This window comes from Taudactylus pleione, unplaced genomic scaffold (genome assembly GCF_031769625.1).
Source record: "Taudactylus pleione unplaced genomic scaffold, aTauple2 ptg000256l, whole genome shotgun sequence".
NCBI lineage: Eukaryota > Metazoa > Chordata > Amphibia > Anura > Myobatrachidae > Taudactylus > Taudactylus pleione.
The window spans coordinates 9,776,282-9,848,370 of record NW_028284658.1 but is presented as its reverse complement, the minus strand read 5'-3'; the positions used below and the strand labels follow the sequence as shown (position 1 = coordinate 9,848,370).

General features: G+C 45.5%; 1 protein-coding gene across 1 annotated transcript; it reads right to left on the bottom strand.

Annotated features, from left to right (window-relative positions):
- Positions 1 to 29,959: 29,959 nt before the first annotated feature.
- On the bottom strand, positions 29,960 to 55,388 carry AHCY (adenosylhomocysteinase). The gene is made up of 10 exons (XM_088480643.1): positions 55,269 to 55,388; positions 44,245 to 44,435; positions 43,584 to 43,659; positions 42,706 to 42,858; positions 37,499 to 37,611; positions 37,145 to 37,352; positions 36,168 to 36,255; positions 34,460 to 34,577; positions 32,657 to 32,851; positions 29,960 to 30,380 (listed from the first exon to the last, which is right to left on the bottom strand). The coding sequence occupies exons 1-10, from the start codon at positions 55,294 to 55,296 to the stop codon at positions 30,249 to 30,251; spliced, it is 1,302 nt and encodes a 433-aa protein (XP_088336769.1). The 5' UTR covers positions 55,297 to 55,388; the 3' UTR covers positions 29,960 to 30,248.
- Between the last annotated feature and the right edge of the window lie 16,701 nt (positions 55,389 to 72,089).

Sequence of the window (72,089 nt, the reverse complement as noted above, 5' to 3'; positions counted from 1 at the left end):
GTTCCATTCTTACAAGTTTTGGTTCAGCCAACAAAAGGACTGACATTGAGTGAGTATTATGACAGCTAGCGTAGTGCAAACTTCTCTGCATATGTGAAATCTCTTTATGTCAACCCGGGAAATTGAGTGAAGTGCATGCATATATGTCAATGCAGATTTGTGTTATTCTGCCACTTACGCCAGCCCATGACAGGAGAAGCAAGACTGAGGAAGGGACATTCTATTGTATTCCATGTTTAGTTTCAGGTGGTCAGGTGCAAATAGCAGATGATGATGATGATCACCGCCAGAACTGATAAACCCCATGTGATTGGTTGCTAGGGTATACAATGACAGGAAAAAGAAAATGCAGGTGCACACTTGTAGCACTCACGAACTATAGTGTGACACTTACCATGATGTTCGGTGGATTGGGTAGGTTCGGAGAATCAAAAACACTTAAACAGGTGTGCTTTCTCTTTTATTATTATTATCATTTATTTATATGGCACCACAAGTGTTCCTCAGTGCCTTACATAGTACATAAACAAATAGATGGCCAAAGACTTACAGTACAATACAATAGAATACAGGACAAGGACATGGATAATATACATTGCTACATTAGCGACTACAACACCCACATAAGCAGCAGAGCATAACCAACCAAGTGTTAGGTGCCCTAGTGGGGAGTAAGAAGTAGACGAAAGTAAAGTAAAGAGAAGCACAAGAGGGTAGAGGGCCCTGCTCATAAGAGCTTACATTCTAAAGGGGAAGGGCAGATAAACAGATGGGGTAGACGCATATAATAATAATTTTATTTATATAGCGCTTTTCTCCCTTAGGACACAAGGTTGCTTTAAATACATCAGAAAACATAGTACATTGTACAAGGATTTGGTGTTGTAAAAAATAGAAAACTACACAGTGATAATTAAAATCAACCAAAACTTAGAGAGCACAATAAGCATATTGCAGAGTTGGTGCAGACATTCTGGGAAATAACTTCCATGGGTTATATATTCCACCCACAAAACGAACCAAATGAGGCAGCCGTCTTGGGCGCACTACGTAGGATTACCCTGGGTGGAATAGGTTATGCCTAGAAGAAATGACACAAAATGGGTGTGGTTGCAGTGTCCTGATGCTAGTAGTAGGGTCCCATCATAATAGTCAGGTCCATGTATTTTTCATCAAATCCACAAGTGTACCAGGTGAGGCAGCCATGGTGGGCGCACTACGAAGGTTGCACTGTGGGGGATGAACCATGCAAGGACCCAAGGTATATATGGGAAAAGTGACACATGTGTGGCAGTATGATATACCCTGTGTGAATAGATCCACATAAAGTACATCCTGCCCATGGAGGATGCACTTCAGGGGAGGTATAGCATAGAGAGGTGAAGGTAACCTGACTCCAGACACATATTAAAAACATAGGGCCTGATTCAGAGCCAGACGCAATTAGCGCTCGCTCGTTCAGAAAAAGGGGGTGGCTATTCAAATGAACCGTTCGCTCTTTGCGGTCTGTTGCCGCCTCCATGTCTGAACGAGCGAACAAAACATGCGGTTGTTTATTTGAAAAAAACGCCCCCTGGCCGCTCGCATCATACGTCATGTCCGCTATTTATTAGATTAATCGAGTACATCGAACAGCGTATGAACTGCTCGCTATTCTTGTGGTTGGTTTTTCCTACCACTATATTGCGAGCAGTTCTGACTATAAAACAACCAAGTGACGTGGTTAATGACGCTGCTGTATTAATTATGCACACCCATAAAACGCCAGTTTTGACCTTTAGGCACCCCTGCGTTCGGATCTCCACTCCCCGTTTTCAAGCACCTTCCCCTGTTACCACCCACATACGCCTCATTCTGTCACTCAAAATAGCAGGCATTCGCTATATAGCGAACAAACGATTTTCGGTCGCACTGACTGGTTCGCGCATGCGTATTAAAAACCGTACGCATGCGCAGATGGGCGAACATCGCTCGGAACGAGCGTACTGCCGCTTACGAGCGGCTCTGAATCAGGCTCATAGTTTTAAATAAACTTCTTTTATTCAAGGAAATTATTCTTCAGGTAGCTTTAGGTAATGGAAGTCGCCTAAACAGCTTTTCCACAATACACAAATTAAATCAATCCATGTTTACAGATACAGGACCTGATTGGGATTTGTATGCAAACTCGATGGTTTACATACAAATCCAATGTTTCAGTATCTGCGGAGGACCCATTCTGCTGGCACCAGTACCATTCTACAAAATTGGGGCATGTCACCCTCATTTTGTAGGCGTGCTGAGCCCAGGGTCTGCGTCGTTGGGCTCAGACTTCCTGACCCGGCTAATCAGTTCTGACGGCCAGTTTGCGATGGTGATCCAATGCTGTGTCTTTGGACGCAGAACTCGGATCGCAGATGCATTCAGGAGGCCTACAACAGGTGCCTTCTTCTACATTTGCATGTGAGTTGTGCAATACCATCCACATCAGAATCAGGCCCACAACTCACAATTTATTTTACAGGAACTTTTGCTGTAGGAATGAAATTAATTAGTCTTCATAGCTCTCAACTTAAGTTCAAATACTTAAGTCATTCAGAGTAACTACTTTTGCAACAAATTGTAATGCTAAACAAAGTTTCCAATATATGTAATTATTTACTAGAGAGGGTTTAACTTCCATTATATCTTATAACCTAAACCAGTGGTCTCCAACCTGTAGCTCGCAAGCTACTGGTAGCTCGCGGTCTTTATCTTGGTAGCTCACCTAGCTGCAGTACTGCAGAGTCAACTAGGAGGAAGTGACCTCTGACGTGTGCTCCCCCGTGGCATTGACGCCATGGGTGGAGCCACAGGGAAGCAGGTCAGGTGATTGCCACAGCCTCTACAGCAATCACCTTACATGCCTCTCCATGGTTCCACCCACGGCGTCTATGCTACGGCAAGTGACTCCCACCCAGCCCTGCCGAAAAAAATCACTCAGCAGCCCTGCCTAGATCTTTCGCTCCTCTACTGCACGTACCTCCTTTGAACTGGTAAGTAACAGTGTAATGTGCCTGTGCTTAAACTTAATTTACAAACTACAACAATATCACTGTAATAATTAAATGCATTTTTATTTTCTATGAAACCTTTTTTTTTTTTTCATTTTCATTAAATTACCTTCAATTGTTCAGTTATTAGCCAGATTTTTTTTTCTACAATTTAAGTAGCTCTACAGGAGGTTTCATTTGTCTAAAGTACCTCACACCTCAATTAACGTTGGAGACCACTTACCTAAACTGAGGTGTGATGTTGGAATATTGGTGATGCACATAGGATGTTTAGATACACTTGCAATTTGAGAAGATAGAATATATACAGTAGTTGCTGCGTGGTAAAATCTTTCAATATCACTTTGGGTGAAAATTAATTAGGTATAATTAGGATTATCTCACACCCGCGAGTAAGTGCGGCTATATGTTGAACTTATGGTACCTCTGGACTCGCAAAAATGTATAAGTCCAAGCCGTAAGGAGGGAGCAGAGTTCCAATGCTATTGCCCATGTTTACACATCATGGCAAAGGCAACTTGGCCCCTTGCGTGTGTGTGCAACATAATTTAATTTCCCTCTGTATACCTAAGGGATAGACTTGAGCTGTGCCAAGCCAAATCTTTGTAAGTGTTATAAAGGGGATCAGTATGTAATACCGCCGGCCAAATCCTGACAGTGGAAGCTCGGCATGGGTGAAGATCCTGACCGCTAATTAAGGTAAGTACCGCTAACCTAACCCGCTACCCTAACCCTCCTTTAGGGGTGCCTAACCCTAACCTCCCCCTAGTGCCTAACCCTAACCCCCCCCTTCCCCTAGCCTAAACCTAACCCTCCCGGGAGGGTGCCTAACCCTAAGTCCCCCCGGGAGACCTAAAACTTAAACCCCCCCTGTGGCTGTCCGCGCCCGGCTTACCTTTGTTTGGTATGACAGGCATCAGGATTTCGCCGCCTGTCATTAGCACCTTGCCGGGATTAGACGGTTGGGAAGCCGGCGGTCGGCATTTCAACCTTCAGCTTCCTGTCTGCATCCCGTTATAAAGACATAACATTCTCAAGTTTACTGCTTTAGTTACTTTGGGGAGCTTCTAGTGATCACAGCTATCTTCCTATGAGACTAGAGTCTATTATTTGCTGTTCCTTAATTTAATGTGATGATAAATATCAAGCTCTACCGATGGTAAGTAGTATATGGGAGGACGGAGGTCCTTCTATGATCTGGTGCTTACTTCAATACTGTTATCAGTTATCCTTCATCGGCATACAGTTTGGATATAAATATTTATATCTAGATATAAATGTAAGTGTAAAGTTCCCTTTGCTTAATCAGTCCCAGTGGAGAATTTGTAAAAGCTATTAATTCTCATAGCTGCCTAAAATATCCTACTGGGTATTGAGGCTTTAGTTCAAGATAATTTCCACCACTTTACAGAGGATGCCTGTCCTGATGCACCACAGCAGTCCTCACCTCTCTGTATTTCAAACACCGCGGGACTGTTTTACCAAGTCCAGTCATTGTTTGTATCAGCTGGGGTTCAGTGCCGCGTCAGCTGAATGACAGCCTAACCTTCCACTGGCCACACCTCCAGGGGGTCTAACTATGCCGGCTACTGACCACCTTCAGAGGATCTGCCTTCCACTCTGTGATGCCTGTGTTACTTCTTCATAGGGATGGACATTGGAAGCCTAGCATTAAATGGTTGCCGGGCTTCCGACATCAAATACACCAATGTGATTGGCAACTAGCCATCGCATCGCAACCATTCATGGTATACGATGGTTATAGTTTGCGCGTGTGCAGGGGGCGGAGCCTTGCAGCACCCTCGTTCACATCACCATGGGTGTATGCCCAACACTCTCTGAGCTGCTGGGCTGCTCTCAGGCTTCCCCTACACTTTGAATAGATGTTGTGCGCATGCGCATGGCATCTATTCTTCCACTGCTTACCCACTGTGCGACAGTTGGGAGGTATGCTTTAGTCAGCCAGTCATCGGATGAGCATGGGAAAGCTCCATCCGATGGCTGGAAACCATCGAATTCCCGCTATTCGATGGAAAAAGTACTTCCATTGAATTGGAAAACATTGATGGTTGCTAACTATCAGCTTCCTATGTTCATCCCTACTTCTTCAATGAAGCTAAGTTCACCAGTACTGTTGCAAGCATCTCTCAGAGTCCTGTCAGCTGGCACTGTGATAAGTCCCCTCCACTGCCTCCAGTTAGCCAATGCTGCTGCCGCTCCGTCTCCACTAGTCACTGGATCCTGTGAGGTAATCTCTTCTCCCTCACAGTGGTGCAGGCTCCTCCGGTAAAATGTAGCTGTGTCTAACAGTTAGTCAGCAGCACTCCACTAAAGCGGTCCCCCATCTCAGAATGCTGCTTGAGGACTGCTTCACACAGCATTGGCTCTCCCACACAGCCTGCTACCTCAGGCTGCTGCGCTGCACCCCCCAACATATCAGAGTCTCTCATTTTTTATCTATTAGGGCTGATGGTGTTCCGGCTAGGCTATTTCAGCAGGGCTCAATGCACTGCCCGGTTTTAAAATGACAAAATGTGTCCTGCCCTTATGGTGTCACCCAGCTGAAACAGCCTGCCCGCAGCCACCCCTACCCATGGGTCGCAGTGTCCTGCGGGTGGGTAAAGTTGCAGTTTCCATTCGTGCCGGGAGAATAGATGCTGTGCGCATCTATTCACAGTGAGGGGAGAGCTTGGGGGCAGCCCAGCATCTCCGTAAGAGCTGGGTGCAGATATGCCCCTTCTCCCGACAGTGCCCTGCCCGCTGTTCACTCTAGAGTGAATATTAGGCTGTATTCACACCTGCAGCAAGTGGGGAGAAGGAGGAGGGGTTAGAAAGGTGCTTGCCCTCCTGCTTCTCACAGACCGGGCCCGATCAACTGTCCACAACATCACCTCACACAAATGGTTTGCTATTAATACAAATAAAGGAGGGATGCCCCATTTTGGGGGGGGGGGGGGTATTACACACTCGACGCACTAAGAATATGCATAGTCAAAATAATTTTGATAACCTCTACAATTAACATAGAGTACAAGTGAGATTGTGAGATTCTTAGCATGTTTGGCCAAAAATGAATGCCAATGCATTCCAATTTACTACATCAAGGTGAAACCCATCAGATGGGTCCCTAACATCAGAGCCGCAACTAGACTTTTTGGTACCCTGTGCCAGAGAGAGCATTGGTGCTGCTGGAGTGCTGGGCTCGCCATGATGAAAAACAGGGCCATGACACGAGGTCCCGCCTCCAAAAGGTCAACCACCATGGGGTGTAATCTCGCAGACACAAGGTAACTCCCCCTTTCGAGCTGCGTTAGTGCTTGGTTATTTATGCTTTTTGGGTAACAATTTTTTTTACCCAATACACTAGACAGGAGATGGTTTCTGCTCTATCAGAGATTAATTTAAAGTTTTATTGATGCCTATACATTTATTTATACAAATGTATAGAAATAAAGGGCTTAAATGTTTGTGACGTATGCATGGAGCACAACAGGCCGATGTGCTGATGGTGCCGACGTGCACACAACCTGCGATAGTTGGAACTCTGTATATGCACATACCTGCAGCTTCTGCTATGAGTGCAAACTACACCATTTTTTTACTGCAGAATTGCAACCAATTTGTAGCAGATAATTTTGTAGATCCGGCTCGGGACCCTTGGGTCTGACTGACATAGATAGAAAACGAGGTGGCTTGTTACAGGAATACTAGTGTCAGTGTAGGAACCACAGACTTGTGATATGCAAGGATAGTAAACACTGAGGCCTATTGGGCAACCCCTCTTCTAGTGACCTGTGAAGGCCAGCAAGACCAGGAATATACTCCAGTGACAAGGGTGACCCAGGAACTCAGAATAGCATAGTACTGGTTCATAAGAACTGAGAACTCAAGCCAGGAGCCGGAGTTTTATGTATTCAGAACAGGGCTGGCTCCAGGCCTGATGTGCCGGATGGATGATAACGCGCCACAAGCAACCGGAAATGGGGGCGTGACCTATGTTAATTAGGTGACGTTATTTGCCTGCACAGACCGCCTCCCGTGTAACGTCAGGCTGGGGGAGAGCCCAGCACTTTGTCACTAGCTGTGGGCCCGATTCATTATGGATCGCTACTGCGATCGCAGTTGTGATTACGCACACAGGTCCACTGCGACAATATGCTAATGTCTGCAATCACAATGCCGTCGCAGCCTAACATAAGGATGCCGACTTCCCCTTACTCACATCCGTAATACTTAGCCAAATAGCTGAACCACTGAGTACCATCGCAGCCTCACGCACAGTTGCACAAGGACTGACCTTACTTAGAAATTGCTAATCTCGTTGCATGCAGTTGTAGCTCAAGCTGCATATACCATCACAGTGGCCAATGTATGCACGCCCCTGTAGCGGTGTTCGAACACATTGACACGCCTGCGTTTCGCCGACCAACATCCGTCACCACCCCCAAACACTCACTTCTTGTTAATCACTCTGCGATGGGTTTGAGTAGTGTTTGCGATCGCAGTGAGCCCTTCGCATGCGCTGAATGCAACAATGGGCCGTCTGCGTGCGTAATCGCTGTTGCAATCGGTAAATAATCAGGCCCTGTATACTACACACTGAACCCTAGCCCTGGAACCAGCGTCCTTCTCTGAAACAACAGCACACAGTGCAGGGAAGCCAATACAAATAAGCACAATAGTATGACCTGGATAACCACTAATAATAGAGTATAACAGCAATAGTAACTTGCATACAATGTTCCAGACATATGATGGAATGAGACCACAACTGAGCACTCCAGCTCAGTACTGATAGATGATGATACGCCGGCAAATGGAAGTGATAATACTTGCAAGCTGAGATGAGATGGTAGTGCAGACTTGTATGCTGTATAGGCACTACAGCACTGACAGGTAAGAGAACACAGCGGCAGATGAAACTCAGGTCGGTAAGCAGTGTGGATGCTGCGATGCAGACAGCATGGCCACTGCGACGATGACCGGTAATGGAAACACATCAACAGATGGATAGCATGTCTGTATGCAGTAGGAAGATATGATACTCAGTGTAGATGGTGAATAGCCAGAACCCACAAAGTAGCAACCAGAGGACACCAACACAGGATACAAAGTAAGCCTGGAGCCTTGAACTATATGGGCTAGGAACATATTGTTCAGGCAATAGGTTGCACACTGGAACTGGTTTAAATAGGAGGTAGTCACCAGGGCCGTAACTAGGGTACTGCGACCAGTGCCATGGCACAGGGCACCGCAGGGAAGGGGGCACTGTTTGAGTCTGTAAATGTTCCTGTTTATTATCATTCTCACTTGTAACTTCCTCTTCTTTTATCCCCAGCACCTCCTGGCCTCCCCTATCTCTTCCCTGGCCCTTCCCCATGAGGCCTTGGCCCTTTTTCAGGTGCACCATCTTATGCACATTTTCAAAAAATGGGGGGGGGGGGGGTGCCAATGCTCTCTCTGGTACTGGGCACCAAAAGGTCTAGTTACGGGTCTGGTGGTCACTAGCCATTGGACTAGCTGACCAGGTGAACACACAGGTGCATCAGTTAATCACAGGGAGACGTCCCTGTGATGCTTTGGTAACTGCAATGAATGAATGTCTGAGTCTAAAAGGGATGTTAAGATACTCTTCCCTTTTTGTACTGAGGCATTGAATTTAAGATTTCCTGCACACCTTGGTTGAGTGCAGCTAATGTGGGTGGAGGGGGGAGGCGGGGGGGGGGTAAACAGAGTTCTCCCACAAAAGCTGCTAACAGCACCAGGGTATACAAGGCTGCACTGCTTACACTATAACAGGGATATCCACAGTGTGGTGTTACTATTTCAGAGTGGAAATCAGCCCCAACTTTGGGCCTGATTCATCACAACTGCAACATTGTACGCAGATCGGCCAATGGTTGTTTTAGCAAAACAGCCTAGCGGGAACACTAATAGCCAATCAATGTGTGCATAGCATTATAGGGGTGATTTTTAGGGAGAAGGGGAAGAGTGCCTAGTGTAGCTCCTGCCCCATCATCATGCACACTGTCCCAATTAGAAATTTCTAGAAGTTGGTAAAATGATGCAGAATTTCACACCTGAGAGTTTGGCTTACGTCCAGCCCTAAATCGGGCATTATGTGCAGGTTTTGTGAGATATTTTCACACTTTAGAAGGTAAAATGTCTAATGTCTCCATTTCATAAAAACAATTTACTTGGGGGAGGATACTTAAAAAAAAGATAGGGTACCTTATCCAGGGCTGAAGCTACTATTAGGTTAATATAGGCTGTAGTTGAGTGCATGCACCAATGGTTAGTTGACACCCAAATGAGTGACAGACTATAATGTCACGAGAAGCAGTCTGCAGATTGTGATATGTGAAATTGCTGAGTGTTGCAGTGTTCCTCCGTGTTAATGGAATATGGTAATAAAACAAAAATAACCACCACCTGCACTCCACAAAAGCAGCCTCAGAATACACAAACCTAAGATTCACATGACACCCAGATACTAATACAATAAAAAATAATGGTACGTAGTACACAGACGCTAAACATATAACTATATTTTGTTCCATAAAAGTCTCAATTTGTGGTCATGTAAAAACAGAAAAAAAAGGATGGTGATAATATAATATAAATGTAAAGATTTTAACACTGCTGACTCCTTTCACATTCCCAAAAGGATGTAAAGTGTGGGGGCGTATCTATAATGGGTTGAGGGTGTGCAGGGCACACAGGTCCCTGGGCCCAGGGGTGAGCACACCACAAACCCTGCATCCATATTTTAACATTTTTAATACTTATTTCTCCGGGGTCCAACATCAGTGCTGTAAAAAATAACCTGGAAAATGGCCGCCGCGGCCATTTTCCCAGAGTTTTGCACATGCGCAGTAGGGAAATCACTAGTCTGTGCCCAGAGTCTACTGTGCATGTGCAGGTCACCAGGAAAATGGCACAGAAGATATTTTCCCAGTGACCTGCACATGCGCAGTAGACTCTGGGCACAGACTAGTGTCCAGAGTCTACTGTTGCAGTGCTGCTGGCCACCGGAGAGAGAGGAGGGGGCCCCCGGACGGAGACTGCACAAGGGCCCTTCTCTTAATATGCACCCTGGACAAAAGTCCAGGAATGATGATGTTCGTCCATGTAAGATGACGTTTAGCCTCTTTCTGAGTTCCGTTTTTTTGGAGGGAAAAATCCGAACTCAACGTGCAAACTCGAACCTATCCGAGCCTGCACATCCCTAGCAAAAACAGTAATCAGGACTTACACATAATTAACAAATGTCTCCGTGTAATGATCTACATAAAAAAGAAAGAACATCTATGTAGTGAAGTTGCACTTATGCTATTACCGTGCAGTTCTCCAATAAATAACACTCACAAACAATGCTGAATAGTATCGGTTTGATGTGATCTATAGCTAAGCAGCAATTCATAAATACTTACCTATCTGGCAAAGCAATGCGAAATACAGGGCACCGGCGGTCCAGTTTTCAGCTGTGGGCCTTAGCTTTGGTACAGTGTTGACTTCAAGATCTCTTCTGCGCATGCGCCGGCAGCACAGTGGCAGAACAGGGACGGGGCGGGAGGCACAAGCAAGCTAGGGGCAGCAGGGAGACAGCTGGGCAAAAGAATTATACCAGCCGATCCGAGGAGGGGGGCCGACAGAGTCCAGGGCGCATAGTCTGAAGTGACCCGGCAAGAGACCTTGCGGCGGATTTGGGGGCAGAGTGGCCGGCCATGGGGGCGGCAGTGTGAAGGGACCCAGGTCTCTTCAGCTACAGTTTATACAAGACAGAGCGGCGGATAGAGGAAGCACCGGCCAGTCAGCAGAGTCAGGTGACCCGGCATATGCATATGCCAGGTCACTTCACTATACTCTACGGAACGTCCCTGTAACACACAGAGAGGAGGGGAGTTTTTCTCCCTCCCACTTTTTCCCTGAGCACCGCTGATTAGCCGGTGTCAGCTGTCTTCCCTGCTCTTCTCCTCTCAGGAAGCTGCCTACGCCGTCCTGAGATGGAGAAAAAAAAAATTAGAAGCGAAACGGACAACTGAACTTTCTGTGCTTCAATGAATTGCTCTCCCCATAATAGTGTATGGTGAAGCGATCCTGACACAGAGCTGGGGCACCGCAGGAGAAATCTTAGATTTCTCCACAGTAACCCCTTCTGTGAATAGGACGATGTAGTAAAAAGTCTTGTAATTACTGATAAAGTGTAATCCCCTGCTATGCAAGGTATTATGCCTAACACTGTGCAGACAATTCCCAGCAGTCTCTGCAGCTGCTCAGGAGGTGGGGAGCAGGTCACATGACCAATGTCAGGCAGGTTTCAGTTGGCAGGGAGCAGCATTTGCTAGTTGGAGTCCTGAGGTAACAGAGAGGAGGACCACACCTGTGCTCCTACCTGGTAGCAGAAAGTAGTGGGTGGCAGCCAGGGCCGGCCGGCCCATTACGCCAGATACGCAGGCGCGTACGGTGCCGAGCTGTAAGGGCGCCGTGTCCGGAGTCCCGCCGCTGTTTACCACAGCAGCGCCACTGCACTGCCCACCAGCGCCGCCATTGCTGCAGCCTAAACTGTCGCTGCACAGCACCAGTCGGCCCCACTGGGGGGCCCTGCATCTGCCTGCCACCAGAGCCGGATTAGGGGAGGCACAAGGGGTAGAAGAGGAAGTGGAAGCAGGAGGAGGCGGGACTAGTTGGGAGAGCAGGAGGTCCCAGCACTGCTGCTGCTGAGGGGAGCCAGTAAGAGCAAGGACAGAGGCTGCCTGCAGATGGTGACAGTTCCCACCAACGCGCTGCCAGGCTGAGGAGCAGACAGGTGAGCACACATACAAAGTAGACACCACACTGGGGGGGAGGGGGCGTGGTTAGTTAATGTTGCCAGCACCCACCTGCTATAGTCCACAGACTGTGGGGGGGGGTTGTGTGTCTTCTCATGCTGTGTGACTATATAATAAATGAATGTCTCTGTCAGTAAGTGTGACCGTGTGTGTCAGTAAGTGGTATCTGTGGGCCTGATTCAGCAATGATCGCAATTACAAAGCTACACGCAGGCAACTTTACAATTGCGATCCTTGCAGTAGTGCAAATGCAGTAGGAGGTGTATGACACCAAACTGCTGCATTTGCAATCCCAGCACTGAGACAGAGGTCACAGGCTGGTATCACCATCGCAACCATCAGTGGTCGATGGTCACGATGGTGGGCGGCGCCGGGCAGCCTCCGCTTACCCAGGCTGGCTGGCTTGCGATCCCAGCAGACTGCGTATGCCCACGCAGTCCCTGGGCTGGCCACTCCCAGAAAACAGGACGGACACGCCCCATTTCCGGGAATGCTGGCAGCCCCTGCCCCCGCACCGCCCCTTAAATGTCTCTGCCTGTCAATCAGGCAGAGGCATTCAAGGGCTTGCGTGCGACTTAGCAGAACCCAGTCTGCACACTCGCAGAATGGGTCCTGCGCACACACAGATTCCCGATAACTGTGAATCTGCGTTCAGCAGTGCACTTATGTGCACTCCTGAATCAGGTCCTGTGTTAGTAAGTGTGTTTGTGTTAGTCAGCTGTGGCTGTTAGAAAATGGTGTGTCAGTAAGTGTGTCTGTATCAGTGTCAGTAAGGGGTCTTTGTCAGAAATTGGTATCTGTCAGTAAGGGATGTCCGTGTCAGTAAGGCAATGTGTGTGTGTGTGTGTGTGCGCGTGTGCAGCTAGTGTGTGGGGGCAGTGTGTGTGCGGCTATGGGGATGTTTTTGTGTGCAGCTATGGGGCAGTGTGTGTGTGTGAGGCTAAGAGGGCCATGTGTGTAAAATTGCATGCAGTTTAGGAAGTGGGGCCCCAAACTGATATCTTGCTTAGGGCCCTATAACGTCTCAATCTGCCACTGCCTCCTTCTAGTTCCCACTGTCTCTAAGACCATCCCACTTTCTCCCAGAATGCCTGTGCGGCGCACCGTGTGACGTCATCGCGGCCGCGCCTGGCATTCTGGGACACAGGGAAGAGAACTAAAGACAAGGGCAGCCTGCAGTACCGGGACACGGAGGAACTGCCTTTGCCTGGAGGGACAAACTGCAAATGAGTCACGGTGGGAATTAGGAGGCTGTGAGTTGCTGGGTGGGGAGGATTAGGAGGCAGTGAAATACTGAGGAGAGGGGGGGAGGTATTACATGTGTGTGGCATAATGTAATAGGGCATTACATGTGTGGCCTGATTTGTATATTAGTCATCCACTGGCTGTCACCCTCTCCCTGACACTGACTGCTGTCACCTTCTCCCTATCACCCATTTCCCAGCCGTCACCCTTGCCCTGTTCTCAACCATTGCTGTCACCCTCACCCACTGCTGTCACCCTTTCCCTGTCACCCAGTGCTATCACCCTTTCCCTGTCACCCTCTCCCTGTCACCCACTGCTGTCACCCTCTACCTGTTGTCAACCATTGTTGTCACCATCACCCAGTGCTGTCACCCAGTGCTATCACCCTCTTACTGTCATCCCCCTCTCCCTGAATATGTATCTTTGGGTATAATTGTAGCTTAACACTCAGGGTGGTCCTGCTGTATAAGGACTGTATACATATTCATGTGGGGGCATATCTGTGTTTTTAATTATTTTCATGTGCGGTCTATGTGTTTTTTTTTTTGCAAAGCATAAAAGCATAATTATCTTCATGTGGGGGCTAATGTGTTTTTTTTTTTTTTATGCGTAGCCTATGAGGGTATTCAATTAGCTGCAGGGTTTCCCCCATGACTAATCACCGTCAATAATCCACGCTGCACGGGGAAAGGCTGTACAATTAAATAGCTTTTTTTTCATGCCAGAAAATTTGGATTATTTTACTAGGGGGTGCCAAAATCTATATCCGCTTACCAAAAAAATTAGGCTTGGGCCGGCCCTGGTGGCAGCCAGAGATGCGATAATCTGCAGACGGTGCATTGGGGCTGACTAGGAAGGGAGAGGCAGTTACCTCACAGAGTCTGCCAAGATCCTGTGCAGAGGTCGGAGTATATCCTGGTGTGCCGGCTGATCGGTAAGCAGAGACACCGGACCCTTTGTGAAAACCTCAGTCAATCAGTCAGCAGGTAGACTATGAAGGTTAGCATCAGGAGTGCGAGCGCAATGTGGGGGTGCCCTAGGGATGGTGGTAATCCTGACCTTATGTGGCATGGAACTTATTACTACAACTTTTAATGAGTACCATTGCATAACTATTTTGTCAATTAATTTGTCATTTTAATTATTCTTTTGCGGTAAACTGTTTTGCACACAACGCTGATACTATCCAAGTCTTTATTTAATGACAACCATAAAAAACTATAATAATTAAGATACATAAAATGACAAGTAGTGCCAAATAATTACACTAATCCTGAAAGTATTTTTGTTTTAAAAGAAATACATTTTGTAAATCGGAATTATAATGTAAGCCAGCGCATCTATCTTTTCTTATTGTTTCTTCAAAGTGCAATAATTCTGTATTTTGAAAGAAAATATGAGATATGGTAAGAACTTACCCTTGTTATCTCTATTTCTACGAAGTCCATAGGGTTCCACAGGATACCTTGGGGTATAGGTGTGACGTCAGTCGCAGGGCACCAAAGAGTTAAGCTTTCAGCCTCCCAGGATGCACTAGGTCCCCCTCCTATACCCCGCCCCCAGGCCAAGGCACCTCAGTTAGTTACCAAGCCATAGGCCGGAGGAGGAGAAGGAAGAGAGAGAACAAAGATCTGGACACATACAAGAATCACATTCTCACCAGAGGGAGACGGAAAACCGGTGACCAGAGCAAAGCCCATCTGCAGCACAGGTGCGACAGGGCGGGAGTCCTGTGGAACCCTATGGACTTCGTAGAAATAGAGATAACAAGGGTAAGTTCTTACCATATCTCATATTTTCTACTTCAGGGTCCATAGGGTATCCACAGGATACCTTGGGGATGTCCCAAAGCAGTATCCTTTAAGGGTGGGGACGCTCCTGTGCAGAAAGGAGAATCCGCCGCCCGAAGGAAGCATCCTGAGAGGCGAAGGTGTCAAACCTGTAATACCTCACGAAGGTATGGACAGAAGACCACGTAGCAGCCTTGCAGATCTGAACTGCCGAGGCACCACGTCAAGCTGCCCACGAAGGACCCACAGACCTAGTGGAATGAGCCTTCAGAGAAGGAGGGACCGGTAGGCCTTCATGAAGATAAGCTTCAGAAATAGCCATACGGATCCAGGCTGCCAAAGTTTGCTTTGAAGCAGGCCAACCCTTTTTACAGAAGCCATAGAGGACAACAAAGCGTCCGACTTCCTAAACAAAGAAGTGCGGTCCACATAAGTCCTTAAGGCCCGCACAACATCCAAAGAGGCCTCACCCACGGAAAGACCCGGTGAGTTAAAGGCCGGAACAACTATTTCCTCGTTAACCTGAAACTGGGAAACAACTTTGGGGAGAAACTCGGGCCGAGTGCGGAGCACTGCCCTGTTCCCATGAAAAAAACCAAGAAAGGGGGTCTACAAGAAAGAGCCCCTAACTCAGAAACACGTCTGGCTGAAGCAACGGCCAGAAGGAAAACAGTCTTAGCTGTTAGCCATTTAATATCCACTGAGCCCAGTGGTTCAAACGGCGGTCCTTGGAGAGTCCTCAGGACCACAGCCAAATCCCAAGGCGCCACAGGTGGAACAAAGGGCGGCTGAATACGGAGAACACCTTGCATAAAGGTGCGCACATCCGGGATTGTAGCAATCCTACGGTGAAACCAGACAGATAGGGCCGAAACCTGTACCTTCAAAGAAGCAAGGCGAAGCCCATGATCTAGTCCCGCTTGCAGGAAGGCGAGAATCCGAGACAGACGAAACTCCCGCGGTGCATAACCTCTCGGTCGACACCACTGGAAGAACGTATGCCACACGCGATGGTATATCCTCGCGGAAGACGGTTTCCGAGCTCGTAACATGGTACACAGCATAGAGCTGGCAAACCCCCAGGACCTCAGCATGGCCGTCTCAACAGCCACGCCGCCAAAGACAGCCGAGTCAGGTCCGGGTGAAGACAAGGACCCTGAGACAGAAGGTCCGGTCGTAGCGGCAATCGCAGAGGACTGTCCACGGACAGACCCTGAAGGTCTGAGAACCAGTGCCGTCTGGGCCACGCGGGAGCTATCAACAGGAGCGTCCCTCCTTCCTGTTTGAATTTCCGGATTACCCGTGGAAGAAGGGAGACCGGAGGGAACAGGTATGCGAACCTGAACGTCCACCGGACGGACAGAGCATCCACCAGAGACGCCCCTTCGTCTCTTGTGCGAGACCCGTACACCGGCAACTTGTTGTTGTGCCGGGACGCCATGAGGTCGATTTCTGGAAGACCCCACCTGTCCACCAGTAGTTGAAAAACGTCCGGGTGCAGGGACCATTCCCCTGGATGAACGTCCTGGCGACTTAGAAAGTCCGCCTCCCAATTTAGCACTCCCGGGATGAAGACCGCTGATATGGCCGGAAGATTGCGCTCCGCCCAAACCAGGATCCGAGAGACCTCTACGAGAGCCGCCCGACTGCGAGTTCCTCCTTGCCTGTTTATGTAGGCCACGGTGGTAGCATTGTCCGACTGGACCTGCACCGGGTGACCCTGGAGAAACCGCTGTGCCTGCAGGAGAGCATTGAAGACCGCACGGAGTTCCAAGATATTTATTGGAAGCTCCGCTTCTGTCGGTGTCCACCTGCCCTGGAACAAGTGTGGACCCGAAACTGCTCCCCAGCCTCGAAGACTGGCGTCCGTTGTAAACAGGACCCAATTTGGAACCCAGAACGGACGTCCCTTGTTGAGGTGGGTCATCTTTAACCACCACGCAAGGGACAGGCGAACCTCCGGGGTGAGCACAATCGTCTGGAACTTCAGAGACTGAGGCAGCCCGTTCCACTTGGACAGGATCAGGTGCTGCAGAGGTCTAGAGTGAAACTGGGCGTATTCCACCATGTCGAACACCGACACCATGGAGCCCAGTAACCTCATCGCCGAGTGTAAGGACACCCGGCGGCTGTGCAGACAACTGCGCACCCTTGACTGTAAAGCAGAGATCTTGTCCTCCGTCACGAAGATCCTTTGCTGTCCCGAGTCCAATAAGGCTCCAAGATGCAGAATCCTCCGAGACGGGATTAGAGTGGACTTCTGCCAGTTAATTAGCCAGCCGTGCCGTTGCAGCAGTGCAATGGTCAGGTCCAAGTGGTGTAACAGGAGCTCTGGAGATCCTGCCACCAATAACAGGTCGTCCAAGTACGGCAACATGCGGACTCCTTGCAGCCGCAGAGAAGCCGCCATGACCGCCATAGCGTCCTGTATGTCCAATGACACCATGTAGTCCCCAGGTTCCAGCGCCAGAATGATGGACCGTAGGGTCTCCATCCGAAACTTCGGGACCCGCAAAGACTTGTTGAGTGCTTTGAGGTTGAGAATCGGACGATATGACCCATTGGGTTTCTGTACCAAAAATAGATTTGAATAGAAACCCTGGCCCCTCTGGGAGAATGGAACAGGCACTATAACTCCAGCCTGGAGCATAGTGTGCAATACCTTCCGCAGCTCCGTAGCCTTGTTCCGGTCTGATGGTAGACCCGTGGTGAAGAATCGAGCCGGGGGTCTGTGCCGGAAGGAGAGGGCGTACCCGTGAGAGACCACCTCCAGAACCCAAGTGTCTGTCGTAGTGAACGACCAACACCGGGAGAACTGCAGCAGGCGGCCTCCCACCCTGGGATCCCCCAAGGGGAGACCCGGACCGTCAGGCCGCAGGCTTGTCATCTGGCTTGGGGGCCGGACGTCTGGTACTCCATGCCTGTTTCCGGGGCTTGCCCGATTTCTTAGGGCCAGCCTGTCGAGGAAACGACTGTGGTTTGGGCCTGCCCTGGGCCCTAGATGACCGAAAGGACGATGGTCCAGAACCAGAAGGAGCAGCGGCCGACGGGAGACAAGCAGATTTGGCTGCCGCCAGCGTGGCCACAATCTTATCCAGATCCGGACCGAAGAGAACTTCTCCGGTAAACGGCAACGCTTCCAGACCTTTCTTGGATCTGCGTCCGCCTTCCAGGATCGCAGCCACAAGGTGCGACGAGCAGCTACCGCTGCTGAAGAAATTCTAGACACCAGAGTACTAATGTCTAGAGCCGCCTCGTTGATGTAGGTGGCCGAATCACGGAGATTGCCAATCAACTCCGCTTGTTCGGCCGGACAGTCGGATTCAAAAGAAGCCTCTAATGAATCCGCCCAGCGCTCCATCGCTCTGGCAACCCAGCAAATGGCCATAGCCGGCCGTGCTGCCCCCCCTGCAAGGGAATAAGCGGACTTCAGGCAGATTTCTACCTTGCGGTCCGTAGCATCCTTAAGGGAGGACATGGATGGCATCGGCAATGTGGCACTACGGACAAGACGGGTCACGTGAGAATCCACCTGTGGAGGGGATTCACACTTAGCAAAATAATTATCCGCGAACGGATAAGCCACCGCCAGGCGTCTCTGCGGCTGGTATCTTTTGCCAGGTTGTTTCCACGCCTCCTCTAAATGGTCCACCAACTGACCCGAAAGAGGAAAGACTGTGGCATCGCCCTTCACATCTTTGAAAAAGGCATACTTAGATTTAGCCGCTGGGGGAACTTCGTCCTCAATCACCAAGGCTGTGCGGACCGCCCGAATAAGTCCAGGAATATATACTTTGGACTTAGCATCAGCGTCCTTAGTATGGAAAGGTTCCTGATCGTAAGGATCCAGAATCTCCCCATCATCAGACGTCCCTTCGTCATCCTCATAAGGAGCGGACAGAGACGCCACCGGCCTTTTATGAGGCCGCATCACAGACTCCCCTTGCAATACATCCGACAAGTGCTGTAAAGAACTCGTCAGGGAGTTAACCCACGCTGGCTCCTGAGAACCCGGGAGCGGGGAAATAGGGAGACTGTGGGGTACCACCAATTGTCGTGGGAACCCCTGCATGGGTGACGACACCACAGACTGCTGGGACAAACCCATCGGAGTAAACGCGGGCTGCGGAGCTAACTGGCCCACTAAAGCTGTTAACGCCTGAGCGAAACAAGCCCAGGGCGGCTCCTGTACCGGTGCTGTAACCGTAATAGGCCGCGCCATGGACAACACTGCCGGCAAAGGCCCTCCGCGCTACCCTCCCCCTCCGCTAACGGTACTTTGCACGTGGTACACTGTAGCCGGAGGGGAAAATCACTTTCAGACATGATGGCACCACGTATGTGACCTCTCTCACCAATTAAGTATTAAATAGGCGAGAGACCACCCTGCAGCACCGCACCGCAAGGGCTTTAGCAGAAAGAACAGGGACAGTAATAAAGCTGACAGTTTAGTGAAGAATAGTTACAGGCAGCGCTAGCACAGTCACATACAATGCAGAGAAATAACAATTCCTGCACTAACAGCGCTGATCACTCAACTACACAGACACAGGGCCTGGTAGGACACAGCGCTGCATACACAGACCTGAGCCACAGCGGAGGAGAGGTATGCGGGGGGACCCAGACCACGATGCTTCCTTCCAGACTTCCAGCAGCGTTCACCATGCGTTGCAGAGAAGATGGCCGCCGAGGAGCAGAGAGAAGCTGGCCTGGGGGAGGAGCGCTGACACAGGACCAGTCAGCACAGTGCAGAGAGGGCTGTGTGCAGCGGGGGAGGCGCCGGCTGTGAGACAGGGAAGGCGCGCTCCCCTGGCATGCATTTAACCCCTGGGACGCCGCAGCGCTACCGCTCTGCTGCGGTCCGCTGTCCCAGGGGGTAGTGGAAGCGCAGGTTGGTCGCCTGGCTCCACGCTGCAGCCAGTCCCCAGGGAGCCCCCTGCCTGGGGACTTAGGACCATGTGATCAGCGGGGACCCACCGCGGGACCCCGCTGCTTACCTCTGTCCCCCTTGAATCCGGCCATGGTCCGGAGCATCTGGGGTCACCGCTAGCTGTGACCCCAGACGCCCACCAGCATCCCCGGATCAGTACCGGCGTTCTGGTACCGGCGGGGTGTAGGGAAGACAGCATGGACGTCAGGACTGACTGTCCATGCTGTTCATCCAGTTGTGCAGCCACAGCTGCATGAAGAATAAGCTTCAGGGGCTCTTCTAGCCCCCACTCCAACAGGTGCACCCGACTCCGGCCGGGCACCAAACTAAACTGAGGTGCCTTGGCCTGGGGGCGGGGTATAGGAGGGGGACCTAGTGCATCCTGGGAGGCTGAAAGCTTAACTCTTTGGTGCCCTGCGACTGACGTCACACCTATACCCCAAGGTATCCTGTGGATACCCTATGGACCCTGAAGTAGAAATGTGAGTTCTTATTGCAGTTATTTTATGTGCATGACGGAGAAAATACTAAATGAGTGCTGAAATAGACCAGTATTACACATATGCATTAAGGTATATTTTATTGTCTAACTTTTTTTTAATAGTATTTGTTTGTATTGGGAAAAAAAAAAAACATCTCTGTTGACCAACACTGCCTTATGCCGGGTACACACTAGACGATATGTCCGGTGGATCGGACGACATATCGTCCATATCAGGCAGTGTGTAACCGCTATGCGCGATCCCGCATGTCGTCAGCAACATCGCCCGTCGGAACTGCATGCAGGTCTGACAGGCGATATTGTCAGCGGGGGCCATATTGCTGAATGCAGCATGGCCCCCACTGTCGCACCGTTGCTCCTGGCATCTGCAAGTGTGTACGCACTTGCAGATGCCGGCACCCCGCCAGATCCTTTCGTTAATGAGGTCAGTACACACTAGACTCCTAGTGTATACCGGCCTTTAATCTCCATTACAGAGCCTCCCATTTAATATTTCCTATGTTGTATAGAAATAATATCAAGGTTTAGGCATCATTCAACTGTGTGTGCACATATAACAATACTTTTTCCCCAAATCATTTTATGGCATTATAAAACATTTATTGTTTTTATTACATGAGCCTATATATACACTGTATATGTGTGTATGTATATATATATATATATATATCACTTTAATTGTTATACACTTCAAGACATGTCTAAACTCTTCTGACATAGTTAGTGTACTGGTCCATGAAATAACAGAACTCAGATTCATAGAAGTTCAATCAAAGCAGAAGAAATTATGTTTTTCATTTTTATATAAATTGAGAATGACTCCTCTTGCAGAAAGCAGCATCTGATACATATTGTGTATAAACAATGAGACCTTGTGATGCTCTTATTCACAGTAAACCGACATTGCCAACACAGAATTTACAACTGAGATCAAACCCCAGTCACTAACCTTTACCCATAATTCATTTTGGACATCAGTTAGCTGTCACAAACAACACAGCCATTCCAGGCAGTAGTCTTCGTGCAGGCCTATTTCTCCCACAGGACTACATGTGTTTTTTTTTAATATCCACAACACGCATGTATGGTTAAAAAAAAATAATAGTATCAAGATTAAGGGGGGGAGGGGGGGGCGCCATCTCACAGCGTTCCTTAGACAACGAAAACATAGCTGTGCATTTCCTGTATTTTTAATTGGGAAATTCTGGATAGCTGTTGAGAGTAAAGGTGCACATCCACTAGGTGATTTTAATGAGTGATTGAACGATTACGACATATAAAATGATAGCTAGAAGCTGTTGGATTGCTATAGGTAACTTCCCCACCTGTCCTCTTTAGAAGGTTTGATACATAACTAAAATATATCTGAAGAGCACAGAAACTAACAATTAAACATGACATACTTTATAATATAATAAAATATTTATTTTCCTTGATATTAAACAATTTTCCTTAGAGAACTGTAAGGTCAGAGCAGAGGGGATGTAGTTTTGAGACCAGCGACCGCGATGCCGCTGGTCTCAACTCCAACAGGGGAAGCCCGACAAGGGACTTAAGATAGGCGTCGAAACAGCGATGCCTATCTTAATCCTGGTGCCGGTACACAGAAGGACGAGGATAGTCCGGGACGCCCTTAGTGTTAGCCGCGGGGGAGGTGCGGGGGGGGGTTGGAGGGGGAGGGTTAGGTTGAGGTAGCGCAGTGGGTTAGCATTAGGTTTTGGGCGGGTTAGAGTTAGGCACCCCTAGGAGGGAGGTTTAGGGTTAGGCACCACTTGGGGGGGTTAGAGTTAGGCACTAAGGGAGAAAGGTTAGGTTTAGGCACTAGCGGGGAGGGTTAGTGTGCGGAGGGTTAGGGTTAAGCTACAAGAAGGGAGGGTTAGGGGGAGCAGGGGGGAGGGTAAGTATTCAAATAATCGGGATGCCACTGTCGGTATTCTGACAGGAGGCATCCCGACAGCCGGCATTACATACCCATTCCGAGTAGAGGACTGGGATGTATGAAGGTCACCCCTTGGAGGAAAGTCAATAATAAGATCCTTCACTTTAGCTTGACTCCACCCACCCGGTATATACCCTCATGCTACAGGATGTATGCTTTAGTTTTAATTATCAAAGCCAGGAAAAGGAGTCGATGGCCCATATTCAATTCTTCGCTATGATCAGCTGCACACCTCACAATTGAATACAGTACCCCAACATCAACAATTTTCCTGCACACCTCAAGGGCGCGGCGTCACTCCAATGGTACTTGTGACTATAAGCCACAACTGAATCCCTCTCCCAAGAGACTGGAACGAAAATTAAATCACAAATAATTATGCTCTAGAGAAAACATGGGGGGAGCAGTATGGAGAAAGAGCCACGTGGCTGCCTAACATGACACATCAAATGAGCAGAGGCCATAAAGAAGAATACCTTTTCCAAGAACATACTTTACTGCACATTTGTAAGTTAGGTTACTAGTTCTAGTTACTGTGCATTAGTATTACAACAAAGACTTCAAACTCTATCCAGAGGATTATGCCGCAGTTATTACATAGATGAAGGAAAATAAGCAAATTATAGTTATGAAAGGATACAAATAGCTTTGCAAAAATGAAGGCATTTTGTGCAGATCTTCATCTGCATAAGAGCTTCCTTGCAATCATTTCAGAAACCCAACAAGTCTGAAGCTAGGCACAAACGTGCTGATGCCGACCCGACGAGGGGGGAGGGAAATTTCATTCTGCAGCATGACATCGTCAACGACATCCCGTGACGGCCCTGCAGTAGGGCCGACGGGCGATGTCGCTAAGGACCCGCAGGAGCATGCATATGATTCATGGGTACACCCTAGACGATGTACCAGATATGTCTCTCTGATCTGCGGGATCGGATGACATATCGTCTAGTGTGTACCCACCTTGAGATATAGCAAGTAGCAATGTTATTTTGTAAGACAAATGTTTGATGTCAGGATTGTAGAAATTCACAAATGTGTGGAATAGAAGTTTCAGTTGGATTCACACCATGAAATGAAAGTCTGTAATACACTACTGAATATTTATATTCTTGTTACTTGCATGAGTTTTTATTGGTAATTCTATTCATTAGTAAACTGTGCATGCATCTAAGTCGCACACTGCACGTCAAGGTACATTACCGATGTCACTCACAGGGAGGTTTTATTCTCAAAATAATTGACAGTCCGGGTATATTAGGGGGAGGTAAAAGTGCAGGCGTGTCGTGACCATTATAGGGGCGTTACAGGCTGCATCTGCAATCCCTTACACAATAACATGGTCCCGGCATCTCAATGCATGCGCCTACTCTGCACGGCCATTTGGTTTCCGAGGAGGCCGGTTATTGAAGTGCCTGTGTTCGATGCTGCATCTTTTTACGCAGCCACTTGGATCTGCAGCATTTGCATATTTTCACACAGTAGCTGCAAACAAATTCACAGCTGCGGGGGCATCAGCGTACATCTCTGAGTCAAGTCCTCTGATACCACATTATGTTTGTGCAATTCCCATTCAATGTCTATGCCATTAAATGAAGCTGCTCTATATTTGAGCGGGGACCCTGAAGCAATGAATCTTTGCAAAGAGGCCATGGTTCTTCCTGAAGAATCTCCCATGCTGCTGGAAACCATGGATGCCTTGGTGTCTGATCCTTATGGACCAAGGATCTTGAGCAATTGTTAGTACATAGCAGGGATAATTGTTGAGAAATTATTATTCCTGCAATATAGACTGAAAAAAATGATAGCACTTTCCCACAGCGTTAGGAGTTGTAAGTAGAGACTGCGCATGTGTCCTCTTTCCCAGGGATCTACCCCTATAGTGGAAAAGAACATATCCAACATTTGGAGACATTACCTTACTGTTAGCAGTTACTGAGTCTGTACTCTTCAGATAGAGATAGGTAGATATTTTCAACTCCTAGGAAATTTGGCAGCCATGTCATGCAAACAAATTATCACCTGCAATGTTTAGCATTTTACAATGTTCGCTCAGCCTATGTCAAAAACAGGATATCATCCATATATGGTCATAGATTGATTCCCTAGTTTCTTAATTCCACCACTGATGACCCATAAGAAAACTTCCTTTGTTGAACTGTCACAGTAAAATAAGCATCCTAAAGATCAATGGATGTGATAGCTATCAAGATAGAGATCACAGATTGACAAGGAACTGTTTGGGAAAAAAAAAAAGTTTTAGCTTTCAGTTCTGATGGATTCCAGGGACTTTCCTCATGGATATTGGTGAAATTCTATCATGTAGCCATTTCTCTGAACACCTTGAAGGAATCTGTTATATAACTGGCTATTATGTTGTCTTTGTCCTGCGCCACGAGAGTCAGAGGGAGGTCCGTGCCAGCCCACCATGTATGAACCCCTCCAACGGCACTCACTGATATAATGCAACATCCCACCTACCTTACCAGTAAATTGCAGCATAGTGGTAGCCCAAAACAGAGACACCTGTCATGAAGAGCAATTGAGGAGTCTAGGTGGAAATGGAGTGACATCACATCTGCTAACCTCACCTGTAGCTCCAAAGGAGAACAAGCATGACTTGAGGTACTGCTACACCCCCAAAACCACCAGGGATGGGCTCTGACAGACACCTCCTCAGCCCCCCCACACCACAAGTATTCACCTTGTCCTGCTGCCCACTCTGCTCATTGTAGCTATTCGATATAGAAAAAACATAAGCAAAAAGAGACACAAACGGGAGTACCCAAACAGGTTTAAGACAAATAAAAGAATGTGTGGGGCTGAGAACATGGGAAGACTAAATAATAATAAAAAAGGCAAATCCTGACAAGTGAAATGATGGGTAAAGAGACTGGATTATGGAAGAAGGCAGACAAGGAGATCGGTATAAGAGAAGAGGCTGAAGAGAGACAGGGCTGAAAGTGAAGGGAAGAAGATGGGGGAAAGCAATGGGCAGGGTAGAGAGAGGAGGGGGGGGGCTTGAGGAACCCTGGCAACATTGCGCACAACCTAGCCAATGATAGGTCCAAAATGCTCATGTGACCATGTCAGAGGTGAATGATCCTGACAATAGTCATTGTGAGGGTTCTTGGTTTTTGCCTTTCATTCTTGAGGACTCAAAAAAGCTGCCTGGAGCCAGTGGGAATTAACTGCCTGTGTATGGTGTTCCTAGTTTAGCCCTTATTCTAACATCCATATAGTCTGAGGTCAATGCAATACTAGACTTCAATGATATCCTAGACTTCCAAAGCTTGCTTGCTTGCTTTTTTTTTCCCCTCTAGGAGGACCCCAACATCCAGCAGAATTGTAGTCCTACTACACGCTAGCTATTGATGTATCTACAAAAAGCTAAATTTTTGTAGGTTTACATCCTTAAGTGGATGAGTATACTGTACATTCCAGTCCTTTTCACCTATGTCCATTCTCTTTAGAGAAGGGACATAGATGGAGGACTGGAATGTACATTTGGACCAAATCCCAATATGAACTATTCTTATGGCTGCATTGCTCTAAAGGGTATTTTTGTTTGGACACAGCCGTTTCATTCAACCCAAAGGATTTAAATATTTACTTCGACAAAATATCCACATTATGCAGATGAGATTTTCTAGGTAATTTCTCCAAAATCCTCACACAGCACCTGAAGAATCCCATTCACAGTGAGAACACCATCTTTCCCAACTGAACTTGTTAAAGATCCTAAAATGGGATTTTGGTACCTACCGGTAAATCCTTTTCTCTGATTCCACAGGGGACACCGGAGGTTGCTTACGCTGGGGTATAGAGGCGTGGATAGCTGGAGCTGGCACTTTAAATAATTTATGCCCCAGCAGCCCTCAGTTTAGAAAATGAAGACCGAGAGGAGATGGAGAACAAGCGGAGTAAAAGGGAGAGAGAAGAACACACAATAATGAAAACATACCACATACGGAACAAACTGTACAGGCAGGCTAAGAGCGCAGAGGTGGGCGTCCAGTGTCCCCTTTGGAATCAGAGAAAAGGATTTACCGGTAGGTACCAAAATCCCATTTTCTCTTTCATCCACTAGGGGACACTGGAGGTTGCTTACGCTGGGGACGTCCCAAAGTTTTCCCCACGGGTGGGAGCGAACAGCAGAACCTGTATAACAAGACGGCCAGAACGTATTGCTGAAGCAGCAAACGTGTCAAATCTGAAAAAAAAAGATTTTCAAAAGTGTGAACAGAAGACCAAGTGGCCGCACTGCACAATTGTGACGTGGAGGCTCCCCTACCGGCCGCCCACAACGCACCCACAGAACGTGTGGAATGAGCCGAAAAGGACGAAGGAGGCTGACGTCCAGCACTAATATAAGACTGATAAATAGTCAGCCTATCCAACGTGCCAATGTCTGCTTAGAGTTGCCCAACACCTCCGAACAGCATCATAAGACAAAAAGCGACTGACTTACGGAGGGACGCTGTCCTGGCAACATAAATGTGGAGAGCACTAACCACCCCCAAGGTAGAAGAATCACCTGAGTCCTCCACCAACGACAGAACCACAATAGGCTAGTTGATATGGAAACTGACACAACCCTGGGAAGGAAGGCGGCTACCGTCCAGAATTCCGCCCTATCAGCATGAAACACAAGGTAAGGTGGCTTATAGAACAGAGCACCCAAGTCCGGAATTCTACGAGCCGAAGCTAGAGCCAGAAGGATGACCGTCTCCCAGGACAAGTACTTATGATCAACCGCTTCCAAAGGTTTGAACAAGGGCGACTGAAGAAACAGAATCACTAAGTTCAAATCCCAAGAAGCTACCGGAGGTACAAAAGGAGGCTGCACACGCAAGACCCCCTGAAGAACCGTTTGCACCTCAGGAATGAGGGCCAATTTGCGTTGAAAGAAAATGGAAAGGGCAAAGACCTGCACCTTTAAAGTTCCAAGGTGAAAGCCATAATCCAATCCCGTCAAAACGAAAAATCCTAGACGGAAAACCCCGACATATAAGAATGCCAGATTCGATGATAATGCGCAGCCGAAAATGGCTTCCTGACGCGCAGCATGGTAGGAATAACAGTCCGGGATACCTCTACATCTTAAGATATCGTTTCAAAGAGCCACCCCGTTAAACTCAGTTGCGCTAAGTTGGGGTGGACGAAAAGACCCTGCTGAAGAAGATCCGGCCGCAGAGGAAGGGGCCACGTGTCGTCTACCAATAGGGACCGAAGTTTCGAGAACCAACTTCTCAGAGGCCAGCTTGGAGCCACTAGAATGAAAAAGGCAGAATCGTGTTGTATTCTCTTGAGAAGACTAGCAAGAAAAGGAATCAGAGGAAAAAGGTAAACAAAGTCGTAGATCCATGGGACTGTCAGAGCGTCGACTGCCTCTGCCTGCGGATCCTGAGTTCTTGACACGTATACTGGGAGCTGATTATTTAATCATGACTCCATGAGGTCCACCTGAGGACACTCTCCGCGATGAATCAGTGCATAGAACACGTCTGGATGAAGCTTCCATTCCCTGGGATGGATGTCCTGGCGACTTAGGTAATCTACTTCCCAGTTGTCCACACCCGGGATGAATACCGCTGACAGGATTACGGACTGATTTTCTGCCCACGGGAGAATCTGAGTTACTTCTCGCATGGCCATGCGACTTCCAGTCCTGCCCTGTCGGACTGAATTCTTACCGGATGAGACTTTAGAAACTCTGTTGTTTCTATAAGAGAATTGTAAATCGCTTTTAGTTCCAACACATTTATGGGCCACTTCTGTTCCAGAGGGGACCATCTACCCTGAAAGTGATACTTGAGGACTACTGCTCTCCTTCCTCGAAGGCTGGTATCCGTTATTACGATAGTCCAATTCCACACACCGAATCTTCAGCCCGCCAAAAGATTGTTGGATTGTGTCCACCAGAGGAGAGCCCCTCTGGTAACAGAGTTCAGACGGATCTGTCAATGCAGAAGCAGATGAGATCCTGAGACTTGTGACAGGAGGTCCAGTTGAAACACTCTGGAGTGGAACCATCCTAACTGTAGTGCCTGGAAAGCAGCTACCATTTTTTTTTTTCCAAGAGACGCAGACAAAGAAATAGGGACACCTTCTTCGGTCTGAGGACCAACTGAACTAACAACCGATATCCCGGGTTTTGTCTATCAGAAGAAAAAACCCTCTGATGTCGCATCCAAGATCATGCCCAGAAACGAGCTTCTAGGACGGATAGGGATGTGATTTCTTGAAGTTGATTATCCATCAGTGTTGGATTAAAGTGTGATATGTCAGTAAGGCATGGTCTGAGAGAAGGGTTACCGATGAAGCCTTGAGTAATAGGTCGTCCAAATAAGGGAATATGTTCACTCCCAATGACCGAAGGAAAGCAATCATGACTGACATGAGTTTGTAAAAATGCGGGGAGCCAAGGATAACCTGACGGTAATGCTCGAGATAGGTAGTGATTCTGCAGTATAGCAAACTGCAGGAAGGCTTGATGCAGTTCCCAAATGGCAACATGGAGATAGGCATCCTTGAAATCCATGGATAAAAGGAATTCCTCTGGTCTCACCCCTGACGGACTGCAGAGATTCCATTTCTGGAACAATACATCCTCAGGTACAGGTTTAAGGACTTGAGGTTTAAAAAAAAAGTTCTCCACCCCTGATTTAAAACATAAATGCATTCTGTGTTTAGATTTGGGTCCCATTCCCAACACATTTTATTATGGTATGCAAATGTTCCAAAATACAGACTATTCAGATCCCAAGCAGTTTGGATATGGGAGACTCAACCTGTAACTTATATTGTTAGGTGAGATGTGGAGAGAAAACAGTGGCTGGGGATATTTTAACTGTAATGGTTAAAAGACAAGTGACCATTGATTTACATGTGCCTAGGAGGACAAGGCACAGTCTTTTTAGAAACCCCTTTTCAGAATTATTTTCACTGAAGTGGAATCTGGGCATCAAAAGGCAAATATTTTACAGGTGGACTTTGAATCAGGACCAAAGTGCTTAATTAACTAGGAAAAGAGGACCGAGGGGTCTATGTATGAAGCCTTGGAGAGCAATAAGATGGATGGAGATAAAGTACCAACCAATCAGCTCCTGTCACATTTCAAACATGGGGGGGGAATCTACTTACTAAGCCTTGGATGGAGATAACTGAGAAAGCACCAGCCAATCAGCTCCTAATGTCACGTCACAGACAGTGTTTGAAAGAAAAGAAAAAAAAAAAAAAAATGGCAGGAGCTGGTTGCTACTTTATCTCCATCCAAGGCTTAGTAAATAGACCCCACAGCACGTGAAGGGCAGCAATGGGCATTCATGCTTAGCACGAGCTTGCCATGAGAGAGCTGGCTATTTTCAGAAACATCTTACACCCAGGATAGGGCTGGTGCAAATGTGTGTGTCGATAAGGAAGGCTGCTCCCAGCAGTGGTTGTAGAGGGGCAGTGAAGCCACACAGAGGCGGCAGACTGATGACTGCAGATTGCTGCCCATATTTAATAACATAATGCAGCTGAATCAGGCCCTTCTCGTTTCAGGAATTTGTGTCCTCCACCAAAGTGAAATTTTGTTTAAAAAAAAAAAATAATTAGTACCATATTGAATTATTTGTTTACAGCCACGTATGTGCAATATGGTAGACTATGTCAAGAATGCAGATGTGGAAAAGCCAAGACACAATTACAAATAAGAAGATTTTATATAACAAGTGCTCCAATGAATAGCCACAATAGTATACACCAGGAGTCTGCACTGTAAGAGGATGACCATTTTCTTTGGATATCGTACAACAAAGCAGTAAACAGATCTGTGTTTTTATCTTATAGAGCACACAGGCACTATGAGATATAATCCTCATACACTCAGTATAGGTATGATATGGAGACTACAGAAACCAGGTGGTGGACAGCTGGAGAGGTCAGGTAAATTGAATGCATTTTCAATGTTGGTCTTTGAATCATCAGACTACTCAGTATCTATAGTGATCAGGCTTGAATGGTCCGTCCTTCTCCAGCCCAAGGTATTTGGCCTGTTTGTCTGTAAGCTTAGTCAGTTTCACCCCCAGCTTGTCTAGATGGGCAGCTGCCACGGCTTCATCAAGCTGCACAGAAATAACAAAACAGGCAGTAAATGTAAAATTGTAGCGGTGGAAGAGCACAGAGAAAAAAATAAAAACCACAATTGAAATACATTAATATATTTTAACAGTATTAAATTTAAAACACCTGTGTGTGATATAGGTGTGTCCTCATAACTAGCAGCTTTACGCCATACGATGCCAGGCGCGACTGGGGTACTCAGACACAGGTAGTGCACGCACATTTTCACCAAATACTGTGTTTTAGTGGCATTGTAGCTGCACACAAAGCTGCTCAGTGTACCAGAGATGCTAGGGTGCAACTTGTCACAGAGGAATTAGTACAACACATGTACAAAGTCACAGATTCAGCATAACAGAATGTGGTAGGAGGAATAGCAACGGCCACTCGTATCAGAACACCTTTTACACAGACCTGCAAATCAGTCAGTCATATACAAGTTCAAATGCTGCAAGACTGGCTCTGGTGCCCTCCTTATGGGGTAAACAGCCCTACTCCATATATTCCACAATGAAAGGTGGCACTCAGAGACTTGAAATCCACATACCCTCACCAGAGGGATTTATTAGTGCAAATTAACATTTTGGGGTCTTACACCCCTTCCTCATGGCAACAGGGGTGTAAGACCCCAAAACATTAACCTGCACTTGCATTAATAAATCCCTCTGGTGAGGGTATGTGGATCTCAAGTCTGAGTGCCACCTTTCATTGTGATTATATATTTTTTGTGTTACAGCTAAAGGCGCATATCCACTAGACAAGAAATGATAGATTGAACGATTAAGACGTAGTAATCGTTCAATCGCTCATTAATTGTGTATTAAAATGCCGGCAACGACCAGTGATGCACGTTCCCGCTGGTAGTTGTCAGCATTTGTCATCACCTGAACATGCAGGCCAACCTGTCTATAGACAGGTTGTGCATGTTCGGGGATGAGAACTGGTACCTACACTGAACGACATATCATTCAGTGTGGGCACATTATCCACTGAACAGGATGAATAATGACTGCACGTAAATCGTACAGTCGTTCCACTCGTGTAGTGGATACGCACCATTAGTTATAAGAATCCTGCTGCACTAAGAGGGGCTACAGTATTTGACACACCTAGTGGCACATTATACGAGGACACATCTGTACTTGCAGAGCCATGTGTCACATGACCAAATGTTTATAGTGTTTAAAATTTTATATACACACAAAGATGCTAAATTTAACGTCAGTCACTCAATACATTATATGGAGCTTTCTGGGATACAGACATTCTTCAGAGGGGTGAAGCAGTACTATGAAATGGCAGTTGGACCAACCTTGTCTATATGACACAATCTCAGTTTAGGTTTGAACAAGTTTGTCACCTGAACTAATTTATCTTCTAAATCATGTACAACTATATAAAAACTATTTGGGCACTTCCTACTTGTAGTGAAATTAGGGGCTGTGTATCACATGACTATAAAAGCATAATCTTTGTTGTTACAGCAATATACCCAGCATACCTAGATTTTCTTTACTGTACTACAAACTAGCTAGGTTGTTTGATTTTAAAAAGAGCAACTAGTATTTGCACACTTCTCTCTGGGAATGCCTTTTCCTGTTTACATGGGATGATCATACAGCATCTATAGACCTAGCTTATCATCATAGCAAATGCCATTCAGCACAATTTCTAATTTCAGAGTAATAATTCAGGCATTTCTCCCCAACTCTTTCCTCTCTAACACCAGATCCAGTTACTGCTGCACAAGTTTGCCCATAACTTTAAGGACTGTTTGACCTACTGGTCACAACACAGAAATGTAAAAGCTGGCAGAGAGCCCTCAATTAAATGGACCAGCTTATTGCAATACTCCGAATGGACGGGAAAGATAGAAGACAGCTGGTTTTGGGAAGCCTAAATAAATCTGCCTTTGTTGCCAAGCCTCAGTTATATTAACTTCCTTTTAAAAGTTAATTTAAGAAATTTACAATTGGTCCAATAAATACCAAAGAATGCAATGCTAGGAGGGGTCTGCAGCATTCTTAGGCTGGCTCCCTGTGGATAAAGAGCGCCATATCCTTTATCTTACTTATGAAGTATTGCTAGGATAATTGAACTTTGTGTTTTATAACCATTGCAAAACCTTTAAGCAACAGTACACCAGTATTAATGAGGTGTTGCTAAATCATCTAGCAGGGAAGGGGACAGTATCAGCACACACCAAATGATAGTCTAGTGCAACAAATGAGGTTCAGACAGTGATACATACAAAACACAAACCATTATTAAAACTTGCCTTTTTGGGAAGGAAATACACTCCAAGTGGGTATTTATCATTGTTGGTCCACAACTCAATCTGAGCCAACACTTGATTTGTAAAAGAGTTACTCATAACAAAGCTCGGATGACCCATCGCACAACCCAAATTCACCAGCCGGCCTTCAGCAAGAAGTATAATATGCCGTCCGTTTTTCAGAACGTAGCGATCCACCTGTAGGCAAATCAAGTCAAGCGGTTTAGGGTTTTGGCCCCAACAGGTCTTGGTTTGTGACTTGCTATGGGTCTCTCCTGCCTAAACAGATGCCGCAGCCTCTTATTTTTTCCTTTATCTATTGATATTTGATGCATGATTATGTGAACACCTATAGGTTTTGTGTTCCTGGTGGACTTGGATATAATGCTGGGCACACACCTAAGCGACCCAGCGGCTGACAGTCACGCAGATCCAGCTTAGCTATACACACACTTACAATTAGGCACTTGATATGTCTGACCAGATAGCACAACTGGGCAGTTCATGCGGCCAGTGAAACGGTGGCCCGTACACACCGGCATATGTGCACAATAGATCTGCAAGATATATAGCATCTATTGTGCTGTACAGCTGAAATGTTATATCTGAATGACGGCATTCACAAAATATCACGTGCACACACGAGCCGACCACTTAATGGTATAACGTTAGTCAGCTGTACGAATAGATCGCATAGTGTGTACCCAGCATTACAGGTGTCTTCTGCAATACAAACATTCCATAAAATTTAAGTTTTAAAAATGAAAATAATTCCTATTGACACAGTAGGCTCTGATCTAATGTGTTCAAAACAGTATTTAAGTACATCAATGAGGCACTTCAAAGACAAATTTCATGAAGGAAATTTCCTACAGTGTCAGTTACATGCAATGCAGAGAACTCCTAGAGAAGAAGCAGTTCAACCATCATGATCTACTGGAAGCTTTAGGTCTGTTCCAAACACAAAGTACACTAACAGACAAACCCTTTAGACTGAATCTGATAGGTTAGACATGCTTTAGCACAAGCAAGGATTAAACTTATGCACAATACACCATCTCCAAAGCTTTTTATGGTCCAAAACAAATTTAAAGTTATGGAGCATGCAAATAATAAAAAAAAAAAAAAATTATAATATATATATATATATAAATTTTACTTTTTTTTTTTTTTTATATTCGGTACCTGGCTCAGGTTTTGTTAGGCATACTTTTTAGCTGTTCTGGATTAAACCACATCTTTCTCTAAAACCTGTTCATGCAAGTCCTGATTTGTGGAAAGGTCATGGCCTAGTTCAGCCAGGTTGTTGGAGCAATACATTCATATTGTACACGGATTATGTCTCAAGAGATATAGATAGATAGATATATCTATCTATCTATCTAATTTTTTTTTTTTATATATAGAAGCTAGGGAAAGGACTGCAGCTTAATCTAATATTAGGAAATACTGTACAAAAAAGGTAAAAAAAATAAAAAAATAAACACCCCAGCAGGTTCACACGTGTTTAAATAAACACTTTATTTAAAAAAAAAAAACACAAGGATAGAAGCAAAAGTTGTAGGAGATTTTAAGAACTCTGTATACATCTCTGAAAAGCTTTCAGTGTAAAATGACCGCTAACAAAAAGCAAAATCTGAAAATGCAGACATATAAACTGCAGCTACATTAATGTTAAAGGTATCAAGTTATGTCTGGCTTTGAAAAGACTTTATGGGAATGTTACCAGGGCTACACCATAACATCAACCTTTATTATATATTTAATCATCCTAAAACATATGGAATAGATATAACTATTGCTTACCTGTGGTTTGATGTTTACTTTCTTAATAGAATTTTGGTTTAACCATTTTACATCAAGTTCAACATCAAAGTGGCCGATGTTGCAGACAATAGAATCATCTTTCATCTGGTCAAAGTGTCTAAGCAATTAAATAAAAAAAAAAAAAAAAAAAAGTTGTGTATGTGGCACATTAGCAACCATAATGGAGTACAGACATAAAAACTACATCCAAAACATGGTCATTAAAATTACTAAATTGGTGTGGAGCAAACTTCGCAGGAAAAAAAAAAAAAAAACCCTGCAGCACAAAGACACCAGAATTTTGTTATTTTTAATCCAGGACACAAGAGCTTTACATTGTTTTGCTTACAAAAGCAAATACTGGTAAAACTTACTTCCCAGAAAGGATAATAAACGGCAAGTGTTCAAATAAAGAAGTTCCTTTTAGGAACAGACTGTCAGACTTCTTTACGGAAAAAGTTTTTAGCAAGTTAGGTTTAGGCACTAACGGTTAGGATTCGTGGGAGTTGGTGTTAGTATACAGAAAAGGAGGGTTAGAGGGAGGAGACTATTAAGATACTTACCAGACCCTTGTTGGGATCCTGCGCATCGGGATACCGCTGTCAGAATATTGACAGCAGGCATCCAGAGTGTCGGGATTTCAGATTCCGTATTAAGATACAACACCGTACAGTGTCAGAGTGGTTTATTAAAACACTTGTTAGAGTTCTAGTGAATAGTGTTAACTGCTGAAATATGAAGCATGTCAACACCACACACCAGGGGGTATTGAACAGTTCAGAGGTTTGGATAGACCTTGTAGTATGGACAGGTATCAGAGACCCATAGACAACGCATTCCTTCACATATATGGCAATTTCACCTGAGACCTCATATTTCATTCTACATTCATGCATGTATCTATGTAGATCTGTGGGGGATACAGATCCCTTAGAAAAACATTAAGGCAACTAATACCCCTTTTCCACCTAAATTCCGGGTGTGACCCGGAGATGGAAAAAAAATTCCTATCCGGATCAGACCCGGAATTTTGCCGGCGCCAACTCGGGATATTCCCGAGTCAGCGCCGCTCACACCGCAGTTGGGTCTGCATAGACCCGGGTTTTGCGGAGTGAAAGTGGTCGCTTGGAGATGACGTCATCTCCAAGCGCCACTGAAGCCGGACCAATTGGCCGGCTAGCAGCGCACTCCAGGTCATCGTGACCCGGAGTGCGCTGTTCTCACAGCAGGGTTTCACAGGCTATTCCCGTGTTAAACCTTGCTAGTTACCTGGGTTGGATTGCCGGGTCACTCGACCCGGCGATCCAACTCTCTCCCCTTTTACACCAGGGAGCTGCCCGGGTTAACCCTTCAAAAACCCGGGTTTTAGCTCCGGTGTAAAAGGGGTATTAGTTTTATTTTTAATTGAATCAGATGCTTCTAATACTTTTATTTGGATCTGTGGAGTTTATATGTGCTCTCTACTTGAGTGTTCTCTCAGGGTGCTTCAGTTTCCACCCACAGTTCAAAAACATATCGATCGGATAATTGGTACATGAGGTACTGAACTGAATTACACTGAAGACGAGTTGCTGAGGATTTCCGTTATGCCAGTTCAAAGACAATTGATAGCTTCTATGCGAGTCATAGTACTCAGCCCTGAGACACAGCCCATTTTGGCATTTAAAAGTGTCAGTCTGCTGAAGTTTATAGTAAAAGAACCACTCACCTTCCCTCCACAATATCTGCACATCCTGTTGTCGTGACAAATATATTCCCTTCTTTGCTGGCTTCATCCATTGTGGTGACCTCATACCCTGACAAAATTATAAACCACACATTATTCAGACCATCCATAATCAGCCAATGCACAATTTGTTTTACAAGCTTTGTTTAAGCTACAGGTGGGGCAATTGTTTAAGATAGGATGGCCACATAATTTTCTTTTGAACGCTGCACACAACTTTTACAATACTCACCATTTAAAAAAAAAAAAAAAAAAAAAAAAAAAAAAACACACACACCACACACCTTATGAGCATTTTAGGGAAAAAAACAGAAGAAATAAAAAAAAAAAGTGGTTATATAAATTGTAAATATAGGCAGGAGAACAAGGACCGTGAATGGATAAAAAGGATGGGAGAGAAGACGTGACTGGCCAAATATTCTTTGTAAAGCGCTGCAGAATAGGTTGTTATATAAATAACTGGTTATAAATAAACTAGGCATGTATTCAGTTACCATTACAATGTCTGGTACAGACGCAATGTAAAAAAAAGTCACCAGTACATTTTTTTGTATAAGTTATTAAAATGCTGCAGATACTGTAATATTGCACTTGCTTACCTGCAGGTAAGCGACTATCAGAAGGTACCAGCTCAGCATATGTAGAGCTCAGACGTCTGTCTGCTCTGCAAAGGACTGGCAGGTACTTGCGGAGCAGTCAGTATGTGTGATGGTGGAGCAGGTAGTGTGCAGCTCACGAGTTCTATTTTAGCAGCGGCCCACGGCGTGACAGATCTATATGCGCAGCGGGCTGTCTATTCTTTGTAAGATGGAGGAAGCAGTGGGGCATATCTAGCACACGCCTGGCTTAAACCAGAGTATTGTCCATTTACAATAGTTTTGTTTTATTACATGCAGTTTAAAAGGTTTTACAATTTGTAACCATCATTTTAAAACACACACAAATTGTCAAAGCATCACCTTCCATGGCTGCCTGCAGAGCATTGATCGGGTCGATCTCTGTAACAATAACACGGGCTCCAAAAGCTCTTAATGCTTGAGCACACCCCTTCCCAACATCTCCATAGCCAGCAACCACTGCAACCTTTCCTGCGATCATTACATCAGTGGCTCGCTTTATACCATCAATCAGCGACTCTCTGCAACCGTACAAGTTATCAAATTTGCTCTGGAGAAAGGAAAAAAAAAAAAAAAAAAAGTGAAATACTGTATATAGATATGTCACCGAATATCTGAGATGGCAAATTAGCAGACACAAATATATCCATTATATCACCTGCATGCACACTTCATCCAGTAAGACAAAATGATTACCTTGGTTACAGAGTCATTGACATTAATAGCTGGCACTTTAAGAGTCCCTTCAGCCTTCATTTTGTACAGGTTGTGCACACCTGTTGTGGTTTCCTCAGAGATTCCTTTAATGCCTGAATAAAAACAAAACAGGTCATAGATTAGGGTTGTCGGACACGGTTTTCTGATAATCAGAGTGCATGAAGAAGCATTCGTAAGGGTCAGTCTGTTGTAGTAGTACGCCACTCATATTGAATATACTTAAAGGCTTATTTAGTACGCATAGTAACACAAGGTTCTTGGGCATACCCAGAATACTATTTTTATTGTTTTAAACATACTCTGCCACCACACCACCCTTGTGCCCATATCATCATCATCTATTTATATGGCAAAACAAATGTTCCGCAGCGCCTTACAAAGTACATAAACAAGTTGTAGACAAGCGACTTACAGAACAATACAATACAGGACCAGTACATGGATAATATACATTGCTACATTAGTGACCATTACACCAAGATAAGCAACAGAACATAAGCAACCAAGTGTTAGGTGCCCTAGTGGTGAGTAAGAAGTAGATGAAACTAAAGTAGGGAGAAGCACAAGAGGGTAGAGAGTCCTGCTCGTAAGAGCTTACATTCTAAAAAGGCAGGGGAAGACAAACAGGGGTGACACAGATGTGGAGGAAGGAGCATGTAGCAGGGAGTTCGAATGATAGCTGGAAGGCTTTGATGAAGTAGTGGGTCTTGAGAGCCCGTTTGAAGGATTGCAAAGAGGTGGAGAGTCTGATGGGGAGAGGGAGAGAGGTGGGGAGCAGTGCGGGCAAAATCTTGGAGGCGGGAGTGGGAGGAAGTAATCAGCTGGCATGCGTTAGTTGAACGAAGAGAGCGGAGAGGAGAGTGAAGGGAGAGGAGATCAGAGATGTATATGGGGATAGATTGGGTGAGGGCTTTGTAAGCAAGCGTGCACTTTAAATTGGGTTCTAAAAGGGAAGGGCAGCCAGTGGAGGGCTTGCTGGAGAGGGGAGGCAGATGTAGACCGTTAGGAGTGGAAGATAAGTCGTGCAGCAGCATTAAGGATGGACTGAGGGTCTGATCTTAGAAATATTTTTAAGATGGAAACGACAGGACTGTGAGAGGTACTGGATATGTGGTTTGAAGGAGAGGGATGAGTCCAGTATAGCTCCAAGACAGCACACCTTGGGACTAGATGAGATTGTTATTCCATCAATTGATAAAGAAATAGTGGGAGGTGAGGTTATGTGGGAGGGTGGGAAGACGATCAGCTCTGACTTAGCCATATTAAAGTTTAAGAAATCGCTAGGACATCCTGGAAGAGATGGCAGAGAGACAGTTGGAGATACGAGTCTGAAGAGAGGGGGAGAGATCAGGGGAGGAAAAAGGTAGATTTGAGTATCATCAGCATAGAGATGATAATGGAGGTCAAAAGAGCTGATGAGTTCACCTACAGAGGAAGAATAGGAGAGGTCCAAGAACAGAACCTTGGGAGAACACCTACTGTAAGAGGGGGGGGGGGTAGAGGAGTCATGAGACGAAACAGAAAGATCGGTCAGAGGTGTAGGATGACAGCCAGGAGAGGGCAGTGTCACGTAGACCAAGGGAGTGAAGGATATTCAGCAAGAGAGGGTGATCCAGTGTCAAAAGCAGCATAGAGGAAGGAGAATGAAAAGAGTAGTGGCCCTTTGATTTGGCAGCAAGGAGGTCGTTGCTACCTTTCGTGAGGGCAGTTTCAGTGGAGTGGAGAGAATGGAAGTCGGACTGAAAAGGGTCAAGGAGGAAGTGGGAGGAAAGAAAAGCGGTAAGGCGTTTGTAGACAATCCGCTCAAGGAGTTTGGTGGCAATAGGGAGGAGAGAGATGGGTCGGTAGTTAGAAGGTTAGTATCAAGGGTAGGTTTTTTTTAAGAATGGGGGAGACAAAGGCATGCTTGAATGCACAAGGAACAGTGCCTGATGAGAGGGAGAGGTTAATTAGGTGGGCAAGATGAGAGCAGGCAGAAGGAGAGAGAGGAAGCGGGAGGGGATAGGATCGGATGAGGGCCATGACTATCTCCAGATACAGGGGAGAAGGATGTTATAAAGTTGATTGTGAGTGGTTATCTGGAAAAAGGAGGAGGTGGAGAGCTGGGGGACTGGTTGGATATGATGTCCTGACGTATGGAATCAATTTTAGATGTAAAGTAGGTAGCAAAGTCAAGGCCAGAGAGCAAGGAGGAGAGACGAGGAGGGGGTGGGCGAAGGAGAGAGTTGAAAGTGGTGAAGAGACGCTGGGGATTAGAGGACTGAGAGGAGATTAGGATCTTGAAATATGACTGTTTAGAGAGGGAGAGAGCAGCACTATAGGATGAGAGCATAAATTTGAAATGGAGAAAATCTGCCTTAGAGCGTGTTCTTCTCTACTGTTGCTCGGCAGTTCGTGAACACTTTTACAGGTATCTGGTGCATTTGAAATGCCAGGGTTGAGGAGTAGAGCTTGCGAGTAGTGATCGCAGTGTGTCGATAGCATCAATGTTACGCTTAGTGATGGTGGCTTTTGGAGGTAGAGGAGGGGAAGGAGAGAGGGACAGGTTAAAAGAGAGAAGGTGATTGTCAGAAAGGGGAATTGGAGTGATCAGAAATATCACATCGGTGAGTGAAGACCAGATCAAGCACATGGCTACTCACATTGGAGGGTGAGGAGGTCCATTGGGAGAGACCAAATGAAGATGTGAGGGTGAGGAGTTTGAAGGCAGAAGATTCTGTGGGGATATCAATTGGAATATTGAAGTCACCTAGGATAATGGAGGGAAGGTCTGAGGAGAGAAAGTGAGGGAGCCAGGAAGCAAAAGTTCTCAAGGAACTTGGAGGGAGGGCCAGGGGGATGGTAAATGACAGCTACTCGGAGGTGTACTGGGTGGAAGAGGCGTAAAGCATGGACTTCAAATGTAGAGAATGTAAGGGATGGTTCAGAGGGAATGGGTTGGTATGAGTAACCAGGGTATAGAAGGACCCTAACACCACCAACATGGTGACCCCCAGGTCGTGGGAAAAGGTGAGGCCCCAGAGAGAGCTGCAGGAGAAGTGGTGTCAGAGGGTAAAATCCAGGTTTCAGTAATGGCTAGGAGATTCAGGGAGTTGGAGATGAAAAGGTCATGGGTCGGGACTAGTTTATTACAGACTGACCTGGCATTCCAGAGGGCACAGGCTAGAGAGACAATTTGTTGTAGAGATTATCAGGGTTGCTATAGCGTGGAGGTGAGATTGATTTGGGGGACTGAGCTGAATAGAGTGTAGCGATAGTGCAGTCTCCAGTGCTAGAAGGGGGCTTAATGATATGTGGATGGATGTGGGGTGAAGTGACATGGAGAGGGGGGTGGGAGGAGGGATTAGCAGTGAGGTAGTAGGATCCTGGTGGAATATAAGAGAATGAAAGTGGAGTAATGGGAGAAGATGGGGAGGAAGGTAAACAGGAGAGGGGATAAGGGGGAAGAAGAAATGAAAGAGACAAGGGGGAAAGGATAAAAGGTGGAAGCAAGGGGCAGAACAAAAGATTAGGTAGACACTTAGTGACGGTGGTAGTTGAAGAAAACATGGTAATGCTAAGGATGACGTAAATAGGGGAAGAAAAAGTTGAAAGTAGGAATGAAGAAGAAAATTTGAGAGTGCAGATTTCCAGAAATGCAAGTAAGAGTACAGTGTGGGAGAAATGTGTCAGTAAAACAAAAGTATTATTATTATTATTAATAAAAGTGGAGATTTCGTGGGAGCAAAAATTAAATAAAATAGACAGTGGTTGGAGCTAGATGAATTTAAGACTTAGAAAGAGAGCTAAGGTAAAAGTACATTATTATAGAGTGACATTAACACAGATAAGTATGCATTAGGATTATATGTAAAAGCACAGAGCCAGCAGAAATAGTAGCAAGGGAGGCACTGGGTTTATGTAGCCACCAGACAGGGAGTTCAGTGATGAAAGTCCTGGTTATGTACCCACAGGATCTAGTAGTATGGAGACTGAACTCACAATAGTTCGTTCCACTTCGTCCAAGTAATGTCTGGGTTGTTGTTTGATTGTAGTTTGGTGTGTTTCCTTCTGTATAACGCTGATATAGCACCAATAATCGATTTAAAATGTAATTGGCACTTCTAAAATCGGGCACTCCAGCCAAAGGCTATACAGCCTTTTAATGAACCTTACATAGGAGGCCTGGCATGTGAAGCCACTGATTATTAACTACCCCGAAAACACTCCCACTAATAATGCTAGCAATAATTGAACTTAAACAAATAGCACATAACATTAAGCTAACAAAGCTATATGCCTAGAAGCTAACAATAAAACAAATACTATATTCAAAACCATCAGCTACAGATAAATTAATTAGTTTTTCACTGCATTCTAACATTGCTTCTAGGTTAATTGTTCAAAGCAGTAGTCAAATACCTACTACAGCTGAGGCAGATATGAATGTTGCTGTAAGGACTGCATTACCTGGATTACTTTGGTCTTCCACACACAAAACAGGAGGTAAATAGGGGAAATGGAGTTGGAGGAACCCTTAAGCTGGCAACACACTAGACCAACTTTCATCCAACCATCCAACTAGTTGATTGGTTGGAATGAAAATCTGGTAACGTATGAGAGTAAATTATGATCAGCAATTTGCTCCTAAATACCAGAAAACAGATGAATATGGTCGTCAGACAAGTTTGTTAAAACAGTTTTTGTCCATTTTCCAGCGTTTGGGAGCAAATTGTTGATTGTCATTTGCTTTCATACGTTGACAGATTTTCATTCCAATTAACTAGTTGGCTGAAAGTTGGTATAGTGTGTGGCCAGCTTTACACCCCTAATGCCACACATGGTAGAGAGGGAGAGGAGTAACTCTAGAAGTGAAAAACCATTTCAAGTTTTATTTTGCTTCAAAAATTGTCCTATTCTTTAGTAGATTAGAGATGTAAATTAAGATTTTATGATTAGCAAACAAACAAAAAAAAATAATTCTTTAGCATGTCAAATCTATTTCAAACGGCTTTGATATTTGATAAAACGAATATATTTGTAAGGGGTGTGGATGAGTAAAAAAACAAAACAAAACAAAAAAAATGTCCAAGTTTGTAAGCAGTTAGCCTGTACAATGCTGCCACCTAGCTATAATATGGTGACCTACATGCAAAAAGCACAGAAATTGCATGGAAGATAACCAGTTAAAGATTTCTGGATCTCACCTTTTAGCAAATCTGGGTGTTTGTTGTGAACAAGGTTTGTAAGGTCACCACCATCGTCAAGGATCATGTTGAGTGGTTTGCCATCAGCAAAGAACAGGGTCTGCTCAATACACCACAGGTACTCTTCATCAGTTTCTCCCTTCCAGGCATACACTGGAAATAAACAGTTTTGGAGGACACAATATTACAATAACAGCTCAACCACAGCACCACGAGAAAAAAAAAAAAAAGTGAAATCATGGTCTAACAGTAAAGCTATTGGGAAATGGGGCAGACAATTGTAAAGGTGTATGCAGAACATTTCGCTGATAAACTGCTTATAAAGCTCCTGCAACGGCTGAGATCGGGAGGTTGCATCTAGTGTGCCGTTAAATATTTAGGGGTCTATTTACTAAGCAGTGTTAGGAGACAAAGTAAAAGGTGATAAAGTGCCAGCCAACCAGCTCCCAACTGTCATTTTTCAAACACAGCCTGTGACATGGCAGTTAAGAGCTGATTGGCTGGTACCTTATCTCTCATTTCACTTGGTCTCCTAACACTGCTTAGTAAATAGACCCCTTAATCTGCCCGACTCCATAGAAGCCCGTACACACTGAGCTATGCCTGCACAGTGTGTACGGGCCTCGCTGGCAGCTGACATGGGGTCAAGCTGGGTGCACACTGCTTTGCTGATCGGGAGCACTTAACTTGCTCAGTCGGGGGATCAAAAAGGTGTGTACCCAGCATTAATACTCACAAGCTCAACTTCTGTGCATAGTGACCGTACAGGTATGATTGTAGTTCGATCATAAACATCATGGATGCACCAACCAAACTGAAGTCATAACTGAAAAATCTTCACTGGCTATGGAAATAGTCTGTTCATTCAGTTCACTCACCAGGTACACCAGTCTTGGCAATGGCTGCAGCAGCATGATCTTGTGTTGAAAAGATGTTGCAACTGGACCACTGCACCTAGAATACAAAACACAGTTCTAAAGAATCTCAAGAAACTACTTCTGGCCTGTGCACAGCTGAGCTGCAACAAGCAAAATGGGTTAGAGTGGACCAATAGCAGAGATAGATGCCCCCTTCCCAGATAATGATTTTTTTTTTCCCCATATACTAGTTGCACTCCAGACGATCATTTATTTTTCAGCTCCAAAAACAATAAAGTGAATTTATCTTTACCTATATACACAAATAACTTTGGCCACTATTACTTTGGGGTAAATTTACTACAGGTATATATCATGAGTAACACTTTCACCCGGTAGTGCCTGGAAGGCTTTGGTGAAGCCGGAAAGGATGCTACCGGTTACCCACTGCCGGAAATGGGGGCCACATTGTTCTCTTAATGTAAAGATTGTCACCGCTTCGTGCTCAACAACAGTAATCTTCATTGTTAAATACTGAAAGCATGACATAAGCCCTAAAGCAAGCGCTAAAGCAGTTATGCATAGTTTATAAATGGGGCTCATAGTATAAACAGAAATTACATGATATATACAATTACAATGACATTACCCAACAAACTTGACACCTTAACTAAAGCAGTACCTCTGCGCCTAGCGCCGTCAGAGTCTCTATGAGCACGGCGGTCTGGAGGGTCATGTGCAGGCATCCAGCAATCCTGGCTCCCTTCAGAGGTTTGGTCTCTGAGTACATCTCCCTCATCTTCATCAGTCCGGGCATTTCATTCTCTGCAATTTCAATTGCTTTTCGACCCCATTCAGCCAAGGTGATGTCAGCTGGAAGAACAGACATCAGTATTTGTAGCAGATTTGTTACGGGGGTTAGCTTATACATCTAATGCTGGGCATACACGGCAAGATAAAATGCCTGTCAGACCGACAGACATTTTATCTGGCCGGCTGCCAGCCGCAGATGTCGCCGGCATACACTGAGAAATCTCACAGTGTATCAGCCCGACATCTGCGCTCCGCCCCCGGGGGAGGAGACATTTCCATGTTCCTTCCATAGGAAGGAACACAGGAAATGTCTGTCTGTTGGCCGCGCTGGGCATACACTGCCCGATGTGGCCGACAGTTACCGGGTAAATATCGCATCGGACGGGCATGCTGGACAATCCAGCATGCCCGACCGAGCAATATTTAACCCTCGGTCGCCTCCCCCCACGCTACAATTATCGCGGCGATCCGCCGATATCGGGCGGATCGTCCCGATAATTGCAGCGTGTATGGCCAGCATTAGCAAAGTATTTTGCGTGAGGGAAAATTATATTGTTTCAAATGGCCAAAACCTATTATATCTCTTTAAATCACATACAGCTAGTTGTCCTTTGTACAACGTCTTACTGCAAACATAAAAAAAAAAAACCCCTACCACAGATGTGCTGTTGCTGCAATGTATTTTGTAGTACATCTTCTGCATATTAACACACAAGGGGCAGTAGAGATAGCAAAAAATTATTACTTTCAAATATTGGTGTAGCACCACCATATAGGACTTGCAAGAGAACACCAACTCATCAAGTCCATGCCCAAACGGAGTTTACCACCCAAGTCCCTGCATCAGGCGCACTCACTACACGATTTTAAAAAAAGGGCAAAAAAGTGCCCTGCCCTTTTAGAGACTCCTCACTAAAACAGCCTGCCCTGAGCCTTCCCCACCCGCGGGCAGCAGTGTACCGTGGGTGGGAAAAGTTGCGGTGACCAATCACCCTGAGCTGCCGGGTAAAGTTTCAAGGGAAATCGTACACATTGGCTGATCGTGTGCACATCGCTATGTGTGTGGGCACCTTAAGGGCGTGAATTCAATTGTTTACCTGCATCTGCAGCTCCAGTCTAAAGTGAAAGGCGATATGCAAATGTTTGTGCAGTGGGCACCAATTATTTGTACTTGCACCCTCCAGAGGTTGCAAGCAGAAGTGCATTCAAAGTTGGATAGTGCGCCTTGTACAGTTTGCACGGATTTCGGCGCTTTACGTGGCTAATCCCAGTGCATTTTGGCACTCATGCCCAGCAGCACAAACAATTGAATATAGCCAATCACTTTAGATAGGAAATGCGTGCACGAGTAAACAACCGAACTCCCCCTTTACAATTCACTCAGAGAAGAAGAATCATAAAAAGAAGCCAGAGTGAGGGCTGTTTCAGTATCTGAAGGCTAATGATGGATGGGGAGAATCAAAGAATAATACAAAATAAATAAAGTTAAGACAATGGGCGGAATTCAATTAGTTTTGCACCCACGATAAAGTTTTGCATGCCGGAATTTGCCTACATCGCATATTTTAGCTGCGGAAAATTATCGTGCACGCACCCGCTATTCAATTCCAAAAGATGCGAAAACGTCAACACGCGAAGTCAGAACAGGCGAAAAGTGGTGTCAGAATCTGGGAAATCAGCCTGAACTCCCCAAAAAGATGCAGAAACATTGGGGGATTAATGTAGTAGTGCCCTATTAGTCCTAATAAAACTGTTTGGGTTACTTAAGTACACACAATTACCACTAATTAGCGTCTTTGCACAAATGGAGAAAATAAGTAGTCCTGTCAAATATGGGGTACCTGAAAATGGGTGCATCCATCTTTTAATGTCTCTAAAGTGTAGTTTTAATAAAGTGAAATTCCTCCCTCATAAAAGCACCTGCAATCCCAAAAACTCGCCCCCTTCTTAGGGCACCCCCAGAACCTTATTTCGCTAGTTTGCGAAGTTATCCCCCCACGTTGTGCTTTTTCACCCTCAAATTCAAAGTAATTTTTTGGGGTGTTCTTGAGTTTTTTGACAGTTGTCCTTTGGGGGCTGTCTCAAGGGTTCTGAGCGGTTTCCCCACCTCTGCACCCCAAAATATAAATGTTGCACTTATCTGGGTATTCAATTCCATCCGCTTTTCGCATGCGCGGAAAGTCAATGCAATGTAATAGGTGAAAAAGATTTGCCTCTGAATAGCAGGAGAAAAGTATCCGACAGGTGAAAAGTCGCAATCGGCGATACTTTTCCACGGATCTCAGCTTTTCGCTTCTAATTAAATATAGCCCAATATGTGCAATAATGAATGCACAGGTTCAATAAAAGAAAGTACTTCAGTATATGCATTTATTATGGAAAAAATATTTCCTTTTATGGATTGCATTTGTGGTGTTGGGATGCTGATGAAGGTGCATGTGTTTTATCCAGCAAAACGTGTTAAGCGGTTTGTACTTCTGACTCGCTGCATTATAATATTGGATGTGACTCCTGAACCATTGCAGACTTCTGACCTATTGCCTGTGGATGTCATTGCTCTGTTTGGATTCTAATATACAGCTACAAGTGGACTGCTTACTCAGCCCTATCATTTGGTGACTTTTTGCTAAGGGGAATGTTCTACTCCACTAAGCCACTTGGTAAATATCTGTTGCCTATGAATTTGAGTGACTTTTCTGAGAGCAAGTCCTAATTACCGCCGACTGTTACAAATATACCCAGGAGTCCTTCTAGCAGCCATTTTGTATTAGTGAACTATGTATTGAGCTTCCTTTATAAGATTATGAAATAGTCTTATTTTTATCTTTATTTGTAATAAATGTGCTGATATTTATATTTTACACATCCGTTTCTCAGTTATTAAGCAATTATACATTTATTGAATTTAAGCGCTGGTTCACAAGGTGCATACACACGTAAAGATTATCTGTCCAACCATCCAACTAGTTGATTGGTTGGAATGAAAACCTGGTAAGGTATGAAAGCAAATGACAATCAGCAATTTGCTCCCAAACGCCAGAAAATGGACAAAAACAGTTTGAACAAATTGTTTAGATCAAACATTTAACAAACTTGTCTGACGACCATTTTCATCTGTTTTCTGACATTTAGGAGCAAATTGCTGATCAGTTATTCCCATACTTTACCAGATTTTCATTCCAACCAATCAACTAGTTGGATGGTAGGACAGAAAATCTTTACGTGTGTACCCAGCCTTAGCCTCTAATAGTAAAACTGTATAAATGTCTAAGAACCGCTTACCAGCTGCTAAGTGACAGCGCACTTAGATTATTTTTATTTTCCTGTTTACAGTGGTGCTGGGAGTATTTACACATTACACTTTTTAATATCAGTATATCATTTTCACAGTTTTATTTGTAAGGGTCTCCATAAGTTAGTTGTCCTGGGGCCTTCACAAATCTTAGGGCATATGTATCAAAGCTTGATGAGAGATAAAATTGTGAAATATATATCACCAACCAATCACCTTCTAACTTACATTTTGCAGGCTGTGTTTAAGAAATGATAGTTTGGAGCAGATTGGTTGGTGATATATATTTCACAATTTTATCTCACATCAAGTCTTTATACATATGCCCCTTAATATGGCCACAGAGCGATCTGAATAAAGATTTACTACTACTAGGTCAATATTTCACATTTATGGTAGATTACCATTCAGACTTCTGGGATGTTGAAGCACCCTCACTTCAACAAGTAGTTATCTAGGAAAGCACCACTCAAACTGTGTGTCGCAACTGCTAAGGGGGGAATTCAACGGTTTGTTCCGCCAGCTTTAACTACTGGACGCCCGACGGAGCAATTAAATTGTTGCTCCGTCATGTGCCATAGCAGCCAGCGCTGGCATTTCTGCTTGAACTCTCCTGAGGTGGCAAGCAGAATTGTGTAATAAGTCCTGGTTTTGGCTGCTCAAACTGCTGTTTGGTCACCCTAACCAGGACTTTAGACGGTTTTAGCCATTTTATGCATCTAAAGGCTGTCTCTTTGGGCACAACATGAGCGATAAGGCATGGGCGTCCAAACACAATTGAATAGCACACCCCAATCTACCGTTACTTTACATGGGAGATCAGGTGCGATAAGACAATTGAATCATCCCCTTAGTGTGCCAGAGTTGGTCCCTAGTGTATCACACACAATGAGGGGTGAAATACAAATTTTCATCTGCCTCCTGGCTTCAGAGAGGAGCTGGGAGCAGGTAGAGAGCCGCAGCAGTGCAGAACTCAGCATCATGACATCTGTCACAAGAGGAGTCGGGAGCAGGTAGGATAGGAGACTAAAGGGGCCTATCCATTAGCAGATGTTTTTTTGAGAGAAAAGATGTCTATAAAAATTCTGGTGGCTGTGCTGAAAGATATCTGTCATGTACATGCCAGATTTTGGCAAAAGACGAACAATGTCGCATGACAGTTCAGTGAGTGGATTTTTTCTCTGCAGCGCTCTGTAGCTGCTGCTAATATCTTTCGTCGTTCACCGCATATAAACTGCCAGATATTTCTTATATCTGGCAGCGATATGCAATAATTGACCAACATGTTGGAGAGATAAATTGAATCTTTCATCGGCAGCGGGAGTGCGCATCTGTCATCGTTCAGGGCCTATCCATTAGCAGATAAATTGAACGATATATCGTTCAATTTATCTGCTAATGGATAGGCCCCTTAAGGGGTATATGTACTAATGGTTTTTTTTTAGAAGTGGAGATGCTGTCCATAACAGCCAATCAGATTCTACTCTAGCACCTTCTAGAAGATACTAGCTAGAATCTGATTGGTTGCTATGGGCAACATCTTCACTTCTGAATAGCCGCACTTTAGTAAATATACCCCCCCAAGAGGAAAGGAGACCTAAGGTAAGTAAACTACAATGGTTAAAGATAAAGGGCCAAATGTAAATAGAGTGAGAGTTTAGAAAATGTGAGAGTTCTCACACTTTTTAAACTGGGTTAATGTAACGAAGTCCGAGAATATGCAAACTCGCATGTTTCAGGACTCCAAATAGTTTCACCATTTAAACTCTCATTCAGAGGTTTTCAAATTTTGATTAAAAAAAAAAAAAAAAAAAAAAAAAAAACCTCTCAACCAATGTGAGAGTTTATTGCTAAATTCCCATTTTCTAAACTCTTCCCCTATCACATTTGGCCCAAAGGGTGTGTGTTGGTGAGGAAGTGGCATGTAAAGAACAGCTGGGAGCCGTGTACAATATGGTTTCTTTACATCTCTAAAATTGTGTGTCAAGTATGCGGATGTCACTTCAGTGTGTCATGGCAGAAAAAAAAAAAAATAAAAAAAAAAATAAAAAAAAAAAAAAAAATATTGGAGAATCACTGCTCTAGGAAATGAGAATCTGAGTTCCTACACAATTGGAACTTCTAGTAGAGAAGATCCCTGCAGCACAAACATATTGTCATAAGCCAATTATACCCCTTTTACACCAACCGAATAACCCGGGTTATTGCCGGGTCGATGCGCTGTCTGAACGGCTCCCAGAAAAATATCCCAGGTTGATTTACCCGGGAATCTTACTCGGGTTGAGAGCAGGGTTGAACACGGGTTGTTCCCGTGTCATGCGGCAGTGTGAACGGGTGCTATCCTGCTTATTTGACCCGGCTAGCTTTGAAAGATGCTGATTGGAGTTTCTGGGGCACTGGCAGATGATGTAATTTGTCAGTGCCCTGCAGAGAGATGCACATGAAGCCATCGCTTGCCTGCCTAACCTCCTGCACCACAAAAGCAGGCAGGCACACAGCCTGCCATAGCCAGAACTGCAGGATGCACCACAGCCTGACCAGCAGCCACAAACGCAGGCTGATACACAGCCTGCCACAGCCAGAACAGCAATCTGTAGCAATGCTGTAAGCAGTCCCCACCCCTCTCTTTTGTTGCCTTTTGTGACTATCTTTGTCAGACCTTAAAATAGAGCATTTTTAATGACTTCTATAGAGAAAAGCAGGGATTACCCGGGTTCAGTATGAACAGGGCAAACCCGGGAATAACCCGGGTCAAGTTGCAGTGTAAATGGGGTCTGAAGCAGAGTTCGAACCGGGATTGACCAGTGTTCAAATTCCAGGGTCGGACCCGGGATTTTGGTGCAAAAGGGGTATTAGCCTACTAGTATGATTTTGTACACTGGAGGGAAATCTGCACAAACACGATAATATGCAAACTTCAAATAATTCCATGGTTGGAATCAAACCTATGACCCATCACTGAGGCAGCAATACAAACTACTGGCTGGAGATATACCCACTGAGGACACCAATAACAGAACAGTACAAAAGGTTAATGTCCCAGTCCTGCACAAACACTGGCAACAAAAATAGAGCCAGATGCAGAAGGGAAGGTTCCCAAAATACCAGCAATGCCGTGATGCGTACACATTCGGGTTGTCAGGATAAGGGCTTAATCTTTAATTTAATGGACAGTTCTTTAAAACATTAAATGCTGAGTTAGACAAAATAGAACCAGACACATTAGTAGGACTTTCCATCGCAGTCTACTGGCTATGCATACTTGTCAGCCCAATGTAATGTTTGTAGAACCAGTCTTCTATCCAGAAAAAGAAAAGAAACAAGTAGAGCTTAAATATGTAGACCACTTGGGGGGGTCTATTTACTAAGCAGTATTAGGAGAAGTGAAAAGTGATAAGAAAGTGATAAGGTGCCAGCCAATCAGCTCCCAACTGTCATTTTTCAATCACAGCCTGTGAGATGGCAGTTAGGAGCTGATTGGCTGGTACCTTATCACTTTTCACTGTCTCCTAACAGTGCTTAGTAAATAGACCCTTTAGGAGAGAAAAATTATGTATATACTAGAATTATAGTTAAACCTAGTAAAAAGTTTGTTTTATATATATTAAAAAGTTACATTGAATTTTTGTTTGCATTGACCAACTTTTCCAGAGTGACTCAGTAGCCCCGACGCAGAGTGATAAAGCTTTTTTATAGAAGGTGTTTTTTTTTTTTTCTTTGCTTCATCTTCACTTGACAGGTGAGATAGCAGAAACATGCAGTTTGAGCTTTCCTGCCGAAATACAGTATGGAGGTGGTTGAAAGTTCATATCAGACACTTGATTGATGGACTATGGCTTTTAGTAAATAGTACTGTTTAAAAACCACTGTACTGTACATCAAAGCCTATGAAAATCTGCTTTTCTGTCAAACTGCAAATTAGTAAATCAGACCTTGTAGTCTTCTCTCTCCACTCAGGGGAGTCAGTCATAAACCTGGAAAAGTTATTGCGTAAGCCAGTGGTTCCCAAACTGTGCACCGTGGCATCCTGGGGTGCCTTGGAACACTTGCAGGGGTGCCTCAGATTGGTGGTCCAGTACCAAATCAACTATTTATGATCAATGTAATGTAAATATGTGGGCAAACAAACACAAACCTGTCCACCACCACATAACTAAACCCAAGAATGACAGGTAAGCACAATTTACTTTTTTTTTTTCTGAATTTCTCAACAACAAACTTTTGGCTTAGGGTGTGCTATGAAAACAATGCCGATACTCTAGGGCACGGTGGTTCAAAAAAAGTGTGGGAACCACTGGCATAAATTTCAAGACAGAAATAAAAAAAAATAAAAAAATCTGCTCACCAATACCCTTTTTCCACCAAAAACCCAGGTCTGACCTGGTCTTTTGGACAACCCAGGTCAGACCCCGTTTACACTGCACCTTCGATCCGGGTTATTCCCAGGTCAGCCCTGTTCACACTGAACCCAGGTCTGCCCTGCTAAACTTGTAAGGACTGCTCTACAGCCACCAATAAGCCAATTTTAGGCATGACCCAGGTCGGATAACTTGGGGCGCACCATTTACACTGCACCATTAGCCAAGTTCATCCCTGGTAGCTACCAGAGTTGGATTCCTAGGTCACTTGACCCAGGTTATTTTTCAGGGACCCTTTTTCACTGTACCGCTACCTGGAAGACCCAGCAATAACCTGGGTTATTGCAGCAGTGGTAAAAAAGGGGTATAACTCAAAGAAAATCTTTTTGCTCTGTGAAGTCAAAGTTGTGGTGTGAATGTTTTTAATCTTCTTCTATAGAAAAAAAGTACAATCAGCAACCTTTCCCATTAGCAGATTTTACCTCTTGGACCCCTATTTTATTACCTAAACCAGTATTGCCATTATTAGCAGTTATTGTAACATTAGCTAGAAAACTGATTTTACAGTACTGGCTCTCGAAGACAGTTCCACTAAAAAAATGTAAAATTTGAATTATCTATCCCTTATTTTGATAGGCATTCTGCTCTTTGCGATATTGAAAAGAGAGTTAAGTCATTTTATGCAAAATGGGCATTATATCTAGATTTACCCACTGAAACATCCAATAATATAAATGAAAGTATTTGAAAATACCACCTGGTCATTACTGCGAAACCTCACCTACTGTAGATATACCTGTTCGACTTGACATTTCTATTATTCCTTTCAGGTTATTAAAGGATATATTCAACAACCGTTTGGCAACTTTTCTTATTTTTATTTTCGTTTTCCAATCTCTTAATTTCTTTTATTCATAAAATGAACATTTGTATTCACTACTGCAATTGTCTAAATGTATATCTTTAATGACATTTGTTATGTAAGACAAAGTTATCAATTTTCTTGCATTATTGTTATATATTGAATACAATAAAAATTGTTCTTCAAAAAAAAAAAAAAAAAAAGGGGACACACACACACCACAACAATCAGCTTGTTATACATGCGTGTTCATGGAGTTGATAGCCAAAATAAACTGACCCCAAATAACATTGAATGGCATATTGCAGTCGGTATATAAAAAGGAGTGTGTCGTGATCACGTTTACTAAAGTGGTCCTGAGCACAAGGATTACCTAAAAAGGATCATGCCCATCAGACCAAGGGGTCTAATTAGCAGTAATTGCAATATTGGCTTGAAAGTTTTCAGCAAATATTGTCGCAATTCTCATTTTTAATAAATATTGGCTGCCCAGGTGACTTGTCTATATCTCAGAGAAAGGGGGGAGCAGCATGACAGTCCATGACCCAGCAGAGGTGGAGGCCCGGTTGAGACACCCATTGAGCAGGCTTCTGCGCAAGCCTATGATACTCATTTGTTTTATATCCAGAGGTAGACTTATACCCCTTTTACACCCACCTAAAAATCCAGGATTGATGTGCATCAACCCGGGATATTTGTCAGTGTAAATGGATCCACCTGGGTCCAGGGGCCCGGGGATCTAGCTCTGGTAGTTTGCAGGGTTGGCCACAGGTCTTTCCCGTGCCGGTATACAGTTGGGAAGCCGGCGGATCTAATCCTGACAGTCGGCTTCTATACCGACAGCCGGCTTCCCGACTGCTTTATCCTGGCGAGGGTTAAATGACAGGCGTCATTTTACCGACGCTGGGAGCCGGCGCCCCGATCGGTGATGCTGCGGACAGCCACAGAAGGAGGGGTGTCAGGTTTAGGGCTCCCGGGGGGGGGGAGGGGGATGGTTAGGCACCCTAAGGAAGGGTTAGGGTTACAAATAGGTTAGTATATACTAACCTTCGACGATCGGGATTTCCTCCTCTGCCGGCCTCCTGGTGTCGGGATTCCAACCGCTTCCCCGTGCCACCCTGCAGTATAAACAGTGCAATCCAGGTCACGATGACCCAATGCCGCATGATTGGTAGGCTTCAGTGGCACTTGGAGATTACATCATCTCCAAGCGTCCACTACAACGCCAGAAGAACCGGTTCTCTGCAAAGCTCCGTTGTGATCGGCATATCCTGGATCTTATCCAGATTGGACCCCTATTCTACAACCCGGGTCAGACCCGGAACTTCAGTATAACAAAGGTATTAATATGAGCAGTACAAAATATTTACGCTGGGCGAGGGGGGAAGAATGTGTGCAGCGTTTCAACAGCCTGCAGGGGCTGATGTGAAAATGTCCATCTGTCCCTGCAGTTTTCATGTAAGAAAAGGATTTGCTTCATGTAACAACATTCTCAGACAGCATTATATAAAAGTAAGCTTTAAAAGGATTTTATTAACGTTTATCTACTACCTGATTAACAGATATGCCAAGCACTGAAGAGCAATGTTGTAGGAGTCGAGCATTAACAAAGGTGATAAGTGCATAATTTTCTTCATTAAACCTTTCCTACATATAATTAATGACAGTTTGGCTTGCCAATTAGACCCCCAAGTTTCTTGTGTAGGAAGAACGGTAGCTCTGCTCAGTACAGATCTGCTGTGAATCCTGACATGACAGCTCCGATTACATGTGCCAGCTCCTATAAGCTGCCGGGTCCCGGAGCATGCTGGGAAACTGAGTTTCACAAGCCATAGACTAGCACCCCATGGATTGGATAGAACACTACAACTCCCAGGAGGTGCTGGGCGTGTGCTGAGCCAGGCGTGCAGCAGCGTGCTGTCCACATGAATCAGGGCACACAGCCATTATTAGTTAATAATTACTGGGGGGCTTCAAACTATTACCCGGTCACGATCGCAACAGAAATATTAACATACATTAGATCAGAAAGCCGAAGTATCTGTGTAGACAGCATTGATTTGCTGAAAGTACCTTCTTTAGGACTAATATACTTATAAAATCTAGATGTTCATGCCGGTATCTGCATCAGAGCACTCTCACAATAAGCAGTTTGTGGCTCTCCCGCTGTTTGTCAGTGCATACTTCACTGTAACTTGTAGTCCAGCAGCAGCTGCTATACATGTAACAGCGGGTATATGTGATCCTGCAGTAGTCTAATATAGACCAGGCAGAAGCACACCGGAGATGCAGCTAGCTAATAAACAGGGCTGAATGGCTATGCAGATCTACGTTGCCCTTTGCACGGTCTAACAAGACACACCCAGTGCTGCGCTGCTTACCAACTTTGTAGGGCAGCTTGTCAGACATGGTGAGGAGCAGAGAGATGGCACGGCAGCCCGATGATGAGCCAGAAGCAGCAGACAGAGAGAAGGCGTGTTGCTGCGTCCCCTTTAAGAACAGACCGCTCTAAGCCATATAAGGCTGTGCGGGGGGCGGGGCCTGTGTCATCTGACTGAGGATGTGGGCGTGTAACTGATTTGAGTGACAGCTAACGCAACCTATCTTGGTTGGAAATTTCCATTCGTTAAGATCCGCCCCCTAGTTGTTATGTGACGATCCCTGGACCTTGAGACCAGGTGACGCTACGCCAGGCAACAGGCAGCCCAGTGGTCAAAGTGCTGGGAGTCGGAGATAGTGATGTGTGTGCTGCCATTAATGATTATTCATCTCTGTGTCACAGTCTCTGCATTAATTATTCACAGCTGGTTATTATTATTGTGGCGGCGTTATCCGAGGTGTGAAAGTACAAGTCACCTTAGTCAGGGCCGTTTCTAGAGATTGTGGAGCTCAGGGCGAAAGTTCCCAGTGGCGCCCCCCCGCCATTTTATAGATAGTGTTCCTCTGCGCGCTTCCGGATAGGGGACATGTCCTTGCGGAACACTCCCAAATTCATCACACTTTGGGACGTGCCCAGCACTTACGGAGCTGCTTGGCTTCCCCCATGCTCTCCCCTTACAGTGAATAATTGCCGTACGCAGTAATGTGCCTTACACCAGGAGGGTGGGTGTGGGTAGGAGTCTGACGGCGGCCACTAAAAAAAAATAAACACTGGACTTTTTTTTTTTTACAGGGACTCAGTGGCGCCCTCTAGGGGCTGGCGCTCCGTGCGACGGCCCTGTTAGCGCGCCCCTAGAATAGGGATGGACATCAGAACCCACCATCATATAATGGCAGTGCTTCCACCATTGAATCTTTCAATGCAATGGTAACTAACTATCACATCAAAAGCATTCAATGGTAAAAACTATTCATATGAATAGTAAAGGGGCGTGGTTGGGGGAGGGGCTCGGACACAAAGCAACAAAAAAAACAAACCAGCGCAGGCAGAGCTGAGTAGTGAGTAGTGAATAAGACACACTACCACGCTGCTGCTGCTGCTGTGGGCACTTAAAGCAGCAAAAAACTGAAGTCTAAAAACGTATTAAATATATAACACAAAGAAAACGAATCTCTTAAGAGCACCAGCAGAGAAATCACTCTCCATCTTTGCAGTGTAAACGTTAGTCATTCAGTCTGTGTGTGTCTGTAAGTAACTGCTGCAGGGCTGCACACTGATTGGCTCTCACTGTCTCAGAGAGCCAATCAGAGCTAGCGGAGAGGGGAGGGGGGAGGCACTGAGGGCCAGGTCTGAAGCAGTGAGAGACATCCTCCAACTATCCTAGCAACATGAGCCAGAAAGGTTATTAGAGGCAGAGACACAGCATACAGCAGCCAGGGGAGGCATAGCTCTTAGGAATTAAAGAAAAGAAGCCACCACTGGAACACCATCAAATGATTACCATTCGATGGCAGCAAACATCGGAATGCTGCCATAGAATGGTAAGAACACGAACATCGGAAGAAAAACATTGATGGTCTGCAAACATCGACCATCGATGTCCATCCCTACCCTAGAACCGTCACTGGGTGCAGGGATGATCTGGTTTTCATATAATCATTCTTGTGCTGCGCTAGTGATTATTATCATTATTTTTACACAGTACATGCAGACTCATTGTTTTATTTAGTGCTTATATCGTCCACAGCAGACTATAGACCAGTGTGTTTGCACCAATATAGTGCACAATGATAATGAAAACTATCACTAAACAATGGCATGAATTCTGTGGCACACCCTCAGTGTATTATTTTACTTCTCTGTCATAATGAGTAAAATAATACAGATACTCTGTGTCATAAATATCTGCTTTGCATTATTGCATCATTCGCTACAGTTAAGTCAAGAGGCAGCGAGAGAGCAGCTTCCCACTGACAATAGAAAAGAGCAGAAGCGTTGGGCTGGGCTACGCCATAGGGCCCTTTGAAAAAAAGAAGGGCAAAGCGGAACCTTAAGAAATGCCTCATTGACAGGGACGTGCTTTCAGCCCACATGAAAGTATGCCCGTCAGGCAGATGTGATTGGACAGCGGATCCATCAATGCATCCGCTGTCATCACTGGGTAGGTAGCGGGCAGGGGCGTATCTATAATGGGTGCAGGGTGTGCGGGGCACACAGGCCCCCTGGGTCCAGGGGGCCCCGCCCCGCACACCCTGCACCCATAGTATTACCTCTCCGGAGTCCCATGTCAGCGCGGGTGTCCGGCGCTGTAAAAATGACTGGAAAATGGCCGCCGTGGCCATTTTCCCGTCGTTTGCGCATGCGCAGTACAGGAAAAATGGCCGCTGCGGCCATTTTCCCGGTGACCTGCGCATACTGTATAGACTCTATAACTCTGGCGCTGGCCGCGCACAGCTCAGTGCGCTGCCGGCCACCAGACAGAGAGGAGGGGGCCTGTGTCGGAGACTGCACATGGGCCCCTTCTTTAGAATGCCCCTGGTAGCGGGCATATGCAGCAGGACCCAGCAGAGATACCTGGCATGGCGGCACGCCTGGATCCGAGTGGATACAGGGCTTCATTCAGAGGCGGCCATACGACTGCACGGCCGCCTCGATGTTTGTCCAGTGCGCATGCGCACGAGGGAGCCGACTCCTTCGTGCGCATGCGTGAGACCCGCTACGACCGACAGCGCCGGTCGTAGCGGGTCTCTTTCCAAAGGGGGCGAGCTGTCGATGTTGATTGACAGCTCGCCCCGTTTGGAAGGCGGGCCGGGGGGGTGGCAGCCCAAACGGAGGCGTTCCCATGGGAACGCCTGCCGTTTGGGGGAGGCCCCACTGACATCACTAGTGACGGAGCCAGAAGCTTTCCGGGGCTTACGACAAGTGAGACCCTACCCTAGGGTCTCGTCGTAAGCCCCGATGGTCGCGATGGTCTATGACCATCGCGACCATCACCCTAGCGGTCGTTAGAGCTGTGGGTGTAAACCCACAGCCTAACGACCGAAACAGAGGCGGCCGGTCAGGATGCAAGCAGCCGCCCAGTTTCTGAGCGACCGCTTGTATCATCTGACTGCCTCTGAGTGAGGGCCACAGTCCCTGCCAGCCACTCAGCAGATTTCGGCAGCGGTTTCAATTTAAAAAATGGCGCCTTAGTCATTTTTTTAATTCAAGATGGCCGCCGCGAGCCAATCACGGCTCGCCACGTCATTGCCCCGCACTCTATGGCTGTCTTATATAAGCCTGCAGTTGGCAGTCGGCCGGCGGGGAAGAAGTGTGCAAGAACTCCAAAGATAGAAGACGCCGGAAGCCCATGGGAGGAGGCGGCCATGTGAAAGAGTTTAAAGGCTGCCGCCCCCCAGGTGAAGATGCTGTTTAATAAACTTTTCTGAAAACATTAAGTGTTTTGTATTTATTTTAATATTTTTTTTACAATCGGACTACAGGTGCTAGTGGGCCCTTAATGTTTGGGCATGTAGACACTTGTGGTTCTCCAAGTGTCAGCATGCTGGGGCCTGTAGCCAAAAAAAAGCCAATATTAGAAAGCCAAAGAGTCAGTGCTAAACCCAGAATACTCCAGATGTTATTCAATAGTAGCAAATAGTCAAGTCGAATGTGTCAAAAAACTTGCATAAACTTATTCTTAAATACAGACAAGTAACAATGATAAAAGCATATAATAATGAAAAATCACAGTAGCAAGTATGTCATAAAAAACGGTTAGCTACAGAAAAAAATGAGCATGCTAGTATTATACTAATAGGCTCTGAATCACCACAGTAGTCACTAATTAAAATGAATCGCACTCAGGAGTTCCCAATGAACAAAATATTCTGTGCTCTCGCTCCTTAGTTTAGTGGGCCTGATTCAGAGCCGCTCGTAAGCGGACGCTCGTTCGCTCTGAGCGATGTTCACACAACTGCGCATGTGCAAACCAGTCATTGCGGTCGGAAATCGTGCGCTCGCAGAACAGCGAGGGGCTGCTAATTTGATTGACAGAATGTACCGTTTGTGGGTGGTAACAGGGGAAGGTGCTTGAAAACGGGGGAGTGGAGATCCGAATGCAGGTGTGCCAAACGGTCAAAAAGGGCGTTTAATGGGAGTGCATAATTAGTAAAGGAGAGTCATCGACCACGTCACTTGGTTGTCTTTTAGCCTGAACTGCTCGCAGTGATTGCAGTAGGAAAATCGTACCACAAGCACTGCGAGCAGTTCAGATGCCTTTCGATGTACCCGATTAATCATATAAATACCGGAGATGACATGTGATGCGAACGGCAAAGGGGCGTCTTTACAAAATAGCGAGCGCATTTTTCGTTCGCTCGCTCAGACATAGAGGCGCCAACAAACCGCAATGAGCGAGCGCTCAATTTAAATAGCCGACCCCTTTTTTGGCAAATAGCATCCGGCTCTGAATCAGGTCCCGTGTTCGTATAACCAATTATAAAGAGTGTAAGCAGGCTAAACTTTTGATAAACCAAAACATATATATAACATCACGAGTCCAAAAGTGAAATCGTTACTTTGTCTAATATGAGCTGTCACATGTATCCATGGACCGCAGCTCTCCTCAGTCGCTTTTTCAATCCCTTTGTAGTGAGTATTTGAATGCACTTGGGATCACAGCAAATGTTTACACAAAGTATTTAGACTCAAAAAAGGATTTATACTCTGGATCACCGTAATATCACTATATGTGCCATACATGGGTCAATATAAACCAAGGTCGATGGTAATGCCACTTACATATTCTCTGGACTCGCTTACATGCCTCAGCAGAAGCGGTAGGCTGAATAGTATCTCTATAGGCTGCTCTGTATACAAGTCCTTCCTGTTGTATCCCATTTTCAGTGATGTAACCAGCGCTGGAAAGATTAGAACAACAGATGTGTCAGAAAAACAAACACATTTAAGAATGAGCCCTCCTTAATCGTTACCAGGATCCATCCAGTTAACATCGGCATCCCGCTCTACAGTGTATGCTGGTATTAGGTAGAGCCGGCAGTCGCCGATAGCAGCAATTGAGGTGTGAAGCGGTGACCGAAAGGTGTGCAGTATCAGAGCCGTAACTAGACTTTTTGGTGCCCTGTGCAAGAAAATACATTGGCGCCCTCCTCAGTTTTCAAAGGGACATAATACACCCAAAACAGGGGAATGGGCTCATGGGGAAGGGCCAGGGAAGAGATAGGGGAGGCCAGGAGATGCTGGGGATGAAATAAGAGGAAACTACAAGTGAGAATGATAATAAATAGAAATTTTACCGGCCCAAACAGCTCCCCCTGACCTGTGGTGCCTTGTGCGATGGCACCGGCCGCACTACCCTAGCTACGGCCCTGTGCAGTATAATACCCCTTTTCCACCTAAATTCCGGGTCTGACCCAGAGTTGGAACAAAGGGCCTGATTCAGAGCCGGACGCTCTGACAGAGCGCTCGCTCTGAATCAAGGCCGTCCCTCTTGTTTTTCAGAGCGGCCTCCTGGCCGCACGCATAGCTGTGGGTTACCACCCACAGCAATAGCGAGCGGCCATGAAGATGGTCGCGATGGTCAAGACCATCGCGACCATAGGGCTTGCGACAAGACCCTTGTGGTAGGGTCTCGTTGCCGCAAGTCCTAGAGAGCTTACGGCTCTACAGAGCCTAAAGCACTCCCACTGACATCACTTGTGATGTCAGTGGGGCCGGCCCCAGACGGTAGGCGTTCCCATGGGAATGCCTCCGTCTGGGCAGCCATGCCCCGGCCCGCCCACCAAAGGGGGCGTGCTGTCACTCAACATCGACAGCACGCCCCCTTTGGTACGAGACCCGGAGCGACGGTCTGCCCATCGCTATCCGGGTTTCGCGCATGCGCACGACGGAGCCGGCTCCTTTATGTGCATGTGCACTGGGCCACCATCGACCACTTGCGAGCGCATAGCGAATGTTCCTATCCGGATCAGACCCGTAATTTTGCCGGCGCCGACTTGGGATATTCCCGTCTTTTCTGGAGTGAAAGTGGTCGCTTGGAGATGACGTCATCTCCAAGCGCCACTGAAGCCGGGCCAGTCAGCCGGCTCGCAGCGCACTCCAGGTCATCGTGACCCGGAGTGCGCTGTTCTCACAGCAGGGTTTCATGGGCTACGCCCATGTTAAACCCTGCTAGTTACCTGGGTTGGATTGCCGGGTCACTAAACCCGGCGATCCAACCCTCTCCCCTTTTACACCAGGGAGCTGCCCGGGTTAACCCTTCAAAAACCCGGGTTTTAGCTCCGGTGTAAAAGGGGTATAAGTGATCTGCTTGTTCCAGAACGGTTACACAGTTCGACAGTGTCCCTCCTTCTAACGTGTTTCCCTCAAAATGGACGTGACTTTTTCAAGGTAATGGGATAATCCACCATGGGACCGGATTTATATATGCATCTTTCCATAATTTAATAATTGATTAATATTCCATAGTTAAGGCAATATATCGAATTGACAATGTAAACGATAAAAAAAAGTTAATATGTTTGATCAGTAACAAAGTAAAAGAGTTAAAAAAAAATGAATGACACATTCGACTCACTTAAAAAATAAATAAGTCATTTGTACTAAACTGTGATAGATTAAACAATTATCCTCGATTAGTAACATAAGGATCCATCACTGCTCTTATTATGAAATCCCAACTTATTGCAGGGAAACCAGTGTACCCATAGTCATACATATAGAAAAATGAATAGATGAGAAGCACTAGTACACAGATATGTACTTTTCCTGCACAGACCTTTACTAAGAATATATAAATATATAGTCATTCATAATGGACGCAATATATATAGTTATTCATAATGAACGCGATAAAAGATGTAAACATACATATAGAAAAATAGTAGCATTCAAATAGTATGACAATATACATTGTAAACAATTTGGATACAAATATACATGTGTATTAGATATTCGTAGACGTGCTTAAAAAATATAAATGTCTGAGATAATAATGCTCTATATAGCATTCATTCATTATCCCATTAAGCAAGATCGCTGTTAGTTTTTACACACATAGAGAATGTCATATAAGAGAAGATGAACTAATCCTCTGAAACTATAACCACTGATGGCATCCCAATCTTTAAGGGTTATAAACCCCCCCGGATATATAGGGAAATGGGTCCATGGTAACAAATGTATCAAGCATGTAGGTAAGATTGAAATCAATAAGAATCAAGCTACTGTATATTGTAGAAGAATAAACTAGAACCTAAACTCAAAGTGACAGGAGTCAGAAATTAACAATGGCAAGGGGCAAAGTGGCGACATCAAGTCTCTCCGGACAGAGAGTCCCCGATATCGTAATTTATCCTGTGCAGCTGGAAAGATCGGAGGTCTTAGAGGGTGCAACAATTAAGTTTTTGGATCTATCTCTATATTTTCATTTAGCCCGTCTGGCTATAAAGTTCCCAGTCTATGGATTCAGTAGTTTTCTCTAAAGCAGCACATCCACTAGAAGACCAAAAAATGACTGCACAATTCCGACATTGCAATTGTGCAGTCGTTTCACAGTCTATGCTGTGCCTACACTGAACCCTCCATCATCTGTGAACATGCCCAATTTGTCATTATCGACGATTGATGTCGGGAACGACCAGCTGGAGCGCGCATCGCTGGTCATTTCTGACATAAGAGTACAGAATTGTTGCACGAGTACTGAGCGATTGCATGATTACGATGTTGTAATCGTGCAATCGCTCAGTATTATCGGCATGTGGATGTGCGCCTTCAGACATAGCTTGGAGAAGCTGTCTTCTCCCCTCTCTGTTGGACAGACAAATTCAATCCCTGTTAACCTAAAGTCTTTGATACCTGACTGATGTTCAGATATAAAATGTCGCGAAACAGTGTGTAGATTACTACCTTTCAAGATGTTCCTTCTGTGTTCTAGAAATCTACCCCGTAGGGCAGGGGCGTTTTAAGGGAGGAGGGGGCCCATGTGCAGACTCAATGCGGGCCCCCTCCTCTCTCGTGCGGTGCCATGGTGGGTGGTGCAGCAGTAGATTCTGGCTTAGTGCCAGTATCTAGTGCGCATGTACGGGCCTCCGGGAAAATGGGGCCCACAACTTTTTCCCGGGGACAGCAGTACCGCGCATGCGCAGAGTCACCGGGAAAATGGCCTCTGCTGTTTTCTCAGTGATTTTTGCTGCTTTGCAGCGTTGGCACGGCTCTGCGGAGCAGCATGCTGGTGACTATGGACGGGTAAGTATAAAACTATATGGGTGCGGTGTGGGCCCCCCTGGACCCAGGGGCCCGTGTGCACCTCTCACCTTGCACCCATTATAGGTACGCCCCTGCCGTAGGGGTCTAGTAGTCCTCCCCAGGAACATTCCAGAAGATATACAATATTACATAGGAGGAGTTACAGTTAATAAAGCTTTTAGTTGGAAAGTTTTCCCCCAACACTGTAAATCTATTGGATAAAAATGTACTACATGTAGACCTCTCACATTTAAAGCAGCATTTTGGTTGTCTTAGTAACCAGCCCTCTGCACCCAAGGGTTTATTAGTATTTACTGGTTGTTGTCTATAAAAGCTGGATGCCAGTGAATCTCTTAGGTTATTTGCCTTTCTAAAAATAACACAAGCTGCTTTAGGAATATGTGCTCTCAGTACAGGGTTCGACATTAAAATTGAAAAATTAGTTTGGATGATCCTTTTAACTTTATTGGAAAAGCTATTACATTTGGAAATTAATTTGGGGTCATCCTGCAATTGTGATTCTTTTGATCTTGTCACTAGCAGGTCATTTTTTTCTAGGGATCGAGATTTGTCCAAAGCTAGAGACAAAAATGGCATCTGGATACTCGCGCTCCCTAAAGGATTCCAATAGACTAGACGTCTGTGTTTCAAAAATTTAATTATTAGTAGAATTACGCTGTACTCTACTTAATTGACCATAATGGATATTGTTTATCCAAGGTTTATAATGTGAGCTTTTAAAATGGAGGAAGTTGTATGTATCAACTTATTTTCTATAGGTTTTAGTATGGATAATATCATCCTCTATATATATGTATATATATATATATATATAATATATATATATATATATATATATATATATATATATATATATATATACAGTGCATCCGGAATTCTACACACAATACCCCATAATGACAACGTGTAAAAAGTTTTTTTGTGATTTTTGCAAATTTAATTAAAAAAAACATCTAAGAAATCATATGTACATAAGTATTCGCAACCTTTACTCAATACTTTGCTGATGCACCTTTGGCAGCAATTACAGCCTCAAGTCTTTTTGAATACGATGCCACAAGCTTGGCACACCTATCTTTGGCCAGTTTCATCCATTCCTCTTTGCAGCACCTCTCAAGCTCCATCAGGTTGGACGGGAAGCATCGGTGCACAGCCATTTTCAGATCTCTCCGGAGATGTTCAATTGGATTCAAGTCTGGGCTCTGGTTGGGCCACTCATGGACATTCACAGAGTTGTCCTGAAGCCACTCCTTTGATATCTTGGTTGTGTGCTTAGGGTCGTTGTCCTGCTGAAAGATGAACCGTCGCCCCAGTCTGAGGTTAAGAGCGCTCTGGAGCAGCTTTTCATCCAGGATGTCTCTGTACATTGCTGCATTCATCTTTCCCTCTATCCTGACTACTCTCCCAGTTCCTGATGCTGAAAAACATCCCCACAGCATGACGCTGCCACCACCATGCTTCACTGTAGGGATGGTATAGGCCTGGTGATGAGCGGTGCCTGGTGCCCTCCAAACATAATGCCTGGCATTCACCCCAAACAGTTTAATTTTTGTCTCATCATGGTCTGAGAGTCCTTCAGGTGCATATAGGCAAACTCCAGGCGGACTGCCATGTGCTTTTTACTAAGGAGTGGCTTCCGTCTGGCCACTCTACCATACAGGCCTGATAGATGGATTGCTGCAGAGATGGTTGTTCTTCTGGAAGGTTCTCCTCTCTCCACAGAGGAATGCTGTAGCTCTGATAGAGTGACCATCGGGTTCTTGGTCACCTCCCTGACTAGGGCCCTTCTCCCCCGAACGCTCAGTTTAGATGGCCAGCCAACTCATTTACAGATGATGGAGGCCACTGTGGTCATTGGGACCTTCAAAGCAGCAGATACTTTTCTGTACCCTTCCCCAGATTTGTGCCCCGAGACAATCCTGTATCGTAGGTTTACAGACAATTCCTTGGACTTCATGCTTGGTTTGTGCTCTGACATGCACTGTCAAGTGTGGGACCTTATATAGATAGGTGTATGCCTTTCAAAATCATGTCAAATCAACTGAATTTACCACAGGTGAACTTCAATTAAGCTGTAGGAACATCTCAAGGATGATCAGTGGAAACAGGATGCACCTGAGATTCATGGCGAAGACTGTGAATACTTAAGTAAATGTGATTTCTGTAGTGTTTTTTTTTTTTATAAAATTTACAAAAATCTCAAAAAAAATTTGTACACGTTGTCATGTATGGGGTATTGTGTGTAGAATTTTGAGGATAAAAATTAATTTATTCCATTTTGGAATAAGGCTGTAACATAACAAAATGTGGAAAAAGTGAAGCTTTGTGATTACTTTCCGGATGCACTGTAGGGTGATATCCAGGAAAGAGATGGTCGATCAATCAAATGGACAAATGAAAGTCAAATTAGAAGTGTTGGTATTAAGCTGTGTAACAAACTGTGATTGTTCATCCCTATCCCAAATTAAAAAAAAAATGATCTATATACTGGCCATTAAGCACGAGACTGCCGCCAAGCCCTTGCGCCCTCACATCCTCAAAAGAGCCCAAAGAACAATATTTCATACCATGAACCCTGCACCCACCACCACCAGGGGGGTGGGGAATATCACTGGACTTTCAGCCCAGAGCTGGTTGTTGCTCGGGAGGGGGGACCAATTAAAAAATTTTTGGGATCCCCACTTTCTGAGGAATTCCAGCCCTGGGCTGACCTGTGTTATGCAATTAAGCTGATCTGAGCAACTACCATTTCTTTTGCAAGTTTGGAGAGGCATGAAGGCAGTCAGCATTAGGAGGATGTGCTGATGCTTATAGTGCCATGTGGAGGTTTTTGGGGGTACCTCCAAGGTAAGTTAGCTCTCAGCTTTTACATGTACTGTTATCATGCAGTACATCAATTGTAATTATATGACCCAGAGTGGGTGCTACTATTATGTAGCAATAATTATTTTGGGGTGAGCGTTTGGGAGTGGGGCCCCCGGGGATGTTCTGACTGGGCCTTTCTCATGGCATCACCACTTAATTCACATAGAATACTTTTATCACTTTTCTATTTGTTTGTATTAGGGGTGTGCACCGGCCACTTTTCGTGTTTTGTGTTTTGGTTTTGGATCTGGATCTTTCTTCGTGTTTTGGATCTGGATTGGTTTTGCCAAAACCACCCTTCCGTGTTTTGGGTTCTGGGTTTTGTGTTTTGGATATGTATTTTTTTTTTTAAAAAGCATAAAAACAGCTAAAATCACAGAATGTGTTGATTTTTCTGCTCCTATGCTATTATTAACCTCAAAAACCTTAATTTCCACTCATTTCCAGTCTATTCTGAACACACACCTCACAATAGTGTTTTTATGTCCAAAAGGTTGCACTGAGGTAGATGGATGACTATGCTAAGCGACACGAGTGGGTGGCACAAACACGTGGCCCATCTAGGGGTGACACTGCAGTGGCAGACAGGATGGCAGTTTGAAAAACTAGGCCCCAAACAGTACATAATTCAAAGAAAAAAAAGAGGTGCAAGATGGAATTGTCCTTGGGCCCTCCCACCCACCCTTATGATGTATAAACAGGACATGCACACTTTAACAAACCAATCATTTCAGCGCCAGGGTCTGCCACACGACTGTGGCTGAAATGATTGGTTCGTTTGGGCCCCCACAAAACAAGCTGGCAATTAATCTGTCCCTGCACAAACTGGCTCTATGGAGGCAAGATGTCGTCCTCATCCTCCTCATCCACCGATTCCTCACCCTCTTCAGTGTTGTGTACATCCTCATCCTCACAGAGTATTAGCTCGTCCCCGCTGGAATCCACCACCACGGGTCCATCTGTACGTTCTGGAGGCTGGTCTCCCTGGAAGAGTTGATAATTCATTTTTATGAACATCATCTTCTCCACATTTTGTGGAAGCAACCTCCTACGCCTTTCGCTGACAAGGTTCCCGGCTGCACTAAACACTCTTTCGGAGTACACACTGGAGGGGGGGCAACTCAGGTAAAATAGAGCCAGTTTGTACAGGGGCCTCCAAATTGCCTCTTTTTCCTGCCAGTACAGGTACGGACTGTCTGACATGCCTACTTGGATTGTGTCACCGATGTAATCCTCCACCATTCTGTCAATGGTGACAGTATCATATGCAGTGACAGTAGACATGTCAGAAATTGTTGCCAGGTCCTTCAGTCCGGACCAGATGTCCAAACTTGGTCCTGCCTGCCCTGCATCACCACCAGCGGGTTGCTTAGGATACCTAAGTTTTTTCCTGGCAGCCCCAGTTGCGGGAGAAAATGAAGAAGGAGCTGTTGACGTATCACGTTCCGCTTCAGCTGACAGTGTTTTCACCAGCAGGTCTTTGCACCTCTGCAGGCTTGTGTCGGCTGGAAAGAGAGACACCACATAGGCTTTAAACCTAGGATCGAGCACGGTGGCCAAAATGTAGTGGTCTGATTTCAACAGACTGACCACCCTGGAATCCTGGCAAAGCGAAAGAAGGGCTTCATCCACAAGACCCACATCCACATGCCGAGCGGAATCGCTCTGTCTTAGCTCCTCCTTCACTTTCTCCAGCTGCTTCTGCAAAAGCCTGATGAGGGGAATGACCTGACTCAAGCTGGCAGTGTCTGAACTGACTTCACGTGTGGCAAGTTCGAAGGGCTGGAGAACCTTGCACAATACGGAAATCATTCTCCACTGTGCTTGAGTCAGGTGCATACCCCCTCCTTGGCCTATGTCATAGGTGGATGTATAGGCTTGAATGGCCTTTTGCTGCTCCTCCATCCTCTGAAGCATATAGAGGGTTGAGTTCCACCGCGTCACAACCTCTTGCTTCAGATGATGGCGGGGCAGGTTCAAGAGTGTTTGCTGGCTCTCCAGTCTTCGGCACACAGTTGCTGAATGGCGAAAGTGGCCAGAAATTTTTCGGGCCACCCAAAGCGTCTCCTGCACGTCCCTGTCGCTTTTCAGAAAATTCTGCACCACCAAATTTATTGTGTGAGCAAAACATGGGACGTGCTGGAATTTGCCCAGATGTAATGCCCGCACAATATTGGTGGCGTTGTCAGATATCACAAATCCCCAGGAGAGTCTAAGTGGGGTAAGCCACTGGGCGATGATTTCCCTCAGTTTCTCTAAGAGGTTGTCGGCGGTGTGCCTCTTACTGAAACCGGTGATACACAGCGTAGCCTGCCTTGGAACGAGCTGGCGTTTCTGAGATGCTGCTACTGGTGACGCTGCTGCTGTTGCTGTGTAAGGTGATACATCTACCCAGTGGGCTGTCACAGTCATATAGTCCTTAGTTTGCCCTGTTCCACTTGTCCACATGTCCGTGGTTAAGTGGACATTGGGTACAACGGCATTTTTCAGGACACTGAGGACACTTTTGTTGACGTTTCTGTACAGTCTCGGTATCGCCTGCCTAGTGAAGTGGAATCTAGACGGGATTTGGAACCGGGGACACACTACCTCCATCAATTGTCTAAATCCCACTGCACTAATGGCGGATACTGGACGCACGTCTAACACCAACATAGCAGTCAAGGCCTCAGTTATACGTTTTGCTTCAGGATGACTGCTGTCGTACTTAAAGGACTGTTGGAGGGTCAATTGTTTAGTAAAAGTAGTGGTGTTCCTACTTCCTCTCTGGGATGATGAACGACTCCCAGCAGCAGCAACAGCAGCAGTGGCAGCAGGAGGCGTAGCAATGCAGGATCCTCCGGAGGAATCCCGGATAGGAGAGTCAGTCATGCCAGTGACATGGCCTGCAGGACTACTTCTGATCCTGACTAAGGAGGAAATTGACGAGGAGGGAGTTGACGGTGTGGTTTGCAGGCGCTTTGATTCAACAGGACAACGGGATTTAGGTGTCCCTGGACTGCTTACGGTCTTAGCCAAAGCTTCTGAACTTGACAGTAACTTATTATGAACGCGCTGCAGGTGCCGTATAAGGGAGGATGTTCCTAGGTGGTTAACGTCCCTACCCCTACTTATTCCACGTTTACATATGGTACATATGGGAAAGACAGTTTGTTGTCCGGATTTGGATAGAAATATTGCCAGACCAAAGAGGTGGAAAGTTTGGTCTTCTGCCCAGGCATGACCGTGATGGGCTTTTTCATCCCATGGACAACAACTGTCTCCCCCGGAGCCTGATTTAAACAAACCACATCACCATCAGAATCCTCCCTGCCAACTTCCTTCTCAGCGCCAGCTACACCAGTATCCTCATCCTGTTGTACTTCAATAGTGACATCTTCAATTTGCATATCAGCAAGTGGACTGTGGGTGCTCCTTTCAGTACTTGCAGGGGGCGTGCAAATGGTGGAAAGAGCCACCTCTTCCCGTCCAGTGCTGGGAAGGTCAGGCATCGCAACCGCCACCACACTTGGACTCTCCTTGGGGATTTGTGATATCTTCTTAGAACGCACAGTTCTTTGCTGTGCTTTTGCCAGCTTAACTCGTTTGATTTTTTTTAGCGGGAGGAGGGCTTCCATCGTCATGTGAAGCTGAACCACTAGTCATGAACATACTAGTCATACTAGTATGACACACACTAGTCATATGGAAAGACCTTAGCCGTTCCTTGCCACTCCGTGTCATAAATGGCATATTGGCAAGTTTACGTTTCTCTTCAGATGATTTAAATGTTTTTTTAAGGTCATTTTCCTGAACTTTGTCATTTGGGATTGTATGTGGCTTCTACTATGACATTGGGCATCGGCCTTGGCAGACGACGTTGATGGCATGTTATCGTCTATGTCATGACTAGTGGCAGCAGCTTCAGCACTAGGAGGATGTGGTTCTTGATCTTTCTCTATTTTATTTTTATCGGAGAAAGTTTGGTCCTCCATTTATGTTATATCGATTTGATATATACGTGCGGCTAAGGCGCACACAAACACAGAAAACATTTTTTTATTTTTGCTGGAGAGTAGTGCACTTTGTGGGTTACACCACCCTTTAAGAAATTAGCCAGCCGGCCCTTTACTTATGGGACACAGGCGCACGCTTGGCGCTGCTCCTTTGTTGATGCACGTGCGGCTGCTGCGCACACAATTCACAAACATAGAAAATATTTTTTTATTTGGTTTGGACTGGAGTGTACTTTGGGGGTTACAGCACCCTTTAATGGTCAAGCCAGCCGGCCCTTTACTTATGACACAGGCGCACGCTTGGCACTACTTTGTTGATGCACGTGCGGCTACTGCGCACACAATTCACAAACACAGAAAAAATATTTTGTTATTTGGTTTGGAGTGTACTTTGGGGGTTACAGCACCCTTTAACGGTCAAGCCAGCCGGCCCTTTACTTATGACACAGGCGCACGCTTGGCAATACTTTGTTGATGCACGTGCGGCTACTGCGCACACAATTCACAAACACAGAAAAAATATTTTGTTATTTGGTTTGGAGTGTACTTTGGGGGTTACAGCACCCTTTAACGGTCAAGCCAGCCGGCCCTTTACTTATGACACAGGCGCACGCTTGGCACTACTTTGTTGATGCACGTGCGGCTACTGCGCACACAATTCACAAACAGAAAATATATTTTTTTTTGGTTTGGACTGGAGTGTACTTTGGGGGTTACAGCACCCTTTAACGGTCAAGCCAGCCGGCCCTTTACTTATGACACAGGCGCACGCTTGGCACTACTTTGTTGATGCACGTGCGGCTACTGCGCACACAATTCACAAACACAGAAAATATTTTGTTATTTGGTTTGGAGTGTACTTTGGGGGTTACAGCACCCTTTAACGGTCAAGCCAGCCGGCCGTTTACTTATGACACAGGCGCACGCTTGGCACTACTTTGTTGATGCACGTGCGGCTACTGCGCACACAATTCACAAACACAGAAAAAATATTTTGTTATTTGGTTTGGAGTGTACTTTGGGGGTTACAGCACCCTTTAACGGTCAAGCCAGCCGGCCCTTTACTTATGACACAGGCGCACGCTTGGCACTACTTTGTTGATGCACGTGCGGCTACTGCGCACACAATTCACAAACACAGAAAATATTTTTTTTTTGGTTTGGACTGGAGTGTACTTTGGGGGTTACAGCACCCTTTAACGGTCAAGCCAGCCGGCCCTTTACTTATGACACAGGCGCACGCTTGGCACTACTTTGTTGATGCACGTGCGGCTACTGCGCACACAATTCACAAACACAGAAAAAATATTATTTTTTTAGCACTTGGGGGGAGCACCCCTGATGGACAGAGCACCCCCTGGACAACACTACAGCACACCTTTAGGACTGGGACACTGCACAGGACTTTGGAGTGGACACAGCCCCTATGGAGAACTGCACAACACAGTCCAGCCAGCCCCTATGGACTTTGAAGTAGTGGACACAGCCCCTATTAACAACAGCAGCACAGCACAACACAGCCAGCCCCTATGGACTTTGAAGTAGTGGTCCCAGCCCCTATGGACAACAGCAGCACAGCGCAGCACAGCACAGCACAGCACAACACTACTCTGCACTACACTACACTACACTACACTACACAGCCCAGCCAGCCCTAACTCCCACCCTCCCTCTTCACTGTCCACAGCCGAGTG

Bases quoted from the DNA above. Each gene is read 5' to 3' on its own strand.
- AHCY (XM_088480643.1), bottom strand. From the start codon at position 55,296: ATGTCTGACAAGCTGCCCTACAAAGTTG. The intron at 43,660-44,244 runs GTACTGCTTTAG...TTTGTATTCTAG, and splicing joins TGACGGCGCTAGGCGCAGAG to GTGCAGTGGTCCAGTTGCAA. The intron at 42,859-43,583 runs GTGAGTGAACTG...GTTTATTTCCAG, and splicing joins TGCCAAGACTGGTGTACCTG to TGTATGCCTGGAAGGGAGAA.